At 41.8% G+C, this 72,089-nt stretch overlaps 1 protein-coding gene and 1 pseudogene across 1 annotated transcript; both read left to right on the top strand.

Moving 5' to 3' along the window:
• Nucleotides 1-20,857: 20,857 nt before the first annotated feature.
• Nucleotides 20,858-20,990, top strand: LOC132654991 (U2 spliceosomal RNA; annotated as a pseudogene).
• Nucleotides 20,991-35,580: 14,590 nt separating this feature from the next.
• On the top strand, nt 35,581-43,057 carry LOC132654888 (PEST proteolytic signal-containing nuclear protein-like). The gene is given in 4 exon segments (XM_060386162.1): nt 35,581-35,633; nt 39,903-40,169; nt 40,171-40,220; nt 42,963-43,057. Coding segments are annotated over 4 exon segments (465 nt in total).
• Nucleotides 43,058-72,089: the final 29,032 nt, after the last annotated feature.

Genomic DNA, 72,089 nt, shown 5'->3' on the forward strand with positions numbered 1-72,089 from the left:
GAGATCGAGGCGAGGCAAAAGATGAAAAGTTTGAGGCCAGCCAGCCTGGGATGGCCAGTGAAAAATCTGTCTTGAGCTTCCCAGGAATCTGTGAGGGCGACCCTAGCTAAGAATCCTATCAGTGGGAGATACAGAGCCTGAACTGTCTCTCTCCTATAACTAAGCAAGACTTCTAATGGAGCAACTGGGACACTGACCCAGCCACTAAACCTTTGACAGCAGGTGTGTGGTAAAAGCTGGAGCAGAAACTGAAGGAATGGCCAACCAATGACTGCCCATCTTGAGACCCACCCCATGAGAGGAGCCCAACCCTGGCACTATTAATGGTATTCTGCTATACTTGCAGGCATCTGGGAGGCTTTGTCCACCAACTGATGGAAACAGATGCTGAGTCCCACAGCCAAACATTGTGCAAACCTTGGGGAATCCTGTAGAAGAAGGAGAGGAAGGTCTGAAGAAGCCAGAGGGGTCAAGGACACCACAAAAAACCTACAGAATCAACTAAAATGGGCTCGTAAGGGCTCCAAGAGACTGAGCCACTTACCAGAAAGCATGCATGGGACTGCCCTCTGCACGCACATAACAGTTGTGCAACTGGGTCTTCATGTGGGACTCTCACAGTGGGAGCAGGATTTGTCTCTGGCTCTGTCGCCTGCCTTTGAATCCCCTTCCCCTAACTGGGCTGTCTTTCTAGCCTCAATAAGAGAAGATGCAACTTGATATGCCAAGGCTGGTTGATATCCACGGGCCTTCCCTTTCCTCAGGGGAAAGGGAGGAGTGGGGGGGGTGAAGAGAGAGAGAGAGACAGGAAGGAGGGGAAGCTATGATGGGAATGTAAAGTAAATAAATAATATTAATAATAAAATAAATAACAATCAGGTAATATTATTGAAAGAACTCTCTTCCTCTAAAAACAAATTGTGGTCAGAAGTTCTCCATAGTATGCCAAATGTTCCGGTTATTATTTTAATATCTTATTTCTGGGAGTGTCAGTATGATTGCAGACAGGTTTCATGTGGTTTATAAAATAAACACCTCTAATAAACATCTTTGTTGGCTGATAGATGTCTTCACAAACAGTTTCTAAGTGGTTCAGGTGACTGTTTCACCTCTCTCTCAGGGAAGCCCTCAGGAGCCACCTCTGCGGGTTTCACGGCTATGAAAATATTGATTCTCTGGTTGGCATTCCAATGGAATCCACTAAGCTTCTTGAAGGTAATGATGCTGGTTTTCTAATCCTGAAAATTTATGGGGCTGCACGTAAGTGAGATGTCAACTTTTGAACCTATATTCATGTATGGATTTTTATCTCAGCTTGCCCTTAAAGCTGAATATCACTAGATAACCCAGAGTATTGACTGAATCTAAATGACAAGTTCTCAGGAAGAAGTATAAGGCTCATTTCTCTTCATCGACTGTGATTCCAAGTGGGCACCGTGAGTATGCAGGGCTTGAATAACAATAATAATGGCTACCAACATTTACTAGGCACATTACAGACTAGCTCTTAATGCTCTAACAACTACCTGAGTTAAGCTGTTTTAACAGATTAAAAAAATAATACTTAGAAAAGCATAAGTCAAGAAACATGCCCATGTTCAAAGAACTGGCCAGGGGGCAGACTTGATGCTTAAACCACGGCATCTTTTATTAGGAGCTTAAGTTCTTCAACTTGTGCTCGTGTTCTCACTGGTTAGCTCTTTCATAAAACAGGATCTTCCCTGTCCAAACATCTTCAAAGACCAACTCATCCATTTTAACCAAACATCCACTCATTTGTGTCCTGCATGCTGCTGCAAGAATCTAGCTAGGCCTTGTCACAAGAAACAGGGTTGATGGGCCTTTCGTCTCTGGTTCATTAGGAGCGGCGGTTTGTTTGCTTGTTTTTGAGTTCTGCTTTCAAAAAGCACAAACAGGACAGGATGCCAATAGGCTTTCCAGGTGCCAACCCTATCAGGCCAGGAACCATATTCTCTGAACTTGTTAGAGATTTCTAAATTCTATAATTCTCCATGTTTCATAGTTTCAGTGTTCCTTATTTTTCCGTTATTATTGGCAGTAAATAAAATAAATAATAAAATGTAAATATAAATGTTTAGATCTGCTAACGGGCTGGAGTGTGTTCATATCCACTGAGCCACATTGCCAGGCCGGAAATAGTGACTTTCTAATTGCAGATGTGTATATGTGTAAGTGGAAGTTATCCTTCTCCTTCCAATCAGCATAGTTGATTGGAGAAAGCAGGCAACAGGATGATCCCTGCCAGCTGACTCTCCTTATTCAAAGAGAAACTTGTAAAATGACACCACAATGCAGCTGTGGATTCACAGGTATAGAAGAAATAGCAAAAACAGATGCAAAGCTAGGCAACAAAATCACAACAGTGGAGTACAAAAGGAACTTTAAAATTGAAATATTTGATTTATAACTAGAAATATGAACATGTTTTATGTGGTAGAATATGGAAGTATATTTAATTTTTAAATAAAATTTATTAAAATTATTTTTTATAAAATGAATTGAAATAAAAATAGAGGAAAGGAAGATGAAAAAGTTTTTTCAAAAATAAATGATATATCAGTCTAGGTTGGGCAATCTGCCCTGTTATTCTTTTAAACTTACTCAGGGATAGTTTAAATGACTGAAAACTTCTGAGTATATTAGATTGTTTTCTGGTTATAAATTGCGAGTTGGGTTTGCACAGGGTAAGTTCAGTATTTTTGACAGAAAAGGATATATATTAAATGGTGATATAATAAATATTCTATTTAATACATTTAATCTTATTTCCCTTATTTAATCTTCTTTATAGAATCTTCTTTTTAGATAATATATGATTTTTAAATTTTAAAGGTCATGCTGTATCCAGTAAGAGTCACAGTACAAAATCATACAGTAAAACTCGTCTTTCCCATTCTTGAGTTGCCGTGCAGTTCCCCTTAGCATTTTCTAATCTTGAGCAGAGAGTAGACACGCACGCATGTCCCACAGACACACACCGTACCATTTCTCTACATGTTCTTGATCTTTTTTATTTCATCAAACAGATAGAACATTTCCACAAGTTCAAGGCTAGTTATAGTTTGTTTTGGGGAATATAGTGAGACTCACCACCTATTGTAAATGGCAACTTGTCAGTTGACAGGTGCAGCTCTTGTATTTGAAAGCTACTTGGTGTTCTAATTGCTTGGATATTTTCAAACTAGTCAGCAGTTAATTCTCAGTCTCTTGCCAAGAAAACAACTCAGTAAATAGTATCCTGTACCCGTGCATACACACATGAGATACACAGAAGTACCCCCCCCCTTAATCACATGCTAGTGTGGTCTCCAGGGCTTCATTCTTGGGGTGTGACAGTAAGTTTCCTGAGAACTGGTGGCCTTGGTGCCTTTGCAGGTCTTTTTGACTTGTAGATGTTGAAGAATTCTGTGCTGCTTTTACATTCATGCAAAAGGCTTTGCCCTTTCGTTTAAATCCCAGTGGAAACACCAGCAGAATTTAGGAAAGGTCACACTGGGAAAGGTAGGACCAGCATCACGAACACTGATCAAACTCTACCAACTACTGCATTTTCACAGCCAGTAGTTCAGAAGTACATGGTAGAAAGTTGGGAGATATTTTTCTTTTACTCCGTTTTCAGTATCTTCTAGACACACAGACACACACACACAGACACACACACACACACACACACACACAAGCAAAAAAAAAATTCCAAACAAGCAACCAAATAAATTATAAAGCCAATCCAAGGAATAATCCTTAATCAGTCTTGAGGCCTGAGAATGTCCCTTAACCTACAACAAGGGGTTATAAGGGAAGAAGAGCCCTCTTGGAGGACTGTGAGTCGTGATGCTTCACCTGCTGAGAGAGTCTTTAACGTTCACAGAGCTCTAGCAAGTCTATGGGCAACAATAGTTTTAAATTTCAGCAGCAGTTTTAAGCTTCACACTCACAGGGATACAAAGAGAACTTTGTTACATATATGTGTATATATATTAGACGCACATGCACACACACACATATATCAGACTGGTATATATATGTTACATAGATGCATAGAGATGATACAGAGATAGATGATATAGATACAGCTATATCCATGGGCAGAACAGACTGGTGTATAACTCTAGATACTCCTGGCTTCTGCTCCCCAAGTGCTGGAGTTACAGCATGTGCTACCATGCTTAGCACAAAAACGGAAATTTGTATCGAGCTGCTCTTCTCCCCAAGTCACCATTTCTGATCAAAGATGGGCCTAGCTACCCTTCAAGACAAAGTAAAGTCAGTTACAGTCAGTATTGTGCACACCTCTCTGGAGAGACCCCTTAGGTTTCCACTGTGCACTTTGGTATTTAAATAACCATCTGTTTTTCATGACTTTAAATGCTTTCTTTATTTTTATACACTTGAAGAAAAGGAGAACAAATCATTTTTAGAACACCTAAACATTCTGTAAAAGTCCAGTTGTAATGGACACTAAAAAACCTTTCTATGGGTCAGCAAGACGGATCAGAGGAGGTTCTAGCTTCATTTCTGTCGCGGTGCATGGAATACCTTGACAACAATCGACCTGGGGAGAAAGGGATTATAGCTCACAGGTCGAGGCCAGGCAGGGTCTTCAGGCATCAATTTGGACAATCCAGACAGTTCCTCATAGATATGCCCACAGGCCTACAGGACCAAACAAGTCCTCACTGGGACCCTCCTCCCAGGCCACTCTGGGTGGTGTCAAGCTAGCAATTAAGATTAACGATCTCAGAGGGTAGGGGAGCCTGCTGCCAAGCCTGACAGGCAGACTAACATCCGGAGAGCCCACATGGCGGGAGAGGCCTGACTTCTACACGCTGTCCTCTGAACCCCGCAACTGTGCGGTAGGGTGCATGCCCCCAGTACACAAATAAAACAGACAGAAAAGCTTCGCTGGAGCACACTCACGCCCATTCAGGTTATGTGTTATCTCATTGTTTCCGCACTACAGTGGAACGACGGAACGGTTGTTGAGGTGGTTTGGATAGGAACGACCCGCAGAGGCTCATATATCTGAGTGCTTGGTCATTAGGAAGTGGTATTACTTGACAGGAATTAGGAGGTGAGGTCTTGTTGGAGGAAGTGTGCCGCTGGGGGTGGGCTTTGGAGTTTGAAATGCTCAAGCCAGGCCCAGTGTCTTTCTTCCTGCTGCCTGCGGATCTGATGTGGAGCTCTCAGCTTCTTCTCCAGCATCACGTCTGCCTGCACGCTGCCAGCCTTTCTCCCATGATGACAATGGACTAAGCCTCTGAACCATAAGCCAGCTCCAATTAAATGTTTTCCTTAAAAGAGTTGCTGTGGTCATGGTGTCTCTTCACAGCAATAGAAACCCTGACTAAGGCAGTTGTAGAGATAATATTTTGCAAAGTCAAAAATATTTACAAGCTTGCCCTTTCTATTAAAAGGTTTGCCACTGCTGGAAAGGCTCTGGATTGAGGGCAGCCCTGTGGATTGGCCACACTGATGATTTCATGCTTGGCTTTGTTCCTGCAGAGCATCGGAAACTCACAAACAGCATATGGTTCTGGAATATCTCATCTGTAGATTTAACCTCAGAAGATTCTTAGGACTTTAACATTTAGTACCTGCTGCCTTTCCCACAGACGGCCACTGTCAGTGTTGTGCTACCTAGATCCTACTGAGTTTGGGACGTATTGTTCACAGAGACCTCCTAGAGCTGTGCTGTGTGCTGGCCTTCCTGTTAAGGTTTGTTAGGAGAATCTTAAATTAGGAAGAAGCGTGAGCAAACGTGCTATCTGTTGTAGGGGAAAGCAGACCTCCGTGCAGAGGCAAATGGAGGTTAGCTGAGGGAAAGGGTAAAGGTGAAGGAGCAGGGGTTGGAGGGGAGACTTAATTGAAATGAATTTCTGACCTTTCCCAATGAAAAGACACAAGGGGGGATCTGACTAGAAGAGCCTCAACCCGTCGCAGCGGCAAGAAAGCCTGTGGGGATTCAGAACAGAGATTTCCTTCACTTGCAAGTGTCTGGGAGTGTGTGCCTTGTTTTTCCTCAGTCACCCTCTTGGACAATCCTGGGGTTCTCAGCACAACATCATAGTGAGTCCAAAATTACAAAGTAGATCAGGGGTGTTCCAGCCTGAGGACTGTGTTTCTGCCTTAGAGCGGGCTCTCTCTGAAGAAGGTCAGTGCACAGCAGCTGACCTCAAAGGCCGCTGCAGGTGCCGTGAGGTGTGTGTGTGTGTGTGTGTGTGTGTGTGTCTGAGGTGTGTGTGCGCGCGCGCCACAGTGCGTGTGGATCAGAGGACAGTTCGCAGGACCGGATTCTCTTTTGTCACCATGTGGATCCCGAGAATCTAATTCAGGTCATCAGACTTGGTGGCAAGTGCTTTTACCCAAGAAGCCATCTTGCCTGTTCCGGGCTGTGAGCTGCTTCCCCCGGGCAAGTGCTAAAGAGCGGCTTCCTGCACCCACACACACAGGGACGCTCAGAAGTTCACCGAGACCTCACGTGAGGACTAGGTACATGGACGCTGTCCCAGCTCAGCAAAGGCGGTCCTTGATTTCTCAGGCCTTTCCCAAGGCTTCCGGATCCTGCGGCAGGACCCAGAGCTCCTTCCCCGGAGCGGCTCCAGCGGCCTCTAGGCCTCAGGCTATCCACAGTATCGCCTTCCAGCGCGGAAGGACACTACTTTTTTTTTTTTTTTTCAATGCAGTTTACTCAGGAACCTTGAACAATCCTCGGACCCCGGGGAAAGCCAGCCCACAGCTTAAATAGCCTCTGGGTAGCCAACCCAGGCGTGCCACGTGGGCAATGCAGATAGGTCCACATACATGGAAGCAAGCCAGATCCTCAGCCTTAGCCAAATGTGGAATTGTTCGTGACAGAGAGCACTCACCATCGGGAAGGTGGAAGGCAGTTCTTTAATAAACAAGCACCTCGCTAGGACGTTGTTCAGGCAGAACACTGAGAAGTGAAAAGGACAGGTACCACCGTTAGCAGCGCCCAGGACTCTCCCAGGAAAACAACACCCGCCCAGGACTAGAACCCGGCGCGTGCCTTCTGATGTCTCCCCTGTACCGCTCCACTCTGCAGCGCCCTCTGCCTTTGTGCCTTTCGAAGAAGTCTGCGAAAACGCTTCCGTAGACTGACCTAGAGTGGTTGCTGCGTGCTATCTCGTTAAAGTTACAAATTAAGAATTTCTGGAAGAAAATGTTGATGTCAGCAAAGAGCGAGTGCAGGGGGAAAGTGTGCCACCCCCGGGACCCGGCCTTCAAATAGAAAGAACGAAAACGCAATAAAAGTGACACCTAGACGCTATGTTAGAAAACAAACCACTTCTCAAAGCGCTTCCGAAGGAGGCGAAGATTTAGATGTGAAAAAAATCAAACCACAGGGAACCAAGTTCAAATGCAGGTGCTGCCGCCTGTTAGATACTCGACAGGGCAGCCGCAGCCTTGAGACCTCAACAGAATGGCTTCCTGAGCAAGACCGAGTGACGGCATCGCCGTGTGACGTGTGGATGGAGGAAATTCCGGAGTCCCACACAGACACAGACACACTCACACACACATCTGCATACCACACACCACACACACACACACACACACACACTCACACACTCACACACACACACACTCTCCCACACAGACAGACACACTCACACACACATCTGCACATCACACACCACACACACACACACACACACACACACACTCACACACTCACACAGACACAGACACACTCACACACTCACACAGACACAGACACACTCACACACTCACACACTCACACACAGGCACAGACACACTCACACACTCACACACAGGCACAGACACACTCACACACACATCTGCACATCACACACCACACACACACACACACACACACAGACACACTCACACACAGCCACACACACACACTCACACACACACAGACACAGACACACTCACACACCCACACACACACACTCTCCCACACAGACAGACACACTCACACACCCATCTGCACACCACACACCACACACACACACACAGACACACAGACACACTCACACACCCATCTGCACACCACACACCACACACACATATACACACACACTCACATACACTCACACACACACATCCGCACACCACACACTCACACACACACATCCGCACACCACACATTCCCACACAGACACACTCATACACACACATACAAATATATATCACCTTTTAATACAATTGTTGGGGATGATGTGTATGTATGCATACATATATAATAAAAATACACACACACACACACACACACACTATGAGTTTGAGCAGGAGGAGGAAGAGGGAGGGGCGAAAATGATCTGAATATAAAACTCAGATATAAAAATTTTAAAATAAATTTAAAAATCTAAATAAAATAAAGTTAAAATTCAATAAGAAGTCCTACAGCTACGAGCACAAGAAGATCTGTCCACATGGGAAATGACACAGAAGCTAATGCCGATGGGTTAGCAGTCCGTCAAACTGCTAATTTACGTGTGCTCTTCCTGGCAGCAAGCCGTCTGCGTGTGACTCCTCTCCCCCACGGCAGCAGCAAGAGTTACTCAACACACGGTTTTATTCCAGGGGACGTGGGCTAAGTCTCTCAGTCTTCCACTCTAGGTTAATTTTCCTGTTGAAAAAATGTGTGGGGAAACCTCTCAATTCCTGGTCCCTACGAGGCAGAGTCTTCACGAAAACTCATAGCCAGTAACTGCTTTAGTGTCGCGTGAGCCCAGTCACAGCTGGTGAGCAGACAGGGCTGCTGCTGTGAGTTCACGAGAGAGAGGAGGGAGACTTGGGACGAAGAACAGGCATGCAGGAAGTGATGACGTGACCACCCAGCCTCCCTTGCCAGCATCCTTTTACTGTTGTTTAAGAAAAATAAACAAATAACAACAAAGAACCCAGGTCACTCCTATCATTACTCTAATTTTGAAGATAATGTATGACTATGTTTTATGGAAGCTTTAGGTGCGTAAGCAAATTTGGTTCAGCCATTTTCCCTTTATCTCATGTTCCAACATGTGCATATTGCTTTCTTCACCATCAACGTTTCCACCAAATTAGTTAGAGAAGGACAAGTAATGAGCCTACGATGACACATCATTATCTCGCCAAGTCCATGGTTCACGTCGGAGTTCACTCTTAGTTAACATCCTTTGAGTCTGGAGAAACATGCCCTGATCCACGCTAACACATTATATAGAATACTTTCTGTGCTCTAAATTTTTTCTTTCTTCCGCTCCACCTTTTACATGGACGGATACCTGCACTGTCTGTCTCCATGGTTCTACCTTCTACCCAAAGTCATTTAGTTAGACTTATCTAGTTTGTGGACTTTTTCAATTGGTCTCATTTGCTAAATAATATGCATTCAAGTCTCTTTCTATTCTTCTTCTTCTTTTAACAGCTCTGTTTTGTTTCCAGGCTAAATAATAGCTACTGTCTGGATATGCTCTCATTTATTTAGCCATTCATCTGCTGACGGATATCATGGTTGCCTCCCAGTTTGGCAATATAGTACTAAAACACTGATGTGCAGGTTTTTATGTGGACATAATTTTTAACTCAATGTGCCTATAAAGAGCAGACATAGCATGTGGATATCCGAGGATGAGAAAGCTAATCTGAGCCTATTCGGAAACAGTACAATACAGCTGGATAGTACCTTTTATGGCTTGACCATGGAATGTCCCCCACAGGATTGTGCTTCGAACCCTTGTGCCTGTATAGTGATATTATTTTGAAACATTCTGGAAATCTTAGGAGTAAAGACATATCTGGAGGGGACAGTCCCCAGGGTTAGGTTCTTGGCCTCCTGCTGTACCTTTCCCTCACTTTTCTGCTATGTTCTCACTGACCATGACAGACTGACCCTCCGAATCACAAGGAAGAATAAACTTCTTTTCCATTAAATTGTTTGTGTGAGGTGTGTGGTTACAGTGACGGGAGAGGTAACCGCTACAGCGTGATTTTAACGTGGTATTATCCAGAACACCTACATAGAACAAGCTGTGTATATAAAGAGCAATTCACGACATTAAGCTTGAAGTCTAGAGAGCCCCGAAGAACAGCTGCAAGTCACATTAGGTGTGGTCTATATCTGCTGGCTTTGATGACTTGCCACCGCGGACCTATGTTAGCTAAGGGCTTCGGGTGACACTCTATATTTGTAATGTGCTCTGCCATCATGGCTGTTTGCCACAGCTTTCTAAAATCAATAAATAGAGCACTGACAAGAGTTCCTGGCAGAGAAATTGTTTTCAGTAAACTCTAGAAGGGCAACTGCTGAGTGGCAAGAAGGGAGCCAGGACTAGAATGTTCTTCCTGTCCTGGAAGAGTGTCAGTTTCCAAACCCTGATCTTGACCATGAGGAATGATGGCTACACAGTGAAGCAGTTGCTTTGGTGAGAGAAGGTAGATTTGAAATGTATGTTTCTTTAGAGGTCTCACTATATAACCCTGGCTGGCCTGGAATTCATTATGTTGTGTAGATCAGATTAAGCTCAAACTCAGAGATACCTTCCTGCCTCTGCCTTCCAAATGCTGAGGCTGCAGCATGCAGCACCACAGTGAGCCCTCAACAAATCTTGAGACAAAGCAAGAGAACCTTTGGTTTTGCTAAAGCCGTGGCAAATGGGCTTGCATAGTAGTTAGGATTTCACATACATGATTTTTCCTGTCTGTAGTTGTTTTAGAAAAATTGGCTTAAAAAAACAAACAACAAACAAACAACGGCAAAAGTCTTCACTGTCTGTCTTAACCGCACGCTTGCTAACCTTTAAAACCTGGCTTCTGCTCTGCTCCTCTATTGACAGTCTCCTCTTGAGACAGCTCCCAAATGTCATAGTCCATCTCCCTTTTCATGCTGATCTTCTGAACTTCTCAGTGTCCTCTGAGAAAGCTTGATAGTCTTTCTCCAATGTCACCTGCCTCTGGCTCTTTCTACCCCTCCCTTACACTTCAGCCTCCGCCATGACTTTCTTTTCCACTTCAGCCATCCTCATTGCCGGTGTGCAGGCAAGAGCCATGGAGCACTTGGATGTGCCCCTCTCCTACCCTGTCCACTGTCTCTCTGCCCACTCTTACTCTTTTAATCTCATGTGGGCATAAAAATCCTGTCAAATATTCAGTTAGACCCTGCCTTTGCCCCTGAATAGGCCACCCCAGTTTTTCCCGGATAAGTTTATTTTCTATCCCCCAACTTTAATGTCTGATGCATCACCCAACACTGGGATGTTTTCTCTCTCCCGACCTCCTGCACCACACCCGATTCCCATTGTTTTCTGCAGTACTCTGTAGGTACCTGTGCTTAGCTTGAATTCTAAAGAATTGCATGAGTAGATAAAACAGGCAGGTGGCCAGAGAAGCTGGGGCTGTCGGTTTGTAGAAATGGGTTTAGAGAACAGAGAACCTTTTGCTTGTATTACATTATGGACACGACAGTGTAGGCATTACGTACAGCACTGTCCATAGTGTCTCCATAATTCCACAGAGGAGCCCAAAAGTTAGAGTTGATATGCAAGATACCAGAGTCTGGAATTTTAAAATTATATTTCTACTCCAGGCTTCCTGCAGTGGTCTTCTCATGCACAGCTTGTCTGTCCATTCTTTCAGTCCTTACATTTACTTGCATTTCACTTTTCATGTGTCTTGGAAAGACCTGTAAGACATTCTAAGGATAAGGTCATCCTGTACATTGTTGCTGGTGATGGTGACATTAAGCAGCTGGTGACAGTGAGAGTTACTCATCCTTAGCCTAGGCAGACACAAAGCCAGGACAGAGCAAGTGTCTGTCGCTGTTCAGGACCCCAGATGAGGAGCAAAGCATGTAACCTATCCAGAGAATCTCCTCTGTGCTGGGGTGGAGAACAAGCTGGCCATTCACAGCCATCGCTGATACCACAGTGGAAGAGTTTTCTGCCTCATTAATGTGCTCATAAACATGCTGTACCACAAAATACCTGGGGCTTAATGACAAGAAAGCAAGGTTGGTAAGACCCAAGGGCTGTGATTAAGCAAATAAAAATGGCAATACCACGCTTCATTAAGACTGGAAACAATGTTGTCAAATTAAGGTGTCCATTAATTTTAAGATGTGCTCAGGTTTGAGCCCTTAAATTGTTTGGGAAAAAAATGTAAGTCTAAGAACTGATAAAATATGGTTAAAGGTGTCCATGATGAAAAAGAAAGAATATGCTAAAGCAAAAACTCTTTTTAACTTCCTTGACCCTTCAGGTGGGCAGCGAGGATAAAACTGTACTGCAAAAATCTATAATTCATGAAAGGTGCCATTCTTTGATTGGCACCATGTGTTAACTGGATCTTTATGTCACCTGAGTTTTTTTTTTGAAGGCAACTTCTAATCTTAAAATATAAGATAAATTGTTTTTATTCTCAGAGGGGGACATGGAGGGATGTCTGAATATAACTTTGTTCTTTGGCATTTGAAGAAATTTAAGTTTCTTTTTAAATTGTGAGACAGTTCAGTGGGAAGTCCTCTATGAAATGGAGGCCACGTGCTGCTGCTGAGCAGCACTCTCCTCCACAGCTGCCATTTAATACGGTGTCTCCGTCAGTAAGAATAGGCTAGGAAGGGTGCTCTGTCGGAGGGACACGTACGCACTCCATAGATGAGGCCTTCTTCTGACGTAACCACCTTAGTAAGGGTTATCATTGCTGTGATGACACACCAAAGCAACGTATGGAGAAGCGTTTATTTAGCTTACTCATCCACATCACAGTTCGTTATCAAACAAGACAGGAACTCAAGCAGGGCAGGAGCCCGGAGGCAGGAGCTGATGCAAAGGCCATGGAGGAGTGCTGCTTACTGGCTTGCTCCCCATGGTGTGCTCAGCCTGCTTTATGATACAACCAAGCATCACCAGGACCCCCCACCCCCAGGAGGACACTCACATGGATTAAGAAATTGTTTAGAAAAATGCCTTACAGTGGGTTCTTATGGAAGCATTTTCTCAAATGACGTTGTTTCCTTTCAGGTAATGTCAAGTGATACAAAACTAGCCGGCACAGTAACTATTCTTTTAAAAAATTTATTTATTATTTTAAAAATTATGAATATGTCCTTTAAATATATGTGTGTGTAATATATACGTGTAAGTTTTTGAGACAGGGTCTCATTGTGTAGCCCGGGAACTCACTTTGTATACTAAGCTGGCCTTGAACTCACAGAGATTGACCTGCTTCTGCCTCTTCAGTGCCGCTATTAAAGATGTGCACCATCGCTCCTTACTGGCTCCATCCTCTCTTACTGGCCCTCCCACTTCATGAAAGAGATGGGAGCATCAAGAAGCAGGTGATTTGATCTACATCAAAGAAGTCAAGGAAAGAACTACCATTTTTCCTTTAAGTAATATGCGTCACAACATTACAGTCTTGTACTTCTAGTTTTGGTGCTATAAACTCAAGAGAGATGGTTTTGAATGAAAGTATAACTCCTGAATACTTGATGTCACATGTCAGATTTTGATATTTTGCTTGATGGCATTTTGCTAAGCTATGGCTTCTACAGTCACTTTGAGTTTCTTTCTTTCTTTCTTTCTTTCTTTCTTTCTTTCTTTCTTTCTTTCTTTCTTTCTTTCTCTTTCTCAAATTCTGCTGGATAAACATGAGAAATACAATACAAAATTCAATCTCACTTTGATACAAGTGTTCTTAATGTCCCTGATATGTAACATTGCCATATTTATGTTTGGAGACTGAATGTATAAATGAAACTGAATTTTTAAGAAGGTGCTTTGATCAGATTTTCATACCCTAAACCAGTAGTGATAAGGCAATATGGAGACTGCAGATGGCTTCAGCCTTCTCCTGTTTACTAATAAAAGCAGCACTTTTTATGCAATCAAGCTTTTGTGTTCTGAGGTGAACATAATATAATGATTGCATTTGCATTTTCAAGTATTGATCATGTTAGCGTCTTCTGCAACACACCTGTGAAATTTATATTTGCAAAAACATTACTTTGCAATGTGAGGAGACATGATTCTAGTTTGGCTGTGTTAGGGTAGAATTATAAAGCTGTGCTTGAAAACAGATAGGCTGGTGGGGGGGGGCAAACAAAACCAGGCTTTTAGTCTCAGATTTGTAATACCAATGGTGTGTCCTCAACATACAAAATTAACCTTTCTTTCTTTCTTTCTTTCTTTCTTTCTTTTTTTTTTTCCAGAGCCAAGGACCAAACCCAGGGCCTTGCACAGGCTAGGCAAATACTCTACCACTGAACTTAAATCCCCCAACTCCAAAATTAACCTTTCTTAACCTTGGTTTTTCCCATCTCTATAATGGAAGTGATAGTAATAGCTGTTTACACACACACACACACACACACACACACACACCTTTTCTCTTTTCTTATTTTCTAAGTCTTCCCTCTCAACAATGCTGACCTGATTTTGGAGAGCAGGGCCATAGAGGATTTGGACACCTGTCCTAGGTCCTCAAGCCTAAAAATTGAAGATGTCACTGGTAGAAACTACTTTTAGTGATCACTGATCTTGGAAGTGTCAGAACTAAATGAAGTTTGTATCTCTTCTCCATGGGGCGGGGAACAACAACCCAAAAGACAATTTTAGGAGGCACAAAAGTGCGTTAACAATTTTTAAAGTATCCAGAATGTTTTATAATAAGAGCCTAGGAATGTTACTTTTCTTTGGCATATCCATGTGAGTTCCTGTGGAGGCTCGAAGACGGTCAGGGACCCTCGGAGCTGCAGTTATAGGCAGTTGGAGCACCGTGTACGGAGCCTAGCAACTAAACTCTGGTCCCCTGCTCCCTCAAACCATCTCTCAGTCCACTCTTTCTCCCTATAATCTCAGATCCTCAGTATCGTGTGTGGTGGGTGGGGTTTGTGTTAGCATTATAAAAATCATGTCTTTTTCTTGCCTAAAACTGCTTAGGGACATAAGTAGGTGGGATTTTTTTTTTTTTTTTCAGGAAAAGTGAACATCTCTTGTGACTTGTGTAGAGTGTCAGGATCTTTGGGCTTCTTTTCTGTCTACCTTTCTCGTTCTCTTGGCTGCAGCCATCCTGGCTTCCCTGGAAATGAACTTGCTTGTGGAGCATGCTCCAAACTCCTGGCTGAGCCCTCTGCCCAGAAAGCCCACCCTCTGTGCAACTACTACACTTAATCCATATGTCACCTTCTTGGAGAGACACTCTCTCCTCATCCTCTCTGAATGTACGTGGTTCCACTCCCCATACCTTTCCTGTTTATTCATTTTTCACCCAGCTCATGGGTGATAAAATAAATATTACGTTAAATGTAAGTGTGCTCAGTTGGTTGTTTGCTCTTGCAGCCCTCCCTTCAGTCTTTGAACACAACCAACAGTCTTTGTTCGTTGTTTCAAGTATTCTAGAGCTCTTCCTGACTCCTTTTCATATTTCACAGGTGTCACTCCAACCGTAAACACACCACAACTTGGCTCAGTGGCTCAAGGCTCTGGGTTCAGTTTTCAGCTCTGAAAACAAACCATCAAAACAACAACAACAAACCCCCAAAATTCATCAAATAGGTTCTGCCATCATCTTTGCCTATCCTGTACTTCAACTGGACACGGCCCAGACAGACTGGGGGAGCTGGGAAGCTGACAGATTCTTCACAAAGAGTCTTCAGAGCATCACAGGCCCCGGAGGTGAGGAGAAGAGCTGCGTCAGCTCATTGCTGGGAAAGGATCACTAAGCAGGGGCACCGTCAGGTGAGGAGGGAGGAGACCATGGGTGAGGTTCATTCATCAAGGGTCTGTGGACCACCTTGCGGAGCTTGAGTTTGACCCTGAAAGCTATGAAAGGATTGGAGATGGCCGATGAGAACAGAGGCTGACTTCAGGAAGGCTAACCTTAAAACAATGCCGAGATAAACATCTTTAGTGCAATGGTATGCAAGAGACCTAAAGTACAGTAAGGAAGGTAGACATGATAAATGAGGATTTGGGCAATAGCTACTGTTACTATTTGAAAACAGATGTTTCCCTCCAAAAGCCATGAGTTAATGATCTTTGGCCCTAGGTGACACCTGTGGGAGATGGGGCCTTTGCAGACATCCTTAGATTATTGGGCTACATTCTCTACGAAGCTATGGGTGCCAATCTCTTCTTCTTTCTCTCCTTTTTTCCCTGGCTTGTGATACCAGCTCTTAGGCTTAATCAAATTCTTTCTTATGTCACTTGCTGGTACCTCCATTGGACATCCAAATTAATGGGTCCACTTGAACAAAGACTCAAGCCTCCACAATTGTGAACTGAATAATCCTTTGAAAAATAAGCTAATAGTGTAAGTGCTCTCTTATAACATGATGCTAGTATAGTTGTCAGGAAAGGCAAAACTATTTATTTCAGATAAACTTGATAGCAGCTACTCATCTGCTACTATTTAAAAGTGGATTATAAATAAATAAATAAATAAATAAATAAATAAATAAATAAAAGGACAAAGGGTCAAGGAAGTAAGAAATACTGCTGATCCAAACCCTTTACTCTCCCTTATTTCCACCGCACTTACAGCCTGGCTGTATGTAGTCCTGATGGATACTTTTCTGTCCTTCTCATTTTAGACACTTAAAGGAGGCCTGGGTCACTATAAGAAAGGGGAATGCCCTTAGGATTCATCCTAAGCCACTTGTAACAAGGGTCCAGAAAGCTTTATTTATTTATCTTTTATTCTTTTGCCAGACTGAGGTTTTAGCTTTCCGACTTGGCCGCTGCATTGAGACCAATGCTTGTAGCTTATAATTGATGGTGTAGTTGATGGTATGTGTTTATAGTTGATTGATGGTATGTTTATAGTTGATGGTATGTTGATGGTATGTATGTACCCCAATCCACACCACTCTCTAAAACCTTTCAAAATTGCCCACATAGACTTCACCTTTGCCTTCCCACAGACCATTCAGTGTCAAAACAACAACAAAAAACCAAACAAGCAACCATGTTTAAGGACTCAATGTATTTCTGATAACACTGAAACTCACAATATTCTCAAAAACTCAGAATTCTCACAGCAAGCCTTCTGGGCAGTGCTTTAGAACACCCCTGGGTTCCATATTTAATCACAATGGATGTCTCAGAACTCACTTTATGTTTAGATCAAATGGTTATTCTCTGTGTTGTTTCTGGCCTATGCTGATGCAGCATTTTTGAGACCTTGAAAATCCAAATGCTATGAGAAACCTGGGATTCATTTCCTCCCCTTTGGGGAAAAGCTTTTCCCAGGTATCACACACCCAAGCCCTTTATGACTTCCAAACTCCTTATCGCAAGCAGCTTGGAAGGGAGGAAAGGGGGTAGGCTTGAGAAGGAGATATCAAGAGGCCACATGTCAAGAAGAGCACAGTATCTCAGACACAGTGCTTTGTGGTGGTGTTCTCGGCATCCTAAAATGTGACCTGACTGGGGGGAGGGCCTGGCATCCTTTACGCATTGTTGCGGAGACCCTGCGTGCAGCCCTTTACTGGACCCAACAACCAGACTTCCAAAGAACTTTTTTGTGATTTTTTTTCCTCCTTCCTTTCCTGTTTCTCTCCAGGCCCTCACTCTTGTCGTTTGACTGTACTGTCCAATTAATACATTTCTCTTAAATTCCAATTTGTCCATAATGGTGCCTATTCAAATTGTTGGGCTGTAATTATGAATAACTTTTTAAAATTCACCTCCAAATTGTCCCTATCGAGTCTTTATCCTGTAATTATCTGCTGTATAAGAACTTCCAGCAATCTTGGCAAGTAAACTCTACCCAGCTAAAAGAAATCTAGATCAAGACCAATCACAAAGACATGCAGTAATGAGAATATGCTGAGTGTCTAAGTGAGTCAGGCAGGCACTGCAGAAAAGCACTGGAGGAGGTGATGATGGCTGCTGAGTGTCTAAGTGAGTCAGGCAGGCACTGCAGAAAAGCACTGGAGGAGGTGGTGACGGCTGTGAGGCCCTCACCAGCTAAGTAAGAGAAAATGTAGCGATTAATTCAGAAAATAGAACGCATAGAATACTTAAAAATAGTGCAGGAAGGACAGAAAAACTGGCGGAGAAACTGAGAGTAGAAAGAGGTTGATTGCAGTTTGAGGTAGAATCGTCTGAGTGGGTACCACTAGGAAGTTGGTATTTGGACAAAAGCTTGAGAGATGTGAGGGGGTTAGCAACAGATGAGAGGAAGGCTCACTCCAGACAGACGGAACGGCCGGCAATGATATACCCTCAGAGCATGTCTAAGCAGCCGCCAAAAGGCTAGCATGGCTGGGCTGGAACAAGTGAGAGTGACAGAGCCGGCAAATGGCTTGAGAGTCAACGTGAGAAATTCGGTTTTTGTTTTTTATAAATAATTCATTCACTGTCATCAAATTAAAGGCCTTATGCTGATTGCCCTACACCTGGGTTTCTAAATCAGTTACTAGCAAAAACATCAGAAATCACTAGAAGCCCACACTGCCTTACATGTCTCAGGACCTATCTTCGTAGCTAAAGCTACGACTCCAAGCTCTTGTGGTGTTGCACAACTGGTCAAAGGGAAAAGATGCTGGAACCATAATTTCCCCATCGTGACCAGCCCGACAAAGCGACTCTCTGAAGGTTGCCTTGTTCTTGAGCAAGTAACTTCTCTCTTTGCCCATTTGCTACTGGCTATCATCAAGCATTTCTATTAAAGAAATCAAGAAAGAGGAAAAAGCCATAGATGATGTAGGTGGTTGAAGGAACACAAAAAGTCTTCTACAGTAGCGGCTTCATGAGCTCACATTCTTCCTAGCTTTTGTTTTCTCTCACCTGCTACCAAGGGAGATCAGTAGACTTGTAAGAGTTAGGTGAATCCTTGATGGCCTCCCATTTTCTCCACATTGACTGCTTCTCCTTCAGGTCTTAGCTGAATCCTCAGGCACTAAGATGTGAGTGTAGGGGTGATCTCCACACACACAGATCAACTCACTGCCCTTAGATTTCAGATGTGAAAACAGTATGGGAAAAGTGAAGGACAATCCCATGAGATCACTGCTAGGCAGTCATTTTCTACCCTCTTAAAACAGAACAGAATCTGTAACACCCATTTCCAAAAAATTGTCTATTATTGAGGATTCACAGTATCCTAGCTCTACACAAGAACAATCTTCAACTTGCTTAGGTGGAGACAGACAGCTCCTGTAAACAGAGAGTATTATCTAAGAATTGAGTCATCAAGGTTGATTACGTAATTATAACCCACTCAAAAGGCAGACTGGGGCCTGGAAAAGTGTAGGATACACACCACCACAAGCACTTCCTGGTAGAGGAGAGTATATAAAGGTGAAATTCTATCTTCAGTAACTTCAGAATAGCAATGCACACTATGTTTTGAGACAGAAAACTTGAGTTTTGCCTATCAAGGCTGGCATTTCTCTGTGACCTTAAGCCAAAGGTATTTATTCTTTCTGAACTTTTTACCTGTAAGTAGGGCCTGTAGAGATAAGCTCACAGGTTTTTATGACACTTAAAGTAGAAACTTTGTCACTGCTAACGCCCCTCACAGAGGGAAGGCACAGTTACTTCCAAGCTGGCAGCATGCGGCTCTGGTGGACACTCAGACGGCAGAGCCCTCCAGAACTCAGGGTGGAGATGGAATAAATTAGTGTGAATGCACTAATGCTTATCTTTGTGTCTGATGACATGATTCACGGAGTAATTTTTGGAGTTCCACAGTCTCTGGCACAGGATGTTTCTCTGCACAGCTGGAAGCTCCCCCCGGGGGAGTGTTCTTGCAGGATCTCTCCTGTCTTGCTTGAGGAGCCATTAGTGAGACTTGACCAAGTCTCCACTCTGACCAAGGCTGGGGTTGAGGAAGGGACAAGACCTGGGCAAGAGACAACAACACTTACTGGTTGGTAAGGACTGGGGAGATTGGGAGCAGTAACAGTCTCATTTGGTTGAGTAAGAGGAACGATCGCCTTCCTATGGAGACCACAGTTGTTAGAAGCCGAGCAAATGCTTGCTGTGTGTGTATGTACTTGTGCATGCGTGCCCTGGCATACAAAGACCAGAGGTCGACCTCAGACATTGTTCTTCCTCTGACTGTGTACACATCTTTTTTTGTTTTTGTTTTTTGTTTTTTGAGACAGGGTCTTTCATTGGCCCGGAATGCACAGATCAAGGGAGTCCTGGAAATCCATTTATCTCTTTCTCTCTTGGGCTGGGACTGTAAGTGTGCTGCCTTGCCATGCCTTTTTCTATCTTTCTTTTAAGCAAAGGTTCTAGGAATTGAACTTGGGCTCTCATGCTTACAGGGCAAGCAAGTGCTTTACTGACTGGGCATTCCCCCCACCCCACGCTCCTTATGCTTTGAGGCAGTGCACACAGCTGTTTATATCGCGTTCTACAATGGGCTGCTGGAATTCTAGTTCTGGTCTTGATAGTTTTTAGTGGCATGTCCTTGTACAAGTCATAAACCATCTCTGCAGTTCTCTCATCTGGAAAATGAGATAATATTAGCCCTGGGGCTTAGTGGAAGGATTACTTGAACTAACTGATACAATTTTCTTAGACTAGTACCCGGGATATAGTAAGAAACCCTGCTCCTCTATAATGTATTCATGTCAGCTTCTTTCTCTACATAGAACAATAGCTATGAATACTTTATATTTTAAGCTATAAGTATTATTCCTTCTTGTATTTAAATCATGTAAAAAAATTCTCAAGGCTCTCTCCTTCACCAGAAAAAGATGAAGGTAGCTAAGAAGACTAACTAATTTATACATGTGTGTATATCTATGTATATTTAATATATATAATATATGAAATTATCTCAGGATGACTTTTTGCTAGATTAACATTTGATCATATGATAATAGCTATCTTTTGCTTCCATTTTTCCTCTTGTTGCTTTTTTGGCCTTTGGCTAAGATCATGTGTAGTATCTGTTCTTATCAGTTTAAAATTCCATTTTGGGGGGTCAGCTTTATTTTCTGAAAAATTCCGCTGGGGCTCGCCGCTGTCCTTACTGCACCTTCTCAGCACCTTTGTAGCTTATCAAAGGGAAACTCAAAGACAGCTTTGCCAAATTTCTCTGTGTCGCTTAAGAAATCATCAAATACAGACTCAAGTAGAGATTTTTTTTTCTCTTCTTTTCTTTTTGTAGAACAAGGATAATCCTAAGGCTGGAACTGTATCCTGGGATTGCAGTTCCTCATTCTGGAAGTAAAGTCTCAAAATTCTTCTCTTTTACCCCAACAGGGCTCTCTTGCAAGCCTCCACTGTAGGTAATCTACACTCCTGCCCCACACAGGGTCCACTGTTTGTCAGGATGTTGAGTGGGAAAACAGCCACAGCTTCCTGGAGCCTTCACCAGACTAGCCCCACAACAGGCAGGGCTGCACGTTTGGGAGTTTGCTAGTCGCAGCATATTGTTCCCAGAGCCCCACCTGAGCAGTAGGGAAATTCTGCCTCCACCCCTCAGTGAGCTAGTGTGAAGCAAGGGACAGATAAAAGGGAGCTGCTGTCTCTCGTTTGGCTAGCTGAGGTTGTTTCTCAAGTCCAGTGGAAAGTGCAACAGAGGAAAATGAAAAGAAGTGGTATATATGGAAACCCCCAGAGAATAAACAACAACCACCAAAAGGCCACCTGTCACTTTCCCTGAACCTTCGCAAGTGCTGCTCACGCCATTGCTCTTTCTTATGGAACTAGTTTACAGTGACGTTTGCAAAAATATGACCTTGTTCCAGTGTTGGACAGCCTTTAACAGAGGGAGTCTTTCCAGGCTTGAACCATCTTGACCACCTTATCTGCGAGCCCCTGTCAAAAACCAGAGTCACTCTGGTGCATTCCAAGACTCACGTTGCCAAAATTCTATAATGTGCAAAACTTGGAGGTATTTAATATTTCTGTCATAAAGCTAGTCCTCCACTCTTTGGGTCTATAGCTCATTTAAACTAACGTCTAACGGCTTTGTGCCCGGGGGCTGAAGTTAAAGGACACAGCAGCACTAAATGGCCTTTCTCTTTCAGTGAATAGCCATCAACCGGAGCTGTTTTCTCCATTTCTGCCCTCCCTTGGGTTGTTTACTGACCGATCCACAGAGAGCTAGAGAGAAAGAGTTCCCCAGAAAGCAGTTGTCAGGAGCCCAGAGAAATCATTGGTCAGTGGGATTTCCTAATTTTCAGTCTAACCACCCAGAAGGCTTTTGTCATGGTGGATGGTACATAATCAGATCACACGTTGGTTGTGTTACCCATCTGGAACTGTCCAGAGTTCTCAGCTATTCTTCTAAAGCTGGGTCACAGAAGAAGCCATGTCTTTATTTCCTCTTCGTCTTCTACTGTTTCCTATTTTAAGCAAAGTGCAAAACTATTACTGAGTCCACTATAGCTCATTTTAGTATGTCCATTGCATAGAAAATGAATAGCAAATGCTTCTGAAAGGCCTGTTTTCCCCAGGCGCCACACTGTTTAACCTTCCTGCCACTCACTCCTGCCCCACACAGGGTCCACTGTTTGTCAGGATGTTCTGCCCCCTCACAGCAAGGAATACCTGCCTGTAGACACAAGGGCATTGGGAAATTTGAGAGCCGACATTCCTGGTCTCTGACGCATTTCATCAATTCTACTCAGATGGCTAAAAGCATTTTCAAAAGAGAAAAAGCACCATTTACTGTATCACTTACTTTATTTAGCAGTAACAGATGAGAGTCCACATCAGGAGGGTAATTACCACAATCATTGAAACACTTGTTTACCCTCTACCTTACATATTTCACCTGCAGGTTTATCTTGAACAGCCCTCTCCAGTGGTAGAGAAGCGAATGTGGGGGTTGTCCTAAGGGTTTTAGCATCAGTGCCTTTAAGTGCTTTGTATCTTCAATTAATTAAAATTAGCTATATCAGTGGCTGCAATATCTACTTTAGATTCTTTATTTCATAATGTACCATAACTGTAAGGATTTTAGGTTCTTGACTTCAAGGAGGGCACAGAAAAGTTAAACCATACATCAGGTGTCACTGGTAAACCTAAGCATGAGTAAGCAAGGATGAGATACTGGAGATGGGAACAGGAATGAATGAGTGAGAAGTGGACGAGAAAAAAAGTGGATCCTGACAGTAGGTATATAAGATGGCCAGCAGGCTGGAAAATGACTGGAAGAACCAGGTCATACATTCCTTTTCATTTATTTATGTTTTTACATTTTTAATTAAAATATAAGTATATCATTTACCCTTTTCCTTTCCTTCCTCCAACTCCTACTATCCCTTCCATCTGAATTCTTAATTATGACTATTATTACTATTATTGTAACTTATATTTGTGTGTGTGCAAATATAACCAGCTGACTCCATTTTTGTTGTTTGTGTGCATATAGTTTCAGGGCTGACCATCTTGTATTGGCTAGCACGCGCTCCTTCCTGGGAGAGGCTGATTTTTCTCTCAGCAGTCATTAGTTACTCGTGCTTCTTTGTATAGGTGGAGGACTCCATGAGACATCGGGACGTCTATTGATATTGTCATTTTTCTGGTCTTGTTATGCAGCCATTTCTAAGAGAAGCAGTTTTACAGCAGGCCTCCTGGTATTCTGGCTCTTCAGGCTGCCTGCCCCCTCTTCTGCAATGGTCCCTGAGCAATAGATGTAGAAGCTGTGCTGCGGCAAAAGTATGTATTGGGGCTGCGATCTCCACAATCCATTAATCTTTGCATTGTGTCCAGTTGTGGTTTTCTATAATGGTCTCCATTTGATAGAGGCTTCTTTAATGAGGGGAAATGGCTACACTTATCTCTGAGTATGAGGATAAGATTTAAAATGTCATTAAGGAATTATGCTGGCTTAGCAAAGTGACAACAGGAGGTTCTATTCTAAGACCCATGATGTCATTAGCCCTGGACACTTAGTTATGTATGAGGCATGATTTCTCTCCTTTGGATCCTAAATCCATTTAGTCAGCTCTTGGTTACCAGCAACATGTGAGTGCCACTGTTGCACTTTTGCAGCTGTCTCATCATGCCGGCCATTGTTGTGGTCATAAACATCGCAGATGCAGGAGGCCATTGCTTGCGTCTCTGCGTTGGCAGCTTGCATAGGGCTTTCTTCCATAGTACCAACTATGGAAGCTAAACCAGAAGAAGGGTGCTTCCAGGTTGGATCCAGCTTCAATAATCCAAGTCTTGGGGCTTAAGCAGGTAGTATCTTCAGGAGTAGGGGCCTGCCTTCAACCTCTGAGAGGCTTTTAAATACAACAACAACAACAAAAAAAAATCCTATATTTTTTTGGTAATTATTTAGACTACCCTGACCAACCATTCAAAAGAAGGTTTTTTGTGCCTGGATCTGATTCTTGTTTTTTGTGCTAGTCTATGATTCATATATACTAATAAAACAAAGTGTAAAGGAAACAAATGAGCCAGTTAAAAAGTGATCTATGGGGTTCCTGTCCTCTCCAGAACTTACTATTTCCCACTCCTTTCTTAAGATTCCATGCAGTTGGCCATAAGTCTCAGCATCTGCTTTGAGTCTGCAGGGCAGTGCCTTTCAGAGGTCCTCTGTGGCAGGTATTTAGGTTGTTTCCTGTTTTCTTCTTCTGATGTCCATCCTCTTTGCCTTTCGGGATGGGGATTGAGCATTTTAGTCAGGGTCCTCTCTCTTGATTAGTTTCTTGAGATGTACAGATTTTACTAGGTTTATCCTATGTTATAGGTCTATATGAGTGAGTATACCGTGTGTGTCTTTCTGCTTCTGGGACAGCTCACTCAGGATGATCCTTTCCAGGTCCTACCATTTACCTGCAAATTTCATGATTTCCTTATTTTTCATTGCAGAGTAATACTCCATTGTGTAGATGTACCACAATTTCTGCATCCATTCTTCAGTTGAAGGAGAGCAACAGAACCACAAAATTTGAACACAGGGGTCTTCCCAGAGACTCATACTCCAACCAAGTACATATATGATTCTTATGTAAGATTATTATTTAATATATATGTATACACACAAAATGTCTATATGTGTATATATAAATATATGTATATGCATACAATTTTGTGTATAATTTTAGGTAAATATAAACTAATATACTAATTCTCAAGGGAAGTTTTATCAAAAAGTTTTGGCGTTATTGTCCCTCCTCCCTTCTTCTCCATCTGCAATGACCTCTTGACCCTCTCCGCATTTGGAGCCACTTCCCTGTCTTCACATTTACCCCTTTATATCTCCTTTATCCTGCTACTTCTCTCTCAAGTGTCTGCCTGCCCAACACACACACAATGGCTCCTTTGTAACTTTCTGGTTTCTGTGGTTACTGCATGCTATATATTCACATCTGAAGATCTGAAGCTGGAAAATGCCTATAAGAGTATACATGCAGCATTTGTCATGCTGGTCTGAGTTACCTCATCCAGTAGAATTATTTCTAGGTCCATCTATTAACCCATGAACTTCATGATTTCAGCTTTCTTTACAGGTGAATATTATTCCATCTTGTGTGTGTGCCGCATTTTCATGATACATGCAGCATTTGGAGTATTTTCAGTCCCTAGCTACTGTGCAGCAGCGAACCCTGATGAACAAGTTTCTATGGAGGAGGAGGGTGAGTCCTTAGGCATATGCCAGGGAGTGGTACTTACTGCTCTGACCCATCTTTAGAATACAGGAGGGGAAAAATAATCTTTTTCTACTAAAAGAATGTGTCTCCTGTACTATGAGAAATTACCATATTTTCTTTGTTTCAATTTTCCAAACAGTTTTACACTAGATTCCAGCCCTGGGCCAGCTGTGGCTCTCTAGGTATTTAATTGATTTTTAACTGGCAGAGAGGTCATGCTCTAAAATTCTTCTCTAGGCAAAGAGCTACCAGGAATCCATCATTTCTGGTTTCAGTTCTCATGCGAGCCTTACCATACTGATATAATTTTAAGAGTGCAGGAAAAAAAGAGGTACTGTTTCTTATCAAATTCAGAGCAATGTGTGTGTATGTAGGTATGCATAACATTATCTGTGCTATCCTCCAAAGATCTCCAAATTTTCCTATTTTAATATATCCCTGTTTTAATTTTTAGCTTTTTATTGTATGAGAATTTCATGCATGCATGCATGCAATGCATTTTGAGCAAACTCACCCTGCTTTCTCTCACCTCTGGTCCCCTCTCCTATGCCCCTACTACCTTTTCCTCAGCACTCATGTGCTCTTTGTTTTTAGACACACGGATTACACTTAGTGTCCATATGTGCATTACAGAAGTGTACTGGGGCATGCGGAGCTTCTCGGGAGCCACGTCTCTGCAGAAAACCGACTCTCCCTCCCCCAGCAACCATCAGTTGCCAAGAGCTGCTCTTGGAGCTTCGTGGGTTCCTCCTCTGCCCATGCCGAGATTTTCCTAGTTTGACCTTATGTAGGTCCTGTATACGCTGCTGAGTCTGCATATACAACTGTGTTGCCGTGTCTGGTGAATGCTCTTCCCTGTACACATCCTCAGCTCTGGACCCCTTCCACCAACGCCTTGAACTTTCCCATGATTAGCAAGGGGGCTCGTGATAGAGTGTCTGAAGTTCTTGGGGGAGCATTATTACTCCAAATGGCGTAACTTCGCTTAAACTATATACATGTATGCGCATGCATGAGGCTACACACATACATAGGTATACACACATATATACACATGTGTGTATATCCTATATAAACGTATGTACTACATATGTATTTGAGTAACCCTGAAATAATGTTCCCCTGTGGTGTTTTCAAATGCCTTCCATGCTTCTTATCCTCCCGCTCTCTCCTCTCCCCAGTAAATGTCCTCCCTTGTTTTACCCAGTCCTCCTTCATATCACCTGTCCCACTAGCTCCCTCTCCAGAATAAATCGTTTGAAATGATGTTGCAAACCATTACAGAGTGTATTCTTGTCAGGATGATGAGTCTTCACAGAAAACACCCGTTTCATCTCAGCACCACGGAGTACACCCTTTTCCCTTCCGAAGCGGCTGCACCCCACACCGGCAGCCCCTGCTGCTGAGCCTCCACGTCCTCTATGCTGTCCTCCTGGCAGCAGCCTGAGTTCCAGAAGCCATCACAGCTCTGATGTTTTGTGGAATCTTCCTTGGCATCATAAAGAATAAAAAAAAAAAAAAAAAACATCAGGTGGAGAAGAAATCAGGTCAACTAAGGACAAAGAACATGACATGATGCCAGAAAAGTGTGAAGCAGGAGCTGTACACCACTCAGGAAGAGGGTGAGTGGGGGATGGAGTGGACAGATGGGGAGAATGATCTCAAGAGGGAGATGATTCTCCACTGAGATGAAAATGGCTGGTTCTGCCATATTGGTCTAAGAGCTCCTTCACTGTGAGTTTTTTTTCCTTTATAACATTTTTATCTGCATGTATAATTATATATAAAGGTTTTCATCATATTTTTCATACATGTATATAATGTATTTTAATCATGTTCAGTCCCGCTTCATTATACTTTCTTAATATTTTTTCTTTAGATTTATTCTATGCATGAGTGTCTTGCCTGCATATATGCATGTGTATCACACGTGTGCCAGGGAGGATGTTGGATCTCCGGAACAGACAGTTGCCGGGAACTGAATTAAGGTCCTCCTCCAGAGCACCAAAGGCTCTTAAGTGCTGGCTTACCTCTCAAGGCCTTATTGCTTTTTCTTTTCTTTCTCCCACTTTGACCCTGTTTTGTTCCCCTCTCAGTCCCATTTGACCCCCTGGCTCTTGCCAATAAGTTCTCTTACTTACTCTTTTGTTCTTTCCATTTTGAGGCAGGGTCTCTCTACGTAGCCCAAGCCATCCTAGTGTAAGACCTGGAGTCTCACTGCTCAGGATCGCGCCCTTCCCAGGAACTCTCACAGACCACAGCTCGATGCAAAAGCAAGAGGTTTTATTGCTATTGCGATAGAGTCAGCCCTCCAAAGACAGGAGACGACCCCGAACATGCAAAGCACAGGGTTTTTATACCTGAAAATCAGGTCACATTTGCTCTATAGTTTACAGCTGGCTGTAGATAGTTTGCAGCTGGTTGTTTCTCAGAACTTGCCATGTAGAACAAGCTGGCATCAAACTCACAGAGATCTGCTGCCTCTGCCTCCCAAGTGTTGTGGTCAAAGGCATGCCCCACTACAGCCAGCTTAGTCCTCCTGCTTTCAGTCCATCCTTTTTTTGACCCAATAGATTTCACTAAAGTTGCTTACAAAAACATGGTACGATCATAGGTACTGTGAGGCCAACAATGAAATTCTTGGAAGTCAGAGTTCCACCTCCACCTCCCTCTGGCTCTTACATTCTTTATGTTTCTTCTTCTATGATACTCCATGAGCCTTGGAGGGGGTAAGGTGCATGTCCCACTTGTGGCTGAGTATTCATTTATCATTTAGTCTCATCATTTTGACCAGATATGAAATAGCATTTACTGCTGTTCACTACACAAAAACAAGCCCCTTTGACCAAAGCTAGCAGCACTGCTAACCCATAGGCATAATCATACTTGTCTAGAAGGTGACCTGGTGGTCCCACCAAGCCCATTTAGCAAAACAGCAGCAGCAGCTTCTCCACGGGGGCCTATAACCTCCCCAGCCATGGGCTTTGCCTGGCTCTGCAGTACCAGGTGGGAGTTTCTTTCAGTGGAGCGGGCTTCACATTCAACCAGAAAGCAGTTGGCTACCCCCAAACAGATTTGCCGCTTTCGTACCTGAGAGCACATGCTTCCCGGCAGGGAGGCAGAGCTTCATGCAGGGCAAAGAGCTCGGCAGGACTGTTGATGAAAATTCTCCAGCACCCTGCCTGGCATCCTCTGGCATTCTGAGGGCTAGCCAGCAGGGAGGAACCCTCCAGCCTGAATCCAGTTCCAGCTTGAATTCTTCTAATAAAACGTAGAATCCATAATGTTAGTGTCTCAGAGCATTTTACATACATGTAAGGGTTGGTGTTCATCACTTAGAAAAATTTTAAATAAGTAGAATTTTAACATGTGATAGAGGAGGCCTTTGGAGGCCAGAAAATACGAGCAGCTTTAGCAAGGTCACTCAGCTTCGGTGGGAGACATCGGAGTTCAGACCTATGCTGGCAAGCCCACACGCAACGCTGTCCTGACATACACAACTACAAAAGAACGTCTGTGGATGAGCCGAACCTGTGCTTGCTGAGAAGAATGATGACTGGGATAGCTGTGTTATTAATTAAGCCTCAGGAATGCTAATAGGAAGACTAAGAAGAAATACAAGGATTTTTTTTCTCACTTAGAAGAATGAAGTAATTGTCATAAGTTGCTTGTGCATTTAACTTTAGATCATCATGTGTTTGCTTGTTTATTGACACGGGGTCTGACTCCATAGCCTGGGTTGGCCTTGAACTCATCATATAGTTTAGAACAGCCTCAGACTTGGAATTCTCCTCTCAGCCTCTCAAGTAGCTGGGATTATAGACAAGAGGTGCCATGTTCAGATTAGTGTCATTCTAACTGTGATATGACTCATGCCTTTAGTTCTTTAATACAGACAAAAATTCAAAGTTGGAGTAAAAGGCATAAAATAAACAAGAGAACATATATTTGCATCAGTGGTAAGTTGTGATTTGCAAGGCAATTTCGTCTAATCATTATAAAATAGCCCTTAACACAAAAAAGCTAAACCTCAGACTTGGGTTTCCAAAAGTACACTTGTCCCTCTTCTTCACTGGGGCACCCTCCCACATTCCTCGGGCCTTAATTAAATTAGAACTAGCAAGTGCACTGGGCTTGGGGTTAGGATAAATAGTCCAGGTTCAAGCGGGAGATGCTGCTTTAATGACTTGGAATGTGTCCAGAATGCACAGACTGCCTAGCAGGCAAATCTGACAGCTACTGGATCTTGCAGCAATAACATTCTAACCAATTAAAAGCTGAACTAGAAATAATGGTTTGTCACTGGGAGGTGTTTCAGAAACCAATTGGTCCAGATTAACCAGAAGATTAACTTTTCTAACTGAATGTAAAGGCCATGGGAAGCGGACGCTAATGAAAGAGAAACACACTCTATGAAAAGGGGAAAGCTTACATACAGAAATTAGGTTAATTGATCTTCTATGCTACGTATAAACAACTGCAAAAGTACTGTCTTTCTTTCTGTCAGTATTTCATTGGAATAAATAGGCTCATTATTAAAAATAAAAATAAGTAAAAGAGAGCAGTCCGCTGCTTCTAAGGGATTCCTCTAACGGAAAGGACAGAGATGGGCTTCCTCCATTCACAAGTGTGCTCCACAGGAAAAAGTATTCTTCCCAGGTGACAAATCTACTTTCAAATTATACTTAACAGTGATGAAATAAAAGTCATTTAATGATTGGACCTCCGACTTTGAAGACACCATAAATCATTCTCCAGATAGCATTTGGCCACATTAGACATGCCAGTGGCCCATGCCTGTCAGAATTACCAAAAAAGGTATGTGGAAAGGAAGGCACCAGGGCCTGGTGAGGTGGCTCAAATGGTAGCCGTGCTTGCCACCAATCCTGACAACCTGAGCTCAATATCTGCCACCCATGGCAGAGGGACAAAATCAACTTCTACAAATTGTTCTCTGGCTTCTGCATGGGACAAACGGGCACACACACACACACACACACACACACACACACACACACACACATTCTAAATGATGTAGACATTTCTTTCAATAAGAAAGGCTGGCTTTAACGTCCCAGCATTCCTTGCAAATGTTTCATCTGTCAGTGGGTGATGCCCCCTCATTGGAGCGACTGTTCAGTTAAGAGTAAGTTTCTTCCTGCAGAATCTTCCCCTATGAGACACGTCTTTTCTCCACAGGAGACTTGAGGAAGTGAAAGGAGCTTCCGGGAGGTTAGAAGTCTTGAGATGGTTCTTCTCTGAACTACTGAAATGAAGTCAAATATTAAAATGATTTCTGGCTTAGTTTTCTTCCCCTCTAGTACATTGTAAGGCAAATAGTGGGTTTCAGTAGACAACTGTCAGGAAAAGAGTTGGCTGATGATTAAAAAGACAAAAGTTGATAATCAAAAAGGCTACAAGAAAGAGGAGAGGAAGGGATTGCTTATGGACAGAAGGATTAGAATGTCCGAATAACCCAATCACATTCATCTGTCTGGTACCTGTTGGACTGGAGTGAAGGGAAGCAGATGTGATGTTAAGAAAACGAAAGCAATCAAACAGAAGAACTTGTGTCACAGGCATGTGGAGGCTCATAGAATGCAGCTTAAGAAGGCTGAGCAAAGCCATTTGTGTCCTCTTTGTTCTGTGTGTCAAGAATGCTCAGTCAGGACTGGCTGATCTTTCCCAAGACAGGCAGTGATTTCCCCAAACCTGCTGGTAGTCATCCAGGGCTTTGTCAGTTTTCTGAGCACTGGGGTGGCTTGTTGGACCAATAGTTACACTAGCTGGGATAGCTTCTGAGTTTCTGAGTGCCCAACTGAAGCTCCTCCTGGGTTGGAAATATCTTTTTCAGACCCATAAATTAGGCATTCCCCCTCCCCCCCCAAGTGATTTGCACTGTTGTGACTGGTGGTTTTTCCAACGCTTTGCTGGAGGTGGTGAGGGTGTCTGCTGAAGCATCCTTCACATAGGCCAGAATTCCCAAGTTTGATGTCCTGGCCTCTCTCCCTAGCAGCTAAGGATTATCATGTCCCTAGAAGGGTCTTGCCAGTCTCTGACACAGGCCCAGGCATGGGCTGTCATTGAACTCAGATCTTGCTCCAGCTTACATCTGTGCTTAGTTACTCACACATACTCACAGGCTTGTCCCAGAGAGGTTATTGTATTGACTCCTACTGTTTGGATGCATCTTAGCAACTGCATCAGCCATGTGTGAAGCCATTGATTAGCACCGGAATCTATCTACACCAAGACCAGCCCCATACATGCCATCACAAAGTGAGCAGAGCTTACAGACATGACTCGCTGCACTGTGGAAGCGGTCAGTTCGTTTTTGTCACATAAAATATACCTTGCTCACGCAAGTATTTAAATAGGCTAGGTCAGAGGACTGAATTAACTCCACAGCTGACTTACTTTTTTTTTCTATGCTAACCTTCTTGTAAGCATTTTATAGCAAGAAACATGAAGATTTCAAACACCCCATGCATTGGCAAAATTCATCTGTGGATAGTTCCTTCTTCTCTGCTTTCAATGTTGCTTCTTCCCTTTTAAGTCAAATCAAAAGAGTGACTGGGGCCCAGTTAACTAAACATTCTCTGCATGCTCAACCCATGGCTTTTCTTTACAACCTTATTTTTCTAATAGAACGTCCTCTCCATAAAGTCATCCCTCACCTCTGGTGGCAGATTGAGCTAAGCCGAGCACAATTTGCTCTTCTTCTGAGGCTCAGCTGGGTGATGGCTATTGGTACGTTTTGCCAAGAACACCTCAGCAAATGATGCACAAGTTCCTGTACGAGACACAAACTCTTTATATTGTGCAAACCTGGCATGGAGTGAAACAAAATTCGATCTTTCCTGGACCTAAGAACATCCCAGAGCTAGTGTTCTGGTTATGTCGGAAAAACCTGGGAATTCCTTAAGCCCGTAGGGTCCTAAGAACAGACATTGTTGAGTTATGTCTTCCATTTTTATTCATTCTCATGGTCACACCTACCATTCTACATTATGTTTTTACTCACAGGTATATCTTAAGAAGGTATTTTATGTTCCGTTTACTGGTTATTTGTGCTGCAAACTGCTGCTTCTTCCTCACACATGTTTCTGAAAAGGGGCTCAAGGGGGTCCATGTTTCCCCAGGGCTCACTAGGAGGATCCCTCAGACAAGGCTCCCTGCGCTGGGCCAAGCCAGCTCTCATCCTGTTGCCTTTAAAACTCATCTCCGTGCATCGCTGCCTGTGGAAGTTCTATCTTCCTGTCATTCACAATCTGGCTCTCTCTGTGTCCTTTCTTGTCCACATTAAAAAGAAAAAGCGGAAAGTGTTACCGCGGTCTTGGTCTGTCTAGACGCTAAACACCACGAGCTGGGTAGTGTAGAGGCAACAGAAATGGATTTCTTATGGCGGTGGAGGCCCTGCCCCGGCAGTGGTGGATCCCATATCCTGGGAGGGCCCACATCCTCAGCCCTGGTGCCTTGTCTCTGTGCTCTTCCGTGGTGCTGAAGGCAAAGCAGCAGCATTAACACCACTCATGAGGGTTCCCCTCTCATGAGTCAGTTGCCTCCAGAAGGCTCTAGCTTCACCACTTCAGAGAGCAGATTCAACAGGAGTTTGGAGTTGGTAATAGACCCCTGAGGAAGAAACTTCCTTTTGTACCACGCTGGCATTACTTGCTCCGTGAACCTTCGCCTGGTCTCCAGGATTACAGCTCTCGGTTCTACTTCCAGGTCTCATGAGCACTTCCTGAAACTCATCTCAAATTAGGGTTCTTTGTGTCTCTCTCTGGTTCTTTCTGTAAAGCATGAACCTCTAGAGACAAAGGCTGCATTTTACTCATTGTGTGTGTTTCCAAACGTGCCTAGCACAGAGAGTTACAAAGAATGCTCACTACCAAGGACTTACTGAATTGAATGTAATAAAATATACCAGTGTCAGCTCAAGCTTTCATTTCACTTGACAAGATGGAAAAGAAAAGTCGGGGTGAAACACATTTGTGTTTACAAAATGCTTTGTCAGATAGAAGGACTGTACAATACATTTGTTTCAAGGTTTTACATGTAAAATTCTTTCTAGACATACTCTGTGTTGCAATGCTGAAGGGAATTACATGAGGCACCCCATCTAAAGCACATGTGCAGTTTACAGAACTGCCTGTGCTTTGTGGGACCATTAAAATGAGAGGAAGAAGGCCCATCAGACTCTTCTGGAAGCCACTGGAGAGGAATAAAACACAAAAAGCTAATCATGCAAGAGCAGCGGCAAGCAGGCTCCCTAAGTTGTGTCAAACTGCCTGACTAGTTAGAGCAAAGCTCAGGGCGTCTCCCCAGCGGATGCTCTAACTTGGAGTCTCTCCTTTTGCTGCCTTGGGAAGCTTGCCCTCATTAAAAGCGATGGGAAACTAGCCACATCATTACATTCACTTAAGGGAGAATTTAGCTGGTCAGTTTAGCTACTGTCAGTAAGAGCTGCCACTTTGGGGTTTTGAGCCCTTATTGGCCTCGTGGTTTGGATAGGAATTTTTATTTGTCTAACTTTGAAATTTACATGTCTTCTGAACAACTAAAATTCACAAGAACAAACTAATTAATGGATTCCATTTTTGACAGCTACAAGAAGACGGATGAGAAAGTAGCATGCTTCTGGCAGCGTGTTATCAATTGGGAGGCAACAGTGCATTCCCTCTATGTGGAACAGTGAGCTGGAACCAACACTGACAGATGACACGGCCCTCTGACAGTGATGCCTGTACGAGCTGACAGCTCCACTTGCACTCAGTCAAGTCTGTGCTTTGCAGTGGAATTTTAACGGGCTTGATTTGCAGAATATGCTTTGCCTACTTCTCAGCTTGTACTAGAGGTGAATAAAAATTTCAAAGTATTCCCATTAAAAGCAGATCCTAGCATCTGTTACCCAGCCTTCTCCCCCAGCCCAAAGCTAATAGTAATAATAGCAAATAAAGCATCATCTTGGGAGAGGGGGAGACAATGAGGAAGGGGAAATTTCTCCCTTTGAAGCCAGATTTTCTATAAGGCAAGGTAAATATTAGTCAAAATCCCTTAGGAGATGGTACATTTCCCAAGGTAATTATAAATGAATCAAAAAGTAAAATGTCTATTTGAGCGTGTATATGCAAATAATCACAAACATCTCTGAGTTATCCAATTGTTCCCTTGAAACTTATAAAATATGCAAAGATTGCTTCAAAATATTAGAAAATATGATTTTTAAAAGAATTGACCTTTCCCATTCACTTCCAGGTCATGGTCTTTATTTTACTATTTTGCAGTCCATTCCCTTTGACCAAGACACATTCATGAAGTTGATTTCCTGTGTGATATTTGTAAAGTTACTATTCTGTCTTTCAGCTATTTCACAAACAAATGTTGCTAATCACCCTGTCACTACCAACATCCTGCACAGAGCTAGAGTAAGAAATAAGGGCACTCACAGTTACAAACCAGTTGCTGGAAGGGCAAATTGGACTGGCAGGAGTATTCTGAATCTTTGCATCTGAATGCCCCTAGGCTGGGCAGGCACTCTTAGTTTACATACCCTCTGCTCCGTGTCTAACACTGCAGCTCGCCGCTCAGTCATATAACTTGTCCAGGCCCTGAAGGCAACTGAATCTGTGACTATGGCATTGTCAACCCTCACTACTCCTCATAGAAACACACAGTGAGTCTAACATTGCAGATCCCAAAGACTGAATACAAATAGAAGAAATAAGAAGAATTTATGGCAGAGAAAGGCAAATACAATTGACATAGACAGACAGTTACCAAGAACAGTTCAAGAACAAAGATCATCTAATACACACCGTTGCAGTGGTGATAAGCTAGCATTGAGTCCTCATCCGCTCTCCCCCTCCTCCCAACCATCCCAGATTCAGTAAAGCAGAGACTGACTGAGATAAATAACCTAATTTTATCTATCCAATGATGAAACTGAACCAGCAATTATAGTTTAAATGTTTGTCCCTCTAGAACTATGGCTGGAACCTAGTTTTCATCGTAACCACATGGCTATCAAGGGAGCCGCACTCATGGGTAGCAGAGGTGCTGTTACCAAAAGGTAAGTTATGTTCCGGTTTCCCTGCTAATCCTCTCACCTTCCAAGAGGAAAAAAAGGCCCTTACAAATGTTGACACCTGGGTATCAGACCTGCTAGTCTCCAGAGTTGTGAGCAAGCACAATTGGGGGGGGGGGTATCTTTGGGGACAGCAAAACAAAATGAAGTAAGACACTGCATTCATTTGGTTTTGTTAGTACAATTACATCCCTGAGGTAGTTGGTGATAAACTGCTTATCTCACAGTCATAGATGCTTGGGAGCATGCTGCCTACATATCCCCAGGTGTGCCGACGATGGCAGATGGCGCTGCTGGGAACTCAGGTGGAAGGATGGCTATTTGTTGCATTGGAAGTGGAGAAGAATGGATGAAAGCACTCCCTGGGTTTTCACCCTCAATGACGTAAGCATCTCCCACTAGGCTCACCTTCCAAAGCCTCCGCTACCCACCAGTAGCTATGGATCAAACCTTAAATAACAATCACACCCTTAAGCCACACTCAAGCCATGGACTACACGTTATCTCATACATATAACTGTAAATGACTGAAGGATGCAACACCGAAGGTATGGGGAGACAGACTTCTGAAGTGTCTTGAAGGGTTTGTGGTGAGCAAAAGGAGGAAGTCATTTTCAAGGATAGAGAATCATTTTTAAAAAGTTCAGAGATGAGAGAGAATTACGTTATCATTGCTACGTTGGAGCCATGCATTTCATAGTGAGGAAAAGATGGGGCTGAGTTCCCTGGATTAACCACATATATAGACTATTACAGCACACCGATTTGTAGGAGACATAGTCCACAGGCTGCATACAAAGCCTGAGCAAAATATAATGACCTTTCATCTGTTTTATGCTAATTGAGCATTTATTTCATAAAGCACCGCCATTATGCCGTGACCCGTGATAAAAAGGAAACTTTCCCATTTGTGTTTCAGTCATCATAACCTTGAATAGTAAAGTAAACTTACATGCTCCATTAACTAGAAAATAATCCTCTTCCGTGCTTTGAATTCACTTAGGGCGTGGCTCAGAGTGACAACAGGTTAAGCTGACAAGCTTGAAGAATTCTCAATAAGAAACAAGGTGATTCTAAGGGTGACAGCTGATGTTATCAGGGACATTTTTTGGTGTATGTTTTTATTTCATCCTTCAACTTCTTTAAACTATGTATTTTGAGGTATGACTTTGTGACTAATGTTAAATACTTTTTGTCTTGCTTATATCAATTAAATCCTACCAGCCAACTTCCTATGCTGTAGATAAAATTACCATAAACTGATAACAGATATTTCATGAGTTCCTATTCTGCACAAGGTAACATACCTGTATTTGTTATATGCTCGTGTCTTGATAGGATTCAAAAGAAATGTTGGCCATAATTTTTTCCAATGAAGCAACTGAGAATGTAAACAATTACATAAAGATATTTTAAATGAAAATAATGTTTCTGGTAGGTTTCTCTTTTTCTTAGATTTCTGAACAATTGCTTTTTATGTGCAAAGCTCTTGACAAATTATATATATGATAAAATAGGTATAATAGTAATGATTCTGAAAGAGTTAAAGTATTATAAGAAAATTTCCCATTATGGATGAAAAAATAATGAGAGAATCAAAAATTCAAATAAATATAACAAACAGGGAGGATCTGTGCCAGAAACAGTGCAAAGATGCTCAAGCCGTCAGGGCCCTCGTCAGAACACTTGCTGCCCCTAGTGAAGCCTCCAGAGAACACTGTGCTCACCTAGAGGGACTGGAATCCTGCTGTAGAGAAGCCACACCCAGATTCAACCTATACGGGAGTTAAAAAAAATAATTAAGGCAGCCAGGAAATAGCTGTGAGGTGGTTATGCTAACCATGATTAGACTCCCACACCACGTGTCCTTGTTGAGAGCACATTCGTTCGGATGTCTAGTAGTCCGGGTAACCAGAAAACTTCTTCCTCCTCTGTTTGTGTCCTTTAAAGCCTTCTTTCTGTCCATCTTTCCCCTCGAAGCCCTGGATCGATCTCTTTCTGGGCTCTCATATTTATGACTTCTCCAAGTCCTCAGAATTAAACTTTCTACAGGTGGCAAAGTTCACAAGCCTCTCTGAGCTGCACAAGCCAATTATCGGCTGTGGACAAGCTAAAAGCAGCTCCATATCTCTTGTGCCTTTCCTTAAAGGAATCGTACTATTCATGGAAAATAAAACTGTGGTCTAAAACATTTATTTCCTGCTCAACTGGAATTATACCTTTCAGTGGTGGAAGCCTAAAGAAAATGCTGTCAGCAAACAACAGGTATTTATTTCCTCGATGGGAAACGGCAAAGGGTGAAAGCTGGGTGTGCTCGAGTACACCTCCAATCCTAGCATCCGGGGACGGGATCAGGAAGAAGTACAGGCCAGCCTGGGCTACACATTGTGTTCATGTATGAGCTATAGAAGACACTACCTCAAAAAACAAAGTGAAATAAAATAAAACAACCCAAGAAAAAGAGTAGAAGTTTAGATGCACAGAACAACTTTCTTTCTAAAAAGCGCTTCATAGAATGCAGATCTGGATTGAAACAAATTATTGGCCCTTGTTTCAGCTGTGTCGACATGCTGATAAATAAATATTTAGGCAAGTTGTAAGCTGATGTATGAAGGCCACAGCAGAATCTTAACTCCCATCTCCTTTCCCTGCCTCACTCAGAAGTGTTTTGTGAACATGTTTCAAACTGCTGTAGTGCACTGTCACACCAAAGGCAGGTTTCCAAGAAAATGACGTGGCAGCAGCCTCTCTACACCCCAGACACAGGGCTTTCTGGGTATTTATAGCCCATCCTGTGTGACTCTGAGGCATGCCTGAAGGTGCTAGAGAAGAAAAGAATAAGGCCCTCTCTTCAAGGAGAGCACAGGAGGAGAGCAAACCACAGGAAGCGTACATGTGAGCTGGCATAAAGAAAAAGTGTGCGGTTTCCCCCAGGATCTGCTGAAGAGCTGTGTTAATTAAAACTTCACTGGCTGCACTTACGTCCCACAGATGATATGCATCACAGGCTAATATCATGGGAAGCTGGCTATAATTAGTCAGTATATAGGAGCTGACTGCCTTGTACTAGGCATGCAGAGAGGGAGAAAAACAGCAATTGGATGACGTGCTTCAGTCTTGCTTTATTGGAACGCCACACCCCACATCCGCTCTGCAGCAGAATGCTGATGATTCTTGACTGAAGACACCATTTTGGAAAATGCTTAGGAACTCTCCCCTGAGGTTTCTCTCATGGCATTATGGGTATCTCTTGCATTGGCCACCTCCCATTCCCTTTCCCACATTTATGTCTTTTTGTTGTGACCCACTGATTTCAACCTATCTGTGTGATCTGGTTTTGGGAGGATCCGTTGGAGTAGATTCATCAGCGTGTACATAACTCCAGATGATGACTGTCTCTCTCCCAGAAGCCGTCAGGAGTTAGTAATTCATCAGGGAGGGCAGAGTCCTATGTGCTTCTCCATTCATGACTGACTATGGACTGTGATTATATGGTGCAGGCCTAGTGCTGGATCCAACAGTTGTCAGGACTAGATTATGCCCAGAAGATGGTGTTCTGAAGGCCTTCTCCCTATCTTTCAGCTCTTACAGTCTTTTCTGCTTCCTTTTTACTATGCTGCCTGAGCTAAGGCTGAGTTTTATGCAACTCATACAGTAAGTGTGCTTGAGAATATGGAAATCACATTCTATGGCAAAACTATGTTGTGGAATTCTAGACAGGTCAACAGTGAAAATGGAAACATTTGCCAGTACCATTGAGTCCCACCAGTAACCATGGCTGGAAGTTATTTTTCTTAACGTATATTAATAGCTTGGATCATTAACCTATACCAAGACACCCCCCCCCCATACACACACACTCACACAGTTTCATTTAGTGGTTAATGATAACCCTAAAAAGGCAGTCAGTCCAGAGATACTGTAGGTTTAAATACCTTGATCAGGTCATAACAGGATCTCAATCCAGGCCAGTATACTAATTTATGAGCCTGAGCTTCTAATCTATGTGCTTGCTGGATCTAACTATACATTTAATGACAGGAAGATCATGCATTTGAGATAGGACTTGGCTACACAGTGAAACCCTGTCTCAAAATAAATACATAAACAGATACGTAAATATGAGCCTTATAAAAAATACTCTCTAATGGTGTCTAATGAAATTATTCAAGTAATTGGAAAAATTATCACTTTTATGGGAAAAATATTTTTAGGGAACTACTTGCCTAAATATTTTTTTAAACATTTATTTAGATCCAGGCTGCAGGGACCGGAAGGCGGGAGAGAAGTGGGAGAAGACTTAGCAAGCCAGAGCCACCGGAGGACCGGAAGAAGCAGTAGAAGCCTACAAGTCTCCAGATGTGGATTTGCTTTAGGTAGTCAGACAAAGAAGGCAGCCATATCCGTTGGACTTGGATCAAGTAAGACTAAGGAAATGGTTCCAGCTCTTGCAACCCTCTCAATAGCAGCAGCTTTCCATGAAGATGAAGATGGTTAACCAGAAGAAATGCCTCCAGAAGCAAAGGATGAAAAATATTGGGAAGAGACCAATATCAGCTGAGCCAAACTCTTTTTTTTTTATTTTTTATATATATATTTTTTTATTTTATTAATTTTTTTTATCAGTTACATTTTATTAACTCTGTATCCCAGCCATGTCCCGATCCCTCATTCCCTCCCAGTCCCTCCCTCCCTCCCTCATCTCCACCGTGCCCCTTTCCAAGTCCACTGATAGGGGGGACCTCCTCCCCATTCATCTGATCCTGTTTTATCAGGTATCTTCAGGACTGGCTGCAAAGCCCTCCTCTGTGGCCTAACAGGACTGCTCCTCCCTTCGGGGGTGGGGAGACCAAAGAGCCAGTCATTGAGTTCCTGTTAGAAATAGTCCCTGTTCCCCTCACTTTGGGAAACCAATTGGTTACTGAGCTACCACAGGCTACATCTGAGTGGAGGTTCTAGGTTATATCCATACATGGTCCTTGGTTGAATGTCAGTCTCAGAAAAGACCCTGTGCCCAGATATATTTGGTCCTTGTGGAGCTCCTATCCTTTCCCCATCAGACTAACTCCCCTTCTTTCTTATGATTCCCTGTACTCTGCCAAAGGTTTGGTCATGAGTCTTTGCTTTGAAAACACTGCTAGTTAGAGTCTTTCAGATGCGCTCAGTAGATTCCTGTCATACGTTCAATGCACATTTCATCTGTCTTTCTAAAGGAGGATTGATCATCTTACCCCATGTCTGCTCTCTTGATTATCTTTTTTAGGTGTATAGATTTCATTATGTTTATCATATCTTATAGATCTAATTAAGTGAGTATATCCCATGTTTGTCTTTCTCCTTCTGGGATATTTCACTCAGAATGATCTTTTCTTTCTTTCTTTTTTTTTTTTTTTCAATGCAGTTTATTCAGGAACCTTGAACAATCATCGGACCCTGGGGAAAGCCAGCCCACAGCTTAAATAGCCTCTGGGTAGACAACCCAGGCGTGCCACGTGGGCAATGCAGATAGGTCCACATACATGGAAGCAAGCCAGATCCTCAGCCTTAGCCAAATGTGGAGTTGTTTGTGACAGAGAGCACTCACCATCGGGAAGGTGGAAGGCAGAAACTAGCTCCATCTTTAAGGCGCGGCATTACGCAGCTCTCTACAGTTCCCCCTTTTTGTTTTAGACGCATCAGGCAAGAGTAAAGGTCTGATCTCTGATATTAGAAATAAATTGGGACTTTGTACCGATGTTCATTTAGGTGTCATCCACCCAAAGAGCATCAGACCCGTCTGATACCTTTTTCTCAGAGGCGGGACCTGGGGCATCAACCTGCATGCAATCAGACATGCTCTTCTCTGGGTCGAAAGCGGCTGACCCTGAGTGCAGTGCTTAGCCTCGCATCCTGAGCGTAACATTTTAGCTTTTTATGGTAGCCAACCATGCTTGGGGGGACTGTCCTGCTTCAATGGCTGTAAAGGCCTGAATGATCATGGCTGCATTACGCTGTTGTGAGACTCTAATCTTGCATATACACCACAGGCAAACCAAGGAGACCAACACCAGAAGGCCTGCTAACGCTCCCATGCCCACCCATTCCTTCAGATGATTCATGGCTGCAGCAATCCATGGTGATAATCCTGTGGCTAGTCCTGCGTCCACTCTAGTAGAATTTACTGTGATAATGGCCACTCTCAGCTGCTCCATCGTAGTATCGAATTCTCCAGTCCAATTACCGAAAATATAGCTCGACAATTGTTTAGACAGATTTGCAGCACAGGAAAAATTCTCATGTTGTATGCTAGTGACTCAAAGTCCAGCATACTTTCATTGACAGCCCGGTTGAGCCATTTGCCATAGGGTATCAATTTGCTCCTTCACGAGGTTAATCCTCTGATTGAACACCATCAAGCCTCCTTTTAGTTGAGCATTAATTCCTTTCATGTCTCGCCCCTGGGGGCAATGGTCTCCTGAACCTACTCAGACCTCGGACACCACCACTGCTAGTTCTAGAACTGATGCAAGATGTTCCAACGAAGGGGTTAAGGCTTCTCATAATATTTCCTATAAGCCCACACCTGTTTGTTTATATCCCCCATTTTTATTCATTATTAGCCAGATAGAGCCAAGTAATTGTGGTAATGACACTTGCTTTTTTGCCCAATGCTGGAATGCTAGTGAATTTAGGTATGCCCTGGTTACTCGCATGCCTCGCTGGGTGCCTGTGCCTGTTAATGCCCCTCACGCTATGACTCTCTTCAGACAGAAAAGGGATCTTGGAACTACAGCTGCCACTGTTACTGCCATCTCATTGGCGGCTGTTGGAGCTACCACCGGGGCTTTAGCCAGGAGTCATACTGTGCAGACTGCTCAGACCCTGAATAATCTTTTAGCCAATGTAGCTCATGCCTTAGATGTACAGAATGATTTTTTCTAGATCCCACCATTTGCCTGCAAATTTCATGATTTCCTCCTTTTTGATTGCTGAGTAGTATTCCATTGTGTAAAAATACCACAATTTCTGTACCCATTCCTCCATTGATGTACATCTGGGTTGTTTCCAGGTTCTGGCTATTACAAATAAAGCTGCTATAAACATGGTTGAGCAAGTATCCCTTTGTGTACTTGAACAAACTTTGGGTATATACCTAGCAGTGGTATAGCTGGATCTTGAGGAAGCACTATTCCTAATTGTCTTAGAAAGCGCCAGATTGACTTCCAAAGTGGTTGTACAAGTTTACATTCCCACCAGCAGTGGAGGAGGGTTCCCCTTTCTCCACAACCTCTCCAGCATGTGTTATCGCTTGAGTTTTTCATCTGAGCCAAACTCTTGATAAAGGAAAGCGTAGCTTTTCGGACAACCGTAAGTGGCGGGAGCGAAATATAAAATCTCATCTTGGAAATGTGGACGGTGAAGACAATTAAATCAAGTGTTTTGAGATTGGGTTGTGTGGGAGGGCGCGGTTAGAAGGATCAGTCTCCTTTTGTTAAGAAAGGTGTAAGATTGGCTTTGGAGCATTTTTTTCCTTCCTTCCTTCCTTCCTTCCTTCCTTCCTTCCTTCCTTCCTTCCTTCCTTCCTTCCCTCCCTCCCTTCCTTTTTGTGACAGGGTTTCTGGAGGTCCTGGACTCCCTTTGTAGACCAGGCTGGCCTCGACTCAGAGCTCCACCTGCCTCTGCCTCCCGGAGTGCTGGGATTACAGGCATGTACCAGCGCACTTTTTAAGGTTACTTGAGGGAGAATGGTTAAATCTTAGAAGGGAAATAGAATAAATAGCAGTACTGGTTAGAAAGGGAACTAGGTGGGAGAGAGAATGCCCAAATAAATGAGGGTGAAGATCAGACCTGGAGAGAGGGGGTGGGGAGGAAGATGGAGTGGGGGCTGTAGAGAGAAGAGAGAGCATGGTCTGACAAGCTGGCGACTCAAGTCCAGGGCAGGCTTCTGGGGAGATATGGGGGTGACTCTAGCTGAGACTCCTAGTAGCGGGGGTCATGGAGACTGAAGAGGAAACTCTCTAATTAGACAAGACCCCTATTGGAGGGAGGGGAGCACCAACCCACCCTCAGAAACTTCGATCTAAAATTTATCCTGTCTGCAAGATGTGCAGGAATAAAGATAGAGCAGAGATTGAGGGAATTTCCAACCAAGGCCTGGCCCAATCTGAGACCCACCCCATGGAAGAGAGCCAATCCCTGACAGTATTAAGGACACTCTACTTTGTTTGCAGTCAGGAGACTAGCATAGCTGTCTGCTGAGAGGCTCCACTCAGAAGCAGATGGAAACAGATGCTGAGACTCACAGCCAAACATTGGGCAGTGTTGTCTTGTGTATTACATTTTCACTATTTGAATGCCAAAGGACATAATAAGATCAAAATTATTACTGTAATAATATGGTCTGCTGTTATCAAAAGGATCTGACATTCGAACTATGAAAGCAGCTAGAAGAATCAAGCTAGTGTGGGAAGGGAGACAGTCACTGGGAAGACATTCCAGTCTAAAAGACAATGTGAGAAAGGGTTCTAGAAGAAACATGGTTTGTTTCAGGGAATGTTGTATTAGCTTGAAACAGTAGAATTTCAAATTTTATAATTTATTTGTTAACAGCTGGATAAAATATTCCATTGTGTAAATGCACATTTTCATCATCTATTTGTTAGTAGATGAATATCTAAGCTGTTACTAATTTTTGGCTATTATGAACAGAGCAGCTATGAACATGGATGAGCAAGTATCTTTGTAGTAAGATGCAGAGACTTTTTGGTATACGCCCAAAGGTGGTATAGCTGGATCTTGCTGTATATCAATTTTCAGCTTCTCAAGGAACCTCCACACTTATTTCCATGGTGTCTGTATAAGTTTTCATTCCCACCAGCAAAGAATAAGTGCTTTTCTTCCCCACATCCTGGCCAGCATGAGCTATCATTTGTTCTAATGCTCTTGACCATTCTGAGGTAAGATGAAAACCTGACATAGTTTTAGTTTTCATTTCCCTGGGGCTAAGGATAGTAAACATTCCTTTAAGTGCTTCTCAGCCATTTCCATTTCATCTTTTGAGAACTCTTTATTTAGTTCTATAGTCCTGTTTTAGTTGTGTTGTTTATTTTCTTGCTCTTCAGTTTTTTAGTTCTTTATATATTCTAGACACTAACCCTCTATCAGATGTATAACTGGTAAAAATATTTTCCTTTCTGTAGAATTTGCTTGAATTAATTACCACTTCTATTTCACTAGGAATTATGGGTATGTTTGAATTGCTCATATAATCTTGATTTTACCTCAGTAAGTCATATATATACACTTATATATATTTTCATAATATATATATATGAAGAAATCCACAAATTTCCTGTAGGTGTTATAGTCTGATGGAATATAGATTTTAAAAGAATGCCCTTCTGAGTCTCTGAATTTCATCAGTGTCTATTGTAATATCCCCCTTCTAAGCTCTAACTTTATTAATTTGGATCTTCTCTCTCCATCTTTTAGTTAATTGGGTTAAAGGTTGTCAATCTTGTTAATTCTTTTAAAAAACAATTCTTCACTTCATTGATTCATATTTTATCTGTTGTTTGTTTCTATTTTATTGACTTCATCACTGAGTTTTATTATTTATTTCCATCTGCTCCTTTTGGGTGTTACTTCTTGCTTCTCTTGAGATTTCATGTGAATCAAATTACTAATGTGAGATAATTTAGTTTTATTGATGTAGGCACTGAGTGCTATGAACATACCTCTTAGACCTGTCTTCATTGTTTTCCATTGTTTTGACTATGTTGTGTTTTTATTTTCATTCAATTCTAAAAAAAAAAAAGTTTAAATTTCCTTCCTGATTTTTGTCTTGACTCAGTTTTTATTCAGCCTCCACCAGTCTGTTCACCTTCTGCATCTCTGTTGCTATTGATACCTAGCTTTAATCCATCATGCCCATATAGGATACAAGGTGTTACTTCAGCTTTTCTATATCTGTTGAGAGTTCCTATATTTGTCCTCAGTTTTGGAAAAAAGTCTCATGGGCTGCTGAGAAGAAAGTGTACTCTTTAGTGTTTTGGTGAAATGTTCTGTAGATATATGCTAAGTCCATTTGATTTATGACATTATTTAATTCTGGCATTTTTTGTTTAGCTATTGACTAGATGACTTCTCTATTAATGAGAGTGAGGTATTGAATTCATTCACTATCACTGAATGAGGTCAGCATGGGATTTTAGCTGTAGAAGTATTTCTTTTCTGAATGTGGGTGTCCTGTGTTTGGTATATAAATGTTTGGTTGCAATGTCCCATTGGTGAGTTTTCCTTTGTAGTGCCCTTCCTTATCTCTTATGAATAGTTTCATATTGAAGTCTATTTTGTCAGATATGAAAATTGCTCTGGCAGCTTGCTTCTTGGTTTCATTTGTTTGGAATACATTTTCTATCTTTTTACTCTACGGTAAAGGCCCAAGGTCCTCTAAGGTCCATGACCATAATGATGGGAAGCAAGCAGGCGTGGCAATGAAGCAGTAGCTGAGAACTTACATCTTGGTCTACAAGCATGACCCAGAGAAAGGGAGAAGGAGAGAGAGAGGAGACCAGAAATATTGTGGACTTTTGAAATCCAAAAACACGCCCCCAGTGACTTCTCCTAATTCTTCCAAAGCAGTTTCACTCATTAATATCCAAGTATTACGAGTCAATGAGGGTCGTTCTCACACAAACTACCATAATGCACATATCTGCACCATAATGTACATACCATCTTCGCTGATGAGGGCTCAGCCAAGTGTGGTAGCTGAGGGGCCCTGTTAGAGAGCAGTTGTGTGTGTTGGCAAGGAATCACAAGAGTGTAACAGGGCTACTAGAAAACAGGCACTGTGGTACTACAGCACTTCATCCGATACTGAGATGGCTGTTAAGCGTGGGGGCAGCGCATATACCGTGAATACATTGGACAAAGTAAGGATCCAGTTTTTTTTGATGGTACAAAGTAGAATAATAGAAGATTCCCTCATGTCAGTCAGAAATGTGCAATTCATAGCTAATAAAATATTTGTTCCTAGAATTTTACAGTTAATAATTTTGTACTAAAGTCTGTGGACAATTGAAACTCTTGAAAAGTTATTTGATATCTGGAGCAGGATATATATATAAATATATATGTACATAAATGTATTTATAAATGTATATGTTATATACATATATATGTATTTATATACACCTTGTACCTTATATGGGCATGATGGTTTAACGCTAGATATCAAAAACCATAGAGATGGCAGAAATACACACACACACACACACACACACACCCTTATTTTTGGACCAGTCATGGTTCTGTACTTAACTTTCAATTTTTCAGGAGATATTTTCTGTTTGTTACTGCCAAGTACTTGTTGGGGACAATGAACAAAACAGATAAATTGCCTGCCCCTGTAGGTTTTGCAGTCCAGTGATGGAACAGACATTCTCTACATCAGAAGATTATTACAGAAAAGGAACAGGAAGAAGTTAGGAGTAACTGAATGCCTCAGCTGTCCCCCCCCCCACTGACTAACCTTCAGTTTAAGTTTCTTTCTGAAGCTGTCATTTTCCTCAATGACTCACTACGCTGAGCTTAATTTTGTGGCCTGTAACTTGAATCTGAAGCCACTGGGTTTCTTGGAGGTTCCACTCTGCCAATCCTGTAGAATGCATGTCTTTTGTCTCTCTGTTCCCACAGCACTTGGCTATATTGTCACTATAGCATTTGCCACACTTGCGGGTAAGAGTAGGTCATTTCTCTCTTAACACTCTCCCCTGCACACACGTGAGCACAAACACACACACACACACACACACACACACACACACACACACCACTACCACCACCACCTCCTCCACTTCATGTCTATCACTAGTGTCACCGCCCATGCTCAGCAGCTAACACTATCATCTTTGTGCATTTGACAAAGTAGAAATTCAACAGAAATTGTCTGAGCTGAATTGTTTATCCATTAGCAGCTAACCTCTCACAATTGGTGCAGTCTTTTAACAGGCCGTGTAAGGACTCCTACAACTCCAAGATGGCTACAGGGACAATTTATAATTGATGTTTCTGCAGGAGTGACTTTCTTTGCCCAGCCCCCGAGTCATTGTGGCTCTTGTAAGACTAACCAGAAGCCTTCAAACCCCACGTCCTCCCACAATCCACGAACTCCCAGGAAGACAGGCATATAAAGGAGAGGTCTGTTTCAAATAGGCTTTGCAGTCTTAGCTAGCCTTTGAAACTCTATTTATTGTGTTTCATAATACGTCAATTTAGGGCTCATGTTTGCCCAACTCCGCTAAAAAATGTTAGAACTGCAATCTAAGCTTCCTTTGTTGATCTGAATTTTCCATAAAAGAATTTCTCCTATAATGAAAATAACCAAAGGGGCTTTCATTCATGAAAATATTTGAGGCATCCAGAAGCTTAGTACATGTAGGAGGACTTTTGTACTGGCCTTTTTTGAAGAAAAATTCTTTTAACTCTTTTTTAACTGTATTTAAAATGTTGTGATAGATCTCTTAGTATTTGCCTTTTTGCAAATGACCACAAAACAGAGACTAATTTTATAAAAAGATATTTTTGTTGGGGATGGACAGAAGTAGAGGGTAGATCAAGGTTAGTTTTAGTCAGAGAGAATCAAGATCAAACAGCCTCCTGGGGTAATGTGTAGAGAAAAATAAACAATGAATTTGCCAAGGCCAAAAGTAATAAAAACAGAGGGAGCTTCCTATGGATTCAGAAGGTAATTTTCACTAGCCTTCCTGTTATCCATTATGGATTCTCTGGACTCACTTTCAGTCCTGTAGCAGCTGCTTGCAGGTGCCCTTCCTTCCACCTCAACTTTATTCATTAGAGACTCCAACACTTTATACAAACTCAGGGGCCCTCTGGCCCTTTCAATCCTGTCACTACAGACATACTTGCAGAAGTTCCTCCTTGGGGACTCCACCTCTTAGTGTGGACAGGATTTCCATAGCTCTTTCTCATGACTCCTCTCAGAATTTTTTTCCTAGACTAACTGTATTTGTCTTTGCTAACCACTGACCTGAAGAAGCCCTACCTATCAGGGAACTCAAAGCCATCCCACGTTCCTAAGCTCCAGAGAGAACAATGGCAACCAAGAAAGACAATATTCATCCAGCAAAACAAGACCAGATAAAAGCACCTGGAATCACCTGACTTGTGACATCTCCAGACACCAGCCCCAAACCAAAGACACGAACAGCCAAGACAATATGATTCTGCAAGAATCCAGTAATCTGACTACAGTAAGCCTTGAGAAATGCAATAGAGCTGAAGCACAAGACAATAATTTCAATTACCAATTATGAATATGGTCAAGAACTTTGGAGAATATGAATAAATCCCTTAATGAAGTCTGGAAAATCATTCAGTAGAAAGCAATAATACAATACAAGACATTAAAATAGAAATAGAGCCATGAAATAAAAGCCAACCATAAGTGAAACATTTAGGACATTAAAGACTTCGGGGATGAGCCTAACCAGAGTGCAATGCATGGGAAATAGTCCATAGCACTATGGTGGCTCCTATAGCACTGCTTCTAATCAGCCAGGCAGCGGTGACTGCACAGCAATCAAATTATGGGCCCCCAAACACCAGCAACTGTGAGAGGAAACCCCACGGTGTGGAAAACAGTTGGGTACGATCTCAGGTCACCCAGCTAACCCTTGGAAAAGTTTCTGGGTTCTCACAGTCTTGGGGGCTCTAGCCTCCAGCCACACTCCTGTGTGCTGTGCTCACCAGCCGCTGATTACCTTCTGGGTACTGGGGCACAGAGCTCCAACCTCAGACCTGTGGATGCCTGGGAGACATAGGATCAGCCCCAGATGCTGCTCCAAAGTGCAACCTGTCTCCCTAGTGAGACTGACAAAACCCCTGGTCTCCCTGGTTCTTCAGGAGGCCCGTGCCTAGCAAACACAGTGTGTGAGCATCAGCAGCTCATTAAATTTAGAGCAAGAAAATTTAGAGCAAGTAGCAGGGCAGCTGTCTCCTGCACTTCCGTTAGTGAGAGGAGAGCCCCTGGGCTCCTTTGGGAACAACCATCTTCCTGCCAAGGGGATTTCCTGCACCACCCCCACCCCCAACCCCCATCCTTACCCCGAGGAATCCAACAGGCACCAGAAACTAACAGTCAATACCTGAGACAGCCAGATGGATAAAGACCAGTGTAAAAACACAATCAACAAAAGCCAAAGCAATATGGCATCTCCAGAACCTGGTTATACAAGGGCAAGCAACCCTGGATACCCTAATACAAATGAAATTCAAGAAAATGACCTTAACTCTATACTTATAAAGATGATATGGAAGAAATGAATAAAATCCAGTGGACCTGGAGGGGGACATGGGTGGGGAAGAGGGAGGGTGGGAGTGGGAGGAAGGTACAGGGGGGATACAAAGTGAATAAACTGTAATTAATAAAAATAAAAATAATTAAATAGAAAAGAGGAACACTAAAAAAAAAATCCACAAAGAAATACAGGAAGATACAGCCAAAAAGTTTGTGCCCTTCAGAGAGGAAATCATTCAATCACTGAAAGAAATGGAGGAAAGTTCAAACAAACAGGTGAAGGAATTGAAGGAAAAGCAGGAAAATACAAACGAACAGGTGAAGGAAATCAACAAAATGGTTCAAGTCTGAAGATGGAAATGGAAACATTAAAGAAAGCACAGACTGAAGAAATCTTGGAGAGAGAGAACTTAGGGAAGAAAACAAGAACTACCAGAGGTAAGCATCTCCACCAGATTACAAGAGATAGAAGAAAGAATATCAGGTGTTAAAGATACAATGGAAGAAACTGACACATCCATCAGAGAAAATATTCAATCTAAAAAATTCCTGACACAAACCATCCAAGAAATCAAGGACAACGTGAAAAGATGAAACCTAAGAATAATAGGAATAGAGGAAAAAGGAGATTCCCCTCTCCAAGTCCCAGAACACGTTTTCAATGAAATCATAGAAGAAAGTTTCCCTAATTTAAAGAAAGAGATGCCTATAAGCATTAAAGAGGCCTACGGAACACCTAATAGATTAGACCAGAAATGGAAATCCTCCAATCACATAATAATCAAAACAGTAAGTATACAGAACAAAGAAAAATACTAGAAGCTACAAGGGGAAAAGGCCAAGTAATATATAATGGCAAACCCTTCAGAATCACACCTGACTTCTCAACAGAGATTATGAAAGCCAAAAGAGTCTGGATGGATATCATGCAAACCCTAAGAAAACATAGATGTCAGCCCAGACTACTATATGCAGCAAAACTCTCAATCACCATAGATGAGGAAAACAAGATATTCAATAATAAAAACAAATTTAAATAGCAGCTACCCACAAATTCACATATAAGTCCCCACACATTAATAGTGGGTCACTTCAACACCCCACTCTCACCAAAAGACAGATCAATGAAACAGAAACCAAACAAAGAAACAATGACACTAACAGATGTCATGAACCAAATGTACCTAACAAACATCTACAGAACTTTTCACCCAAACAGAATAGAATTTTCCTTCTTGCCATAGGTTCCCTCGTGGAACCTTCTCCAAAATATACCATATAATTTGTCACAAAGCAAGCCTCAACAAGAAGATTGAAATAATCCCTTGTATCCTTTCAGACCACCATGGACTAAAGCTGGACCTCAACAACAACAGAAATATCAAAAAGCCTACATACACATGGAAGTTGAACAACTCATTACTCAACAACAGCTGGGTCAGAGAAAAAAAATAAAGAAATGAAAGACTTCCTAGAATTCAATGAAAATGAAAGCACAATATACCCAAACTTATGGGACACAATGAAAACTGTGCTAGGAGGAAAGTCTGTAGCACTAAATACTTTCATAAAGAAATTTGAAATATCTCATACAAGCAACTTCATAACTCACCTGAAAGCCCTAGAAGAAAAAGAAGCAGACACAACCAAGAGGAGTAGACCACTGGAAATAATCAAACTCAGGACTGAAATCAATAAAATAAAGAGAACAATTCAAAGAATCAATGAATCCAAGGGCTGGTTCTTTGAGAAAATCAACAAGATAGACAAACTCTTAGCCAAACTAACTAAAAGACAAAGAGACACTATCAAAATCAACAATTTCAGAAATGAAAAGGGGGGACATAGCAACAGACACACAGGAAATCCAATCATTAAGTCTTGCTTCAAAAGCCTATACACCACAAAATTTGAAAAGCTAAATGAAATGGACAATTTTCTTCATCAATTCCACTTACCAAGTTGAATCAAGATGAGGTAAATAAATTAAGTAGTCCTATACTCCCCCTAAGGAAATAGATGCCATCATCAACAGTCTCCCATCCAAAAAAAGCCAATGGACAGATGGTTTCAAAGAAGAATACTATCAGACCTTCAAAGAAGAGTTAATACCAATACTCTTCAATTTTTTCTAAAAAAATAGAAACAGAAAGAACATTACCAAACTCATTCTATGAAGCTATAGTCACCTTGATACCTCACAAAGACCCAACAAAGAAAGAGATATTCAGGTCAATCTCCCTTATGAACATTGATGCAAAAATATTCAACAAAATACTCACAAACAGAATCCAAGAACACATTAAAAACATCATCCTTTATTACCAAGTCAGCTTCATCCCAGGTATGCAGGGGTGGTTCAATATATGGAAATCCATCAATGTGATCCACTATATAAACAAATTGAAAGAAAAAAAAAACCCACATGATCATCTCCTTAGATGCTGAAAAAAGCATTTGATAAAATCCAACACCCGTTCATGTTTAAAGTCTTGGAGAGATCAGGGATACAAGGCACATACCTAAACATAGTAAAGGCAATATATAGCAAGCCTATAGCCAGCGTCAAACTAAAAGGAGATAAACTTAAACCAATTCCACTGAAATCAGGGCCAAGGCAAGGCTGCCCACTCTCTAGATATCTCTTCAACATAGTACTTGAAGTCCTAGCTAGAGCAATAAGAAAACTAAAGGCTATCAAGAGCATTGAAATAGGAAAAGAAGAGGTCAAAGTATTACTGTTTGCAGATGACATGCTATTATCCATGAGTGACCTCAAAAATTGTACCAGTGAATTCCTACAGCTGATAAACATTCAGCAAAGTGCCTGGATACAAAATTAACTTTAAAAAAATCAGTCACCAAACTGGAATACCTAAAAGAAATATACAGGTTTCTTGATATATATGACCTATGAAAGTTAAATCTAGATCAAATTTAAAAATGTAAAGATATCCATCATTTCTAGACAAACAAAAATAGTAATTAAAATCTTCCAACAACAACAAAAAAGTCAGGGACAGGTATGCTCAGCATGGAATTTTACCAGACCTTCAAAAAAGAATTAGCACCAATACTCTTAAAGTTATTCCTCAAAACAGAAACTGAAGATGTACTACTCAATCCTTTTCATGAGACCATAATTATCTTGATACCTAAGTCACAGAAGTATCAAAGAAATGGCAGATCAATAACCTTTATGGACATAGATGTAAAAATTCTTAATAAAATACTTGCACACCAAAATCCTAGAGCACATAAAAAAGATTATTTACTATGATCAAGTTACCTTTAACTCAGAAATGAAGGAATGGTTAAACATATATAAATTGATAATACTCCACCCCAAAAATAGACTGAAAGAAAAAAGCCACATGATCATCTCAATATGCAGAAACTGTCTTTGACAAAATCAACATCCCCTCATGATAAAGAAGAAAGTAGGAATATAAGGGACATACCTCAACATGATGAAGACAATTTACAGCAAGCCCAATGTTAATCTAAACAGAGAGAAATTCAAAGCATTACTACTAAAATAAAATAAGGATAGAAAGATTTCCCATGCTCATGGATTGGTAGTAAAAATGTCCATTTTGCCAAAAGCAATCTTCAGAATCAGCTCAATTCTCTTGAAAAAAATTCTACACAAATTTTTACACAACTTGCAAAAACAATTTTCAGCTTCATATGTTAAAAAAAAAACTCAGAATAGCTAAAAAAAAAAAAAAAAAAAAAAAACCAATACCAAGTGATAAAAGAATTATTGGAGGTATCACCACCCCAGATTCCAAGTTGTAACCAAACAGTGGTAATAAAAACAGCATGTTATGGGCATAAAAACAGGCATGTTGATTGGTGGAATTGAACTGGCATTGAAAGGAATACCCAGGCATAAATCTGAACATCTATGGATACTTTTTTGTTTTGTTTTTTTTTTTTTGTTTCTTTTTTTTTTTTTACAAAGAAGCTAAAAATACATAGTGGAAAGTAGAATGCACCTTCAACAAATTGTACTGGTCAAACTGGATATCTTCATTAGAATGCAAATAGATCTAAATTATCACCCTGCACAAAACTCGGTTTCAAATAGATCAAGAACCTCACTGAATCTAATAGGAGAGAGAGCTGGGAAATGGTCATTTGAATATTCTATGGACAATAAAATCAAGCTGTAGAATACTAAATGAACCGAGAAAAATTCACAACACTGCTCTCTTAATCCCTCAAGTGACGGAGAGGTGTCTATGTAAGAGCCATGTGCTTGCAGGATGCCATAAGAAAATATCACAGATTATGTAGCTTAAATAACAGAAATTTACTTCTGAGAGATCTAGTTCCTGAAATGTCCAAGATCAAGTGCGTGTCTGCCTGTCGGTTCACACAGAGCTGCTCTCCCACAACTCCCTCTCCTTCCCTGGGTGGGGAAGTAGGGAGAGGCTCTCCAAATCTTCTTTCATAAACACAACCTAACACTTTCAGGTTAAGCCCCTGCTCCACTTAATGTTAATGACCCTGGAAAGACCCTGTCTGCAAATCTACACAAGTTGGAAATTAGGCCTTCAACACATGAATATTTGGGGAAACAAGCATTCAGTATTTTATAAAATACTCAGTGAGCAACATATACACATGGTAAAGAGGCCTGAGGATACTGGAGCAGTTAACATTGTTTTCTTCCTTTATACATTCTTTTCTAAATTAAGCATGTACGTTACTTTTGCATTAGAAACACATTATAAACCACTTATACAAAGTTACCATTTTGTATCTGTAGGTTAATTTCATAGAATTAACCAACTATATCTTGCAAGTACTCAGAAAAAAAAAAAAGAAGAAGAAGAAGAAGAAAAGAAAAAAGAAGAAAGCACCTGGAGCTGGAGGGAGGACTTGGCAGTTCCCAGGAGAGAGGACTTGGCAGTTCCCAGAGCGTGCTGCTCTGGCAGAAGACTGAGTTAGGTTCCCAGCAGTGAAGTAGGGCGACTCACATTAACATTGAACTTCAACTCCAGGAGGCTCCAACACCTCTGGTCTCTGAGGGCACCTGCGCTCATGTGCACATAGCTGCACGTGGGCACATATAGAGAGATACACTTTCGAAATAAATCTTTTTAAAAGTTGTAGCTGTACTGAAAATGGAGAGACTTCTTTCTTATCATAATTCCCTAAACAATACAATATAACAATTATTTACATAGCATTTACATCACATTAAGTTTTATAAATAATCTGGAGACTATTTAAAGCATCCAGGAAAGTGTGTGTAGGTTATATGCAAATGTCATGGCATTTTGCATTAGAGACTGGAGCATCCACAGATTTCGGTCTCCTTGGGGGCTCTAGAGTCAAGCCTCTGCAGACAGGAAGTATGAGCATATTTCTGACCTCAATCTCTAGGAACCAGCCCTCACTGATCCGACTATGTGCAGAGCATGCCCTGTGCCAGGCAGACCCTGGAATCACCCTGAGCAATGTATGCACAGCACAGCAGGAAACAGAGACTTCCAAAGGAACCCATATGAGATAATACAAAGACAAAAGCTTTCATGGGTTTCAAGAAATGATGGCTTTTCCAGGAGAACCTTATTATAAATGGGATTTCCAAAGAATATAAAAGCCAAACAGGAATAACTAATGCGTGAGAGAGACTTTTAAGTTTAACAAAGCCATCTCCCATTTATTAATTCATTTGATCTTCATAACAACTATGCAGGCAGGGTGGCTATTAGTATTCCTGTTTTAACAATGAGGACATGAAGGTAGCAAGTGATTAAGAGACAGACCCAGTCCCACAATTAGCAGATAGAACTAAGTCCCCAGGATCTCCGTCCATTGCACACTCCCTGCCTGCGTGCCTGGTCTTCCTGGACTTTTCCGGTAGCTCAGCCTCATGCAAACTCCAGGATCTTTTAAGCCTTTGTTACAACAGGAACTCTGCTGTCTTCTGGCAAATAGGTAAGCTTGGTGAGGCTGTAGGAAGCAACAATGCAGACGGCAAGCTCTGTGGACTGTTTCCACCCAGACTGATGGCTTCTCAGCTAGAGCGTGTTCCACTGTTGTTACTAGGCCTCAAGGGTGTGATTTTTTTTTCATTGATTATAAGCTGTTGCTCATTTGCCCTGAGACCCAGACAGGTAATGCTGCTTCAGAAGCTAAGTGTAGCATATGCCATTATGGCCATGTGCTTTGGTACACTGTGTGTTTAATCCCTGGATGGCTAACTAGTTGTGTAATATTACACACACACACACACACACACACACACACACAATTTTAACCTCTATCTTAATTAAGAAAGAGTTTCCTATTTAAAGACATTATTTTATGTAATAGATGACTTCACAGTTCTTCCATGCAGTGCAAGAATATAATTTAAATAATTTTTTTTTTTGTTTTAAACACTCAAATATGGCAGTTTGGGAGATAGTTTACACAACTCCATTTTTAATGAACTGATTTAACTATAGATATTATAACTGCAAATAAAACACATTTACAAAAAGCTGTTGTCTTTAGAATTGTAAATCTGGCAAGGTTTTTAGCAGTGGAATCTTAGATAAATAAAAAGTTGCATCTTTTAAAACTGTGGGTGCTAATTGGGTTTTTCTTATCATCATGAAGAGTAAAAAGCAGATGTTGATCAGAAACAACTCTTTATCATGCACAGTGGTCCTGAGAGATGGCATTTTTTTTTTGATGCCCTTATTTGTTCTGATTCATTATCAATCCAATTTACCTGCCGGTCACATACTTACTCTGACTTGGAAATACCAACCAATGATAATTCAGGAGATAGCTATTACCAGAAAGGAAGTACCCAACGAGAATGTCATGAACATGTTTTGCCTGTGGACTACAGCCCGTCAAGGGGAGATAAACTGATGGTTTCACCTTGACGTGCTAAATTAAGTAGTGTGAAGAAATCAGAAGACAATGGTGAATAAAATGAGCTGAGTGAATAACTTGCTATTTCCTTGCATAAATAAGTCTCTTGTGATGATTAAAGCTGAGTGAAGGGGGGGAAGGAGAGCCAATTATTGCACATACCTGGAGAAAGCATCTATAATTATTTCATGGTAATTATTTGCAGTCAAACAGAAGTAGTCATAGGGATTGTGGTTATATATTTATCCAGGAAATGAGGAAAGGCCAAATTTGTCATCCTAACTCTGAAAAGTTGGGTTCAAAATCATCCCTTTTGAAGTTAAATAAATAAATAAAAAACAACAAAACAAAAAAACAAAAACTTGTGTGGTCAATGACAGAAGTCTAAACACTGAAGGAAGAGCGTGGCCCTGGGTAGAACGGAGATGTGTGCCAAGTAAGAGCCAATCAGAAGTCTCCTATGTCACACTGGACGTGAGGGTCAGTCTCAAAGCAGCAAAGAGAAGCTTGAGAGGAAACGCACGTGTTAGATGGCTGTGGAAAAGATCTTTATCCCGGGCTCTTCCGCCTGGCTTGTCCCTCAAATACTGGTGGATGTGTATGCATGTTCACGCATGTGTATGTGCACACGGAGGTGTATCTGAAAGCATGTCTCTGGCCTTCGCCCCTAGCTTTTAATTACGAGCTGCCTCAGTTCTCTACAGCATCCTGAGTAATAGGACTAGTCTTTGCTACTCATAACATTTATCTTTGACAACCTGGACTTTCTGTTAATGAGGTTATTTAAGCTAGGGTTCCTAAGTAGATTCAGAAAGAAAAAAAAATAAACAAAGCAAAATAAAAGTCTGCAATCAAATTGTTGGCAAAATGTAAAGCAAAATATAATAATCTATAAAAGGGAAAAAAGTTAGTCAGAAAGAAATGTAGGGCTAGGAAGATGGCTCAGTTGGGAAAGCACCTGCCTCACAAGAATAGGCACTTGAGATTGGATCTTAGCACCTGTGTAAAATCTGAGCATGGAAGCTTTTGTTTATGATCCCAGCACGGGTATGCAGAGATATCCAGATCCTTCAAGCCCAGTGGCTAGCCAGCCTAGCTGAATTTATAAACCCAGGATCAGCGACAGACCCTGTCTCAAAAAAAGGAAAGAAAGAAATTTAAGGTAGAAAGCAAATGTATCAAGCTCTGGTCACATGCATATAGATATATTATGCACTATTGCCTTACTTAAAAAAAAAACTTTTTTATTTGCATTTTTTATATATATTTTTTCTCCCTGCTCAACCTCTTTCCTTTTCAACACCCCAACACCAAGTAGAAGAGAGAAAGGGTTAGTGGTAGATGGGGTGCAGTTCTCTTAGCTGCTTTCTGCTGCTTCTTGCTGGGTTCGTTGGAGCCAGTCTGATCCTCGTTTCAGGAGATCTCCAACTCACAACAGCAACCAGGAGCAACAAAGAAGCAGGAGCAGCCTTGTTCTTCCTCTGAAAGTCACGCTCTCTGGGCTCTGGCACCTATTCTCTCTCCAGAGTCCTCAGATATAAAGTATCTGCAGCTGGTAAAGAGCCCCTCTCCGAGCCCGCGTGAGGCAGACAGTCTTCTGCTCTGGGCCATTTGGATCAGTCCTACATCCCACACCTGGGACCTAAGCAAAGACATGTTTATATCCACAATAATGCACACATACCCTTATGCATATATGCATATCAACAAAAATATGTATACACACACACACACCTCACACACATACCTCACACACACACCTCACACAAAGAAATTTGTGGAAGTTTTGCTGCTAGTCTAAAATTACTAGAAGTTCAAGAGACCTGAGAATTATAGATGTAGAACTATGGGCCTTGCCCATCCTCCTCTGGCAAAAAAGGAGCTGAGAGAGAGGACGGTGTAGACCTGATGTAAGGCCCTGTCAGGGTTTTGTGAGCTCCCGGGGTGTGGAACATGTGAAAGCACCATGGTGGGGTTCACAAAGAGGACACGGGGGCTTGGTCCTCAGCCGTCTATACTCCCCCTTGTTGATACCGTCTCGTGATGGTCCTCTGTGCCCATTATGATGCCACAGCAAACCAACACAGTGTTTACCCAAGTTCTGCCAGTACAGTCAGTGGAATCAAAGGAGGCTTTGGACACCTAGTTTGCAGACAGTTGGTCAGATGTATGGTTGCCCTAGACTTCTGGATTGGCCTTGAGAGTGAAGTGGTTGCACTAAGTTGAACACTCAATCATCTGACCTTATCTCCTGAGCTACCATCAGGATTGATTTGGAGGACACATTGCTGATAATTGATGAAAAGGCTGCCAGAGAATTTCTCAGTGTAAGAAAAAGCACACACACACACAGACACAAGATTCACAAATGTATCCTTTGAGTGTGTAACTGTAAGAAAAAAAAGGTTTACAAAAGAAACCTTCTGTGTTCCCATGTATGGATCTCTAACAGATCTAGTCAACATGGCCTGGAATTTTGCAAGTCTAAAGACTCATGTTCAAGGCTTTAACAACTCTGTTTTTATATTAACCACTTATTCGACATTAAAGGTTGGTGACAAATTTGTGTTGCATTTGTACTCTAAAAGTAGAAGCTTGTCAAATTTTCTTCTGACTTACTCTTGATGGATCTTACGTCTTGTTTTACATTATGTTCACTCTCCGGCTTACTTTTTTTCTGCCACCATAACTTTAACTCTTTGTTGCATCCTGAGCCCCACCCCCAAATCAATTCTTAGAAAAAGTTTCCTCAGAGCTTGTCTAGGACACAGCTGTCTGGAAGGTTTTTTATAGAGGAGCAAACCCACAATGGCAACATCTTAAGATGTTTTATGATACTGCGATTCTCAGGAACTATTGGGCAAAGCAGGTCCAAACACCAAACCCGGGCTGAGGCTTGCAAAAATGCTAACCCAGGTTTCCTGCTTAAAGCCATGGTAGAAGTTAGGCCTTCAGGAGAGGCAACGAGATACAGAGGAAAGTAGTCTTCTTGGTCAAGGGGCGGGTCTACACTCAGAAGAGCTAGCCAGATAAGAAAGTAGCGGGAAGGAGGCAGGTTCAGGCAGAAGGCTGGGGAAAGTCTCCTTTAAGGTGAATAAGGGCTACAAGCTCAGGGAGCTTTTGTTCAGTCTCATAGAGCTATCATAACAAAATACCTCAGGTTGGACAGTCAACAATAGAAAACAATCTTTTCATTGTTGTGGAGACAAAAGCCCCACATCAAGATGCTGGGGGCAATGGTTTCCCCTGAGGCCAAGATGGCAGTTTCTGCACAAGGTCTGGTTTTTGTTGTTGTTGTTGTTTTCTGTGTATATTCATGACTGGTGTTATTTTTGGTGTCTAAATTTTCATTTGCTCTAACGACACTAATCAGATTGGATTAAGGGGCACCCAGACATCATTTTAATCTTATCATGATTGCTTTTACTTCTCTAACTTAATGTATTGTTTTTACTTTTAAAAAATTGTCTTGGCTTTGGATGATAGGAAAGATGAGGAGTAGGGGAAGGATCACTAACACTGAGGATGTTTGAAAAAGCAGTGCAGAAAGCTACTATTTTATAGGCTTCCTACACACATAGAAAGAGAGTTAGAGGAGTATTTGTGTGCACAAAAATGTGCACGTGCCAGTGTGTTCATATAAAAGAGTTTAATTAGAGTTACCTCACACAGAGATTCTATGCCCTGGCTAGTTTATGTCAACATGACACAAGCTACAGTTAACAGAGAGGAACACATCTGCATAATATCGGGCTGTAGTTAAGTCTTCAGAGCATTTTCTTAAGTAGTGTTTCATGAGGGAGGGCTCAGTGCACTGTGGGTGGGGTCATCCCTGGCTGGTAGTCCTAGGTTCTGGAGGAAAGCAGGCTGAGAGATTCATGGAGAACAAGCCAGTCACCCGCACCACTCCATGGCCTCTACATTAACTCCTGCCTCAAGAGTCTTGCCCGTTTGAGTTCCTGTCCTGACTTCCTTCAGTGATGAAATACCCATGTAGAAGTGTAAGGCAAATGAACCCTTTCCTCCCCAGCTTGCTTTTGCTTATGGTGCTCCCTGACAGCAAACGTAACCCTAAGACATCCTCCCAAATTAAAAGCCCAGTGGTAGATGTGAGATACCTCTCTCTTTGAATTGTTTGTCAGGGACTCCTTAAAATATAGGCCATTGCCACTGATTTTGCTTGTTCACTAGAACTTGATAAAACCCAACTGATGAAGATATATATCTTGGTCCCAGGACATGGAGAAATTTGCTAACTACCTTTCATAGTGCTAGAATTTGTTATGTGGGTTGCTGAAAGATAGAAATCAACAGTGTTATCCAGCTGTGAACCCTGTGAATTCCAACGACTGGTGTGGCAAGATGTGCCCAGAGATACAATAGTGCCACAAATACTATTGGAGAAAGCCATTTACTTTCCAAATGGATTTAAAACTGCAGGAGAAAGCCCAAGGCTGGTGCTATGAATCTAGTAAAAATCTAGAGGTTGGGGAACTCACAGGCTTCTAGGATGAACCTGTCATCATCATCATCATCACTGAATGGGCATCGTAGCTACCCTCAAAATTTGTGTTTCTCTGCTTGTCAATAAGACCTCTTTGGAGAAGTCTCTTTGTGCAGTAAACTATGGTTAATGTAGAAACTCACAACTGGTTTTAGTGTGGAGAATTAACGTCTGTAGTGTGCTCAGCCACAGATGGTGCATTGATGCCACCTTCCTTCCTGTTAAGGCTCAGGAATCACTGTGGGAGAAAGGGTATTCTAATAGATGTAGGTAGGCCAGCACCAGATCCAAAAAGTGTTTTCCAGACATGAAAAGATGGCTTCACTCGTGAACACTCAGCAGCTATGGTGTCTGCACAAGACCTTCGCAAGATTAAGCCAGTCAACATCCTAATTTGGAGGTGAGAGGGGTTTATGAGGAGTTATTAACAGCTGATGGCTGTTTAGGGAGACAAAGCCAGTTTCCTTCAAGGATGTGGTGCCTGAGTATGTTAATCCTGCTTCACTGGATGTCTCCACAGTGGTAAGTGTCTGAGAAGCACAGACTGAGTTCAGTGAGTTATTAGGGGAGAAAACAAACAAAATTGAGAGAAAGCAGAGGGGTGGATCTGGGAGGAGTTAAAGGAAAGAACAGGAGCTGAACGTGATTAAATACCTTGTATTCATGTTTCGTAGACCTTCTTCAGGGTGAACCGTGTCCTGCAGTGCCTACAATCTTAATCACTTATGAAAGATGAGAGTAAATTTCTATATTAAAAATGCATTGTTGCTTACAAAAAAGATTTTAAATGAACAAACAAAACAAAAACTGGACCTAGTTAAGGTGGGTCTTCTTACCACAATTAACCTAATGTAGATAACCCCTCACAGGCAAGCCCTGACAGGCTTGTCTCTTGGGTAATCTAGAGTTTGTCACCTTGGCAATAGTAACTATCTCAAACTATGCTAACGTATGCACCAACTCATGAGTCTAGAGGACTAATCTTTGTCTCAAAGCTGCACACTTCCCTTCTGAGAAAGGGGCAGACTCCAAGCACTGCTAATCAGAGATCACTATTGTCTGGCTGCGGCTGAGTGTGCCTCCCACGTCTTCACGAGTTGTAAATAGTACCGCAGTGTGTCAGTGAGGCAGTACAGCAGCCTTTGGGAAGCGAGGACTACTGAGGAGTAGAACACTGGGGTTCTGCCATTAGAAGAGATAAATCAGGGTTGAGGGACCCCAGTCTCTCTTCTGCTTTCTGCCTTGCCAAATGATAACAAGTGTGCTTTTGCCATCATGATGCCACCCCAATGAAGCCTTTGCTAAAGGTCTTATCAATATTGGCGCTATGTCATTAAACCTCCACAGCTGTGAGACAAATAAAGTTTAAAAATGTGTTTCTTGACATTAGAAGCTTTTTTTTATTGTATGTTAAATGTAGTGATTTTATTATGACATTTTAACATACACATTTGATTTACCTAATCATCTCTTTAACATTCTTCTGTCCGGAAAGACACATCCTGAAGTCCTGGCGTTCAATATATGTGCTTGGGAGGCAGGCACACAATTTACCTGGGAACAGAACAAAAACGGAATTTGTTACTGTTAGAGCATTGAAAAAAATACAAATGTCAAACATGAGCATTTAGGACAACTTAAGAGAGCATACCATTTCACAAGAGAGTAGGGTGCTTCTTCTTTCCCTCCAAATAGCACATTTTGCCCACACTGAATTTTACATCTTACCTGAACTGGACTTAACATCTCTGCCATATGATTGTGGCATCCTCTAGAATATTTATTAAACAAAGAAGCAAATAAACCAACAGCCTGCTTTTCAGTGCACAGTACATTTGGGGGCTCTGGGGAATAAATAATAACATTACCATGTGTGGTTCTTGTCCAAGTAGTTAAGGGGACATTGCCACTGAGAGAACTGTTGAGCAAGAGACGCTTGTCCCTATATGATGACTGTGTGTCACTTTTTAATGTAATGCTCCTACCTGGAGAAGGCATGTACCTGTGCAGACCTGGAACGAGAGGGTGCTCGAAGATGGAGTCCAGTCCTTTGGAGTACATCGCCGTGGTCTAGCAAAGAGAATAATCTCTACACAAGCTGCCAAGAGATCTGGATTCACATGTAAGTTCCACAGCTTGCTGCGACCTGGATGTCGCTCCGGGCACTAACATTCTGCATCTCCGGTGCATTAAGCCATGTCCAGAAAGAGGTAATAACTAGAGTCAAGGGTGCGTTTATTCGTTTTCAACATCTCCAATCATAAAAGATGAACGGATATCAGAAAGCTGTCCTCATGTGCCCCCGGCCCTGAGACCACAAGGATGGCACTATTAATGGTACGACGCCTGCTTTTCTTTTCTGGGCCTCTGGGCACCAGGCAGTGAAGTCATGCAAAGCTTGGAAAGCTCTCGCCTGCATGATTTATGGCTAGAGCCATTTCTTTATTCCCTCACTTTCACAAGCACCAACTTCTGTTAGAAAACTTGGGGGAAATCTGCCAATCCTGGGCTATTTTGGGGTTTCTTCATCATCTCTTGACCTTTGATTTGACAAGCCAAATAACAAAATGAAAAATGGGCTCTACAGTCTTGACCATGATTACCAACCAGAACAAGCAGCATCGGGAAGAGGAAGTAGAAAAGCCAGAGCACTCCCAGTAAGAGCCGAACAAGTGGAAAAAGAGAAACCGAAGATTTCGGTCACAATGTCCCAATAAAGCAAATTATTTTAAGTATGACAAATTATGTTCCTAATTTGCATCTATCTTTGTAAGATAGAAATGGAAGCTTAAGAAATTGCCAGGCCGTTTTAAGTGTCTGTCTGTATCAGGCAAATCTTGGAGACTAATTTAACACCCTTCGCTCGTATGGGAGTGGGGCTGTGGTGTCTGTGTCATCTAGTTCATATTGATAATCTGTGGACGTTAATCCCACAGTTAACACTTCGGGAGCTGGTTTACTGCCGATCTCGGGCCTCCTGCATTGTGTTGCAATCTTGTACAAACATCCAGGTATTTCAGTGCTGTCGACGGTTTTCCATTCTTGCTATATATAACATGTCTAAATTTGAAAGTGAAAGCAAAGTAATGAGGAAATTTGCAAGGCACAGAAACTACATTCCACTCATTCCAGTCCTGACTTTTTCCCTGCAGGTAGGGAAGAAGGTGCCTTGTGCAAGTTAATCTATTTAAATAAAACCATGGGCTTTTGCAATTTGAGGGGGAAATATTTTTCAGACATTTACATGCATAAACAATTGCTCTATGAAAGCTAAAGTTAGTCATACAGTCTACCTAGATCTTTAGAACATGCGCATACATTAAGCCATTTCAAAAATTAATAAAACTCTCTAAATTATGCATGGCGCAGAGGGTGAAAAAAGTTGATAACAGGAACTGCTGCCTGCCTGGTGCTATGAATTTGGTACGCACCGAGAGCAACCCTATGGCTATGCGCTAGAGAAGATCATAATAAGGTATAATTGTTGCTTGCTCATTTATTTGAACTCTAAAACTATATCAAATAACACTTAATTATACACATAGAATCCCATTACAGCAAAGAACTCACACTTGAATAGCTCAGTATAAGTGAGGACATTTAATATTATTTGGCTCCAATAGGTGCAAAAAAGATACAAAGTAGCAGCTGCGAATTAATTTAGAGTTCTAGATTTGCAACCTCAAAAGAAAATCTAAAGAATATTTCCTGCAGTTTGAATATGTAAAGTTTTAACTGCTCCATCTGGTACATGCCCTCTGATTACCCAGAATGCTGGCTGGCAGTTTGAGGGCGCATTTGAGAGCCAGCCAAGTTTAAAGGTCTATTGGAGGTAAAACAATGCCCACCCTTTAACAAGAGCATCATTGTTCCCTAACAATGAAGCTCTCTGGCTTATTTGAATGTCAACAATTCAGAAAAGTTGATGTTTGGAGCCATCAAATAAAATGTTTTTGTGAAACAGTTTATTATTTCAGTGGTAATTATTTGAATCATTCATGGTAAAGGATGTTTGCTAATGAGAGCTTGGCTGCTGAAAATTCCAGAGAGACTGAATGCTCTTTGTGCTGACAAAAAGACCCAAATCACTGGAGAGCGACTGACTGGACAAATCATTCATCTATGCAAATGCCAGCCGAAATGGTCAGATGCATTTATTACCCTCCTCATTATAGTAAACAAGGCAGGAATCGTGACTGGCAGTTATCAACTTGCCCTCAAGTATGATTTGTTCTCCTACCACTATTTAAATGAGAGGAAAAAAGGCATGCCACCAGGGGCTTTGTTGGTTTATAAAAGAGTAAATGTCACATAGCCCAGTGCTTAAAGACTTTTGATTGACAAATGTTTTATTTGACATATCAAACAATGATGGTTTTCATATCAAATAGTCCATATTTGTTAGCAGAAATCTTAACCCCTTGAAGTTTGGCCAGTGCTTTAGCTCATTTCTGCCAGTGCTTAGAAACTGGAACACAGATGGCAAGCTACATTAAAGGCAATACCAAATATCTCTACACATAATGTGCAAAGACCTAAAAATACTCTGCATTGGGTGACAGAAATGACAGTGTTTTATCACAACACGTAGAGTGTAAAATGTTCCTCTGAACTGATAATGCAAATTAAAGTGCTGTTGACCTACTTGCACTTACTAAGTATTCTTCTGCTGTTTAGTGCAAGATAAGCTAAACAGTAAAGAATTTATACAGCATATGTCAGAGTGAAATCTAAATTGTCTGGTGTAACTCTTCCTAAATGTCACAACAGTGTCACAACATGATGAAGGTTTTACGGCTTACAGTTAAAGCCACAGTACACTTATATCAAGTCCTTAGAACTTTGGCCCTCTTATGTCGGACACTCATCTTCTGTGCATACTTCAGTTTAGGTCACTAATATTTACAGTGTGAGGGTTTGGGATATGGCTCAGTGATGATGGGGCGCCTACCTAGTGTGTCTGAGGCCCTGGGTTAGATTACTGGTACTTGAGTCACTTAAAAAGATTACACTTATTCCTCACTATGACGGGGCATGCCCACCAGAACCCCACTGGATAGAATCTGTGATCAAGGTTGTCTTGGATACACATCTTGACTTAAGAAACACAACTCGACCTGAAACACTTAAGAGACAGCCTTCACTTTTCATTGTTGCTGCATTTTCAGCTGTCTACTACGAGAGGGTAGCTCTTCCTCTACAGAACCGACAATAGAATTGCTCGTTTTAAGAAGCTAGAGGTAATGCTCACCTAGGGAGCTTCTACAAATCCAACACCGGGCTTTCTCTTTCTAGCTTAGACTACCACATGAGATTTTCATAGAAATGTGTTACTAGGTTAGGAATGACTTCAGTTGGATGGTGTTACCTAACAAAAACAGATAGACTGTATTTTCACTGATATAATTCAAGCATTTTATCAGAAAGGACAGTGGTGCTGCATGTTTCTTTTCAATGGATAATTAAAAAAATTTGGTAGCTTTCAAGTAAAATCAGATTGTCTTTGATCTACAATTTATGTCTCCACTCTGCATAAGCTGCAATGACAGGGGCATTTGACTGTTGTTAGAACACTGGTCCAGCTGTGTCCTTTCACGTGGAGAGCCACATCCATTCAGAAACCCCAGCTTGTGTCTTCCCCAGTACTTCTATGACTGGCTTCCTTGGACAGAACCACTTTCCCTGCCTCTCACTTTGGGGTGCATCTTTCTGAAGAAAGTATGAGCTCTGATCTGCTGTTCTCCAGCTTCCTCTGAGACAGCAGGTACATCTGCCAGGTGGCTGCTGCATTGCCAAGTCCTTCGTGGCTGCACAGGAAAGCGACATTTCCCAGGCATTCCATTAAAAGTTTAAACACCGGTCCCTTGACTCATTTGGGTGTGGGGCACTGTTGGATAAGGTTGAAGTCTTCAGACAGCCAATTATTGGCACTGGGTCTATTATGATAGACTCCCTTTTATCAGCAGGGTTCCAAAAGTTCCCCCTGACCTGGGTGACCCCAGGTCTTGTAAGGAGTTAAGGAGTGTAACATGGCCCTCAAGGCAGATGACAGGCCAGACCCTTCCCTGATAAGGAAACTGCTGTAGCGATATCTAGGAATTCCTAGGATCCCTGCTAAAGATCTTACTCTAGCAGTGACCTTCAATTGGAAACATAGGAAAATTGAGTGCTGTATCTTCTTCTTGCAGTAGGACCTTAAGTATCCTTCACCTCCTGACCCTAGTGAATCAAACAGACTTACCCTCCCTCTGCCCAGGGATTATATTGCCCTTGATTTCAGAGGAATAAAGGTACATGCTTTCTCACTTCAAGACCCTCTGAGATTTAATCTCTGCCAGGCCTCCTCTCCCAAGGCCTGCCCTCCAGTGAGAACTTATGGGTAGAGGAAGGAACTCTGAGACACAACACGCCTTGGTGTCTTGTTGCTGTAGGCGTTGTTTTATATGACAAGCAATGTTGCATGCCATTTTGTGGGTTGTGCAAAGCTGGCAAGCTATAAATTAAAAAAGTATGTTTATTTGAACAAGCTTTGTGTATGTGTGTGTGGTATGTTTGCACGTGTAATGTGTATTGGCCATGTGCATGTGTGTGTACATGCCTTCAGAGGCCCAAAGTTGACGTCAAATGTCTTCCACTATAGTTCTGTCTTCTTTGAGACAGTCTCTCACTAGACTGAGATCTTGTTTATCCCAGCTAGTCTAGCTGGCCATCTTGCCCTGGGGGTCTCCTGCCTCTGCCTTTCCCGTGTTGGGATTATAAGTACAGTTATGTCTGCCTGGCTTTTTCTTTTTTTTATGTCTCTAAGGATCCCAGCTGTAGTCTTGTGGTTATGAAGGGAAACCCTTTATCTACTGAGCCATCTCTGTAGCCCTGTGGAAAAATTCCAGAGCGGGTAGTCACAGACAAGGTCAGTGAGGCATAGATAGGCATTGTATTAACAGCACAGCTTACTATGAAGACACACACTGTATTTGGGCCATTTTAGGCTAAAACCCAGGAACTGCCTCTGGCTCAGTCAAACTTCATTTCATTTAGTGACTATATGTGCACACTCGACTTTGCTCTTGAACTCACTCAAATTCTCAAGGTTTGGGGCAGGAAAGGGTGTCTCTGGTTAAGAGGGAGGCCATATGAAAGATCCGAAGTAAAAGCAATTTTCTGATCAAATGAAACTGCAGCCCCAAACTGATCTCGAGATGATCCACCTGACTTTTTCTGTGCGAAGCACATTTCTTGATGGAAAGTTTTGCAAGGGCATCACCTCACAAAACTTGTGCTTTGGCTTCTGCTGTCAGTTTTGAAGATTTTCACCGACAATGAGATTCCTTGTATAAATGTGAAGAATCAAATCTGGTCTAGATTTTTGTTTTTAAATTTCTCATGCTGTCTGGAGTCCAAATCTGCCTTTTAGATTAGGTATATCTAATCTAAGAAGAAGAAACAACTTTTTTTTTTTTTTTTTTTTTTGTCACAGGGATTTTTCTGAAGAAATCATTTCTTCTGGTATGGTAATTTTGGTTGACTGCTATTGATAAGAGGTGTGATGTGGTGGCCTGCTCCTCATGTGTTCTTCATCTATAAGCTCATTTTCACTGACTCCGCCTATTGAAAGTCTAACTCTGAGATTTTAGCTTTGTCATCCTTGAGTGGGAAGCTTCTGAGCTGAAGACTTACTTGCCTTGTTAGCCTCTGGATTGTCTTTCTGCTTTGCCCAGTTGTTTAACAATCAGAAAAGACTAGAAAGCTATAAACAGAAAATACTCAGATTCAAAGGATGTTATCTCTTGCAGTAAGAATTATCTCTTTCCACTGAGAGATTACTGCTTGATCTCCACTGATCTTATCCTTAGCTTTACATAACTCATGTGGTTAAAAAACGGTTGCTGTATCTCTGAGGGCCACTGTCTCCCCTAGCTCACATCCAATTGGAAAGTATGACAGTATTTGTTCCAACATTCTCATTAAAAACCATGAAATTTACTTTGACTGGACCAGTTTAGGTCATGACCCCATTTGAACTAATTATTGTGGTCTCAAAATTTGATGTAATGATTACCTTAAGCTTCAGTCTCCTGCCAAGGGCTGAGAAGGATCCTTATCTCACCAGTGACAATGAGAACTAAGAGTGCAGCTTATCCACTAATCAGAAATTATCAAAGCAAGAAAACAATAAATGTCCACACAATTTCACTTTCTTGTGAAGTAGCCAGAACAGCTACTAGGATCACAATGTGATAATACTCTTAGGGTGTTCTTGGCACATCTTCGCTATACAGGCTGCTGTAATTTTTGCCTTAGAAAAAGTTTAAAAGTATCACCTCTTCTAGAAATTTTATACTGTTCTATGTACAGCACCCTGAGTTCTAATGGAGATGTTTTTGTTTGTTTCCTTATTTCACATAATCCTTCAAGGAATATGAGCACAAGCAGTATGGACTGATGGTCTCAGCTACTGAAGAAACAGAAGCTGAAGACCAGCTTGAGGCTGCAGATTTTGAAACCATCCTGATCAAAGTTCTAAGACCCCCCCCATCTCAAATTACTTACTTACTTACCTAATTAATTAAAATATGTACATATACATATATGGTCAGCCTAATTTTTCTCTGAAGGGACAATAAACAATTGAGAATAAAACTGTAAATAAGGGCAGAGTTGTGCATATTTTAATCTCAGCACTGTTGAAGCAGAGGCAAGTGGTTCTTTGAGTTCACGGCTGGCATGGAACTACATGGTGCATTTCAGACCAAGCCAGGCTACGTAGTCAGACCCTTTCTCAAAAGCGGGGAGGGCATGGAGTTTGGGTAGTTGGAAAGCGATTAAGAAAATTGGACTGGGGAGGGGCATGGGAGGAGATGAGGGAGGAAAGGTGGAGGTGGGAGGGGACAAGGGGTGCTATAGCTGGGATACAAAGTGAATAAATTGTAATAAATTAATTAATTAATTTACAGAGAACCTGTGTTTGGTTCCCAGCATCTTTGATGACTGGCTCACAGCTGCCTATGATTTCAGCTCCTAAGGATCCAGTGCCTCTGGACATCTTAGGGCCCTAGGACCCTAAGATACATAAGACCCTATAAGACATGTGTACATAACACATACACAGACACACACATATGACTCTGACTCATATTCAGCAGCAATTTCCAACAAATCAAAGTCAGTGACCAGACCAGAAAGCCATAATTATGACCCATTGACAGTCAGACCAACAACGCAACCCACCTATCCTGTCATAATTTTATTACAACGGACAGTTTCTTTAGCTTCTATTTCTGCTCCCAATTTAGGACCAACCTGAGAAAACCAAGCATGCACAGTTAAACAATTATATAGGCTATGCCATTTCTAACCAACCTACCTACAGCTCCTCTATGTGAACAGACTCCTAGTAGGTATAGATAATGGTTCCCTCTTCTCTGTGATAAAGTTTTTCACCCCTCTGTGAAAATGAAGGCAATGACTTTCCTGCTGTGTTAGAGAAATTTCTGGAAAAAAAACCCACAAAACCCTGCTTGTTTGAATCTGATAGCTTTCATTCATTTCCATAGCCATTTTTTGGGAAACTACCTGTTTTTTAAATTATGTATGCCATAGCTTTTTCTATGAATAAAGGAACATCTAGAATTCTATTGACTAAAATAATATTTTCAGTTATATGATGAGTTTAAGTGTATCAATTTAATTAATGAATTGATTGATTGATGTGTACAGTGAGAGCTAGGAGAAACCCAGGGACTCATACATTCTAGGCCAGTGCCCCATCATTAAGCTACATTCCAAGCTCAGATATTTTAAAAATCATCAATCTTGCATGGTTCCTAATACTACCATCTTTATCTTACAAACGAAAAAACCCAAAACCGCTAAGTGTGAATAACTTACAATGAAGGCGAGCCAAATTTAAAATTTAAACTTGACATTTTTGCCTCACAATTAATCTTTAAAAACTATAACAGGAATGGTGTAAGTAGAAGTAAGGCAACAACTAGGTTTTATTTTTAACTCAGTCTTTGGAGAGACAAGAGTGAAGTTTAAAAATAAAGGAAAGAAGATGAATGAAAGAAATCACTGTTTTATTTTACTAATATAAAACATTTTTGAATTTCTGTACTTCCAGCTGCATAATGAGCTTAGCCTAAGTCACAGGCTGACTTTCTGTCTCCTGCTTGCCTGACAATCATAGATAGTTCACCTTACTGTTCTGTATTTTAATTTACACATCACTCTGAGCTGCAGTTTGCAACTATTATCTGAGTATCACAGGATTCACTGAGATAATTGCTGGCTGGCAGTGTATACAACTAGCATCTAACGTGTGTCAGTTTGTGTTTTCTTCCTAGTCCAGACGCTGTCACTATGAGAACCATAACTGTACACTAATCATGCAATATCATCATTATTGATTTGCTCTTTATTGTCTCCCTTGTTCAACCTCTCTAGGGTCAGGGAGGAACATGACTATTCTGTGTAGCCAGTACGTGATGACCTCTCATAAACCCTTAAAAGTACAGATAACGTACAGCTAAAGTAGGAAATACGTGCTCAGCCTTTACGAAGCATGTACTTTCAAAGCGTAATGTGTGTTGCTATTGAGGAATTACAGAAGACAGCAAACAGATTAATTAAAAAAAAAGTAAATAAAGGTAGGACAAATATTGAGAATGGATGAGCTTTTGCAAGGTAGACCTTAGCAAAGAGAGGATCTTGCTAACAGGAGAAGCAGACAAGTTATAGTACAAGATGACTA

This window comes from Meriones unguiculatus, chromosome 6 (genome assembly GCF_030254825.1).
Source record: "Meriones unguiculatus strain TT.TT164.6M chromosome 6, Bangor_MerUng_6.1, whole genome shotgun sequence".
Lineage (NCBI taxonomy): Eukaryota > Metazoa > Chordata > Mammalia > Rodentia > Muridae > Meriones > Meriones unguiculatus.